This window comes from Esox lucius, chromosome 16, assembly GCF_011004845.1.
Source record: "Esox lucius isolate fEsoLuc1 chromosome 16, fEsoLuc1.pri, whole genome shotgun sequence".
NCBI lineage: Eukaryota > Metazoa > Chordata > Actinopteri > Esociformes > Esocidae > Esox > Esox lucius.
Window position 1 is genome coordinate 191,340 of NC_047584.1, and position 71,434 is coordinate 262,773.

The 71,434-nt window shown below is 41.3% G+C and overlaps 4 protein-coding genes across 12 annotated transcripts; 3 read left to right on the plus strand and 1 right to left on the minus strand.

The window, feature by feature from the left end:
• The first annotated feature begins 8,300 nt into the window (after positions 1 to 8,300).
• On the plus strand, positions 8,301 to 14,104 carry acod1 (aconitate decarboxylase 1). 2 transcript variants are annotated; one of them, XM_010905687.3, is made up of 5 exons: positions 8,301 to 8,340; positions 8,576 to 8,737; positions 11,214 to 11,303; positions 11,784 to 11,983; positions 12,311 to 14,104. In XM_010905687.3, the coding sequence occupies exons 1-5, from the start codon at positions 8,329 to 8,331 to the stop codon at positions 13,281 to 13,283; spliced, it is 1,437 nt and encodes a 478-aa protein (XP_010903989.1). In that variant the 5' UTR covers positions 8,301 to 8,328; the 3' UTR covers positions 13,284 to 14,104. The 2 variants fall into 2 exon arrangements, with proteins under 2 accessions (XP_010903989.1, XP_010903988.1); XM_010905686.3 differs by having other exon boundaries at positions 8,313 to 8,352.
• A 7,180-nt stretch (positions 14,105 to 21,284) lies between these two features.
• Positions 21,285 to 32,454, plus strand: cln5 (CLN5 intracellular trafficking protein). The gene is made up of 4 exons (XM_010905685.3): positions 21,285 to 22,867; positions 22,994 to 23,168; positions 23,318 to 23,543; positions 31,569 to 32,454. Exons 1-4 carry the CDS (start codon positions 22,761 to 22,763, stop codon positions 32,054 to 32,056), a joined length of 996 nt encoding a protein of 331 aa, XP_010903987.2. The 5' UTR covers positions 21,285 to 22,760; the 3' UTR covers positions 32,057 to 32,454.
• Positions 32,455 to 58,393: 25,939 nt separating this feature from the next.
• LOC109615695 (mitogen-activated protein kinase kinase kinase 2-like) lies at positions 58,394 to 64,006 on the plus strand. Of its 8 annotated transcripts, none has more exons than XM_034286840.1 (12): positions 58,394 to 58,557; positions 59,280 to 59,335; positions 59,563 to 59,634; positions 59,785 to 60,823; positions 61,164 to 61,215; positions 61,287 to 61,432; positions 61,526 to 61,569; positions 61,810 to 61,864; positions 61,949 to 62,135; positions 62,347 to 62,476; positions 62,763 to 62,870; positions 63,018 to 64,006. In XM_034286840.1, exons 6-12 carry the CDS (start codon positions 61,372 to 61,374, stop codon positions 63,447 to 63,449), a joined length of 1,017 nt encoding a protein of 338 aa, XP_034142731.1. In that variant the 5' UTR covers positions 58,394 to 58,557; positions 59,280 to 59,335; positions 59,563 to 59,634; positions 59,785 to 60,823; positions 61,164 to 61,215; positions 61,287 to 61,371; the 3' UTR covers positions 63,450 to 64,006. The 8 variants fall into 8 exon arrangements, 7 of the variants coding, with proteins under 7 accessions (XP_034142731.1, XP_034142729.1, XP_034142730.1 ...); XM_034286838.1 differs by lacking the exons at positions 61,287 to 61,432; positions 61,526 to 61,569 and having other exon boundaries at positions 59,785 to 60,192; positions 60,282 to 60,310; positions 60,725 to 60,823; XM_034286839.1 differs by having other exon boundaries at positions 61,164 to 61,432.
• A 272-nt stretch (positions 64,007 to 64,278) lies between these two features.
• On the minus strand, positions 64,279 to 70,392 carry LOC109615004. Its single transcript, XM_029118992.1, has 14 exons — positions 70,240 to 70,392; positions 69,424 to 69,503; positions 69,110 to 69,187; positions 68,632 to 68,704; positions 68,112 to 68,202; positions 67,941 to 68,029; positions 67,679 to 67,806; positions 67,524 to 67,575; positions 66,760 to 66,857; positions 66,259 to 66,398; positions 65,478 to 65,543; positions 65,208 to 65,254; positions 64,918 to 65,066; positions 64,279 to 64,813 (listed from the first exon to the last, which is right to left on the minus strand). The coding sequence occupies exons 2-14, from the start codon at positions 69,482 to 69,484 to the stop codon at positions 64,530 to 64,532; spliced, it is 1,356 nt and encodes a 451-aa protein (XP_028974825.1). The 5' UTR covers positions 69,485 to 69,503; positions 70,240 to 70,392; the 3' UTR covers positions 64,279 to 64,529.
• Positions 70,393 to 71,434: the final 1,042 nt, after the last annotated feature.

Below are 71,434 nucleotides of genomic sequence, written 5' to 3' on the forward strand. Positions count from 1 at the left end.
ATGAACAGGGAATTATTACGGCAAATCTGGTAAATAAGAATATTAGCCTACTCTTTGTCAAAAATCTCTCAGAATTGCTTAGATTGTCTGCGTTTCATATTAGATCTTTTGCTAGAACTGTGGATACAAAAAGCAATTTGGTAGCTAAATATACTGATAGTTTTTGTTCTATTAATTTAGATATATTCTGACTGTAAAATATGTTGCTCAACTAGGTCGAGTAGGGCATGTGATATCAAGTAGATAAAATCATGATTTCATGTTAATTTCATGTTAGTGCAAACTGGCTCTGAAGCAGTCTATACATGACATTTAAAACATGGTATTCGTGTTCGTTTAAAATCAAATAGCAGGTTTTCATGTTTTCATAGATGCCAAAGATTCATTTTGGTTTAGGAAGGGAGGATGTTGGCTGTAGGCTATAATCAACGGCCGATAGTTTACTGCCACATTGATGAAATGTTCGAGGGTGAAAAAAATAATTACAATGTTACTAGCTAACCGAGGCAACAAAACCCAATGGTAACTAACTATATTGCATGTAACCAAACACCTCCAGTCAACAAGCCTGGAGGTTTTAGCTAGATGAATGACTACCTTCACTCACATTTATTTAGTAGAAAAACGAACCTTTGTCTCTTTGTCAGAGGTGTTCTTCCTGTTCGTACAGACTAGAGATCCCCGGGTTACTGTGCCCTCCACTGTACAGGATAATATCTACACGCATATACACGTGCGTTCAGTCGTCTGGGTAAGTCGTCTATGACAGTCAACTGAACGTGTATACTGACACGTCATGTATACGGTACAGGAACGCGTATACATGGGTGCATACATGTATACACGGTTGCATATGCATATAGACGTATACACGGTCGCATATGCGGTGGTATCCACATTATGTCGTTTCAATAGCTTAGAAAAAGTCCCTTTTCACCTGCCATACTACGTCGATTGTAGGGAAATTTTCTCCACCGGTACAGTGTTGCCGGCCGGGATGGGACCACGCAAAACTCATAAGGAGTCCCAGCGATCGACCTGGCGGAACACTGCGGGAGGGTGGAAGCGGTCAGAGGGACGATCCATCCAACCTGAGCGAAAAGAACTACAACACAGAGATCAATAAACCCCACACAAACTGACTGAAAGCTTCCATCAGTCACCCCGCTTACGTCTTCCAAACAACTTCCTATTATGCCATCTGCAACTCCCACATGTTCCCTCGTCCATATTCCTCCAATCATTTTTTGACAGGCTGTATGCCTCACTTATGGTGGCCTCATCCCATCCTGGTTGTGTATGTATGTCCTCCATACACAGGAGCAGCGCAGCATGGTTTTCCCTAACTGCATTGACTGTTCTACTTTTAAAGTTCCATTGTACAGCGGTGGCCTTGGAATGCGTCTCTGTGTTGCCTCAACAAGTGCCACAACATGTTTTGGAGTGCCAGACAAAAAGATGACAAAAGAACACCTTCAGGATGCTCATCTTTGCTGAACAAAGATGCTGCACAGTCAGGTTCAGCTGGTGATTATAGCTGTGAACAAACTGGGTATGTCTCTTTCATTAGCATCTGTACCCCTCTGACATTTCCACTCATTACAGCCGCACCATCATAAGTCTGAGCGATCAGCTTTTCTCCCAGCTTCAGTGGTTCCAGCACACCCTTGATCTGACTGAAAATGTACCTGTTTGTTATGCTGCTCAATGGAGCGCCTGTATGCACTGTCAACTTGGGCTGTGATATTTACCCTTCCAAGTAAGCCCAATTTCACAGCATTTTCCAGCTGCTCTCATGTTTTGCAATCCTCTCAGAAAGATGTCCTCAACCAAGTACCATCTCCACCAAATAGCAGACATGGAAAACAGAAGAGTGACTTCTTTTGTATGCTAACCGTTAGCCACTTTTTTTCTTTTTTTTTTTAAACGTTGAACCCACGGTTACTTTTACCAGCGGTTTGAGTGATGACAATATCCCGTGGCTGATGGGCACCAATTCGCTTTACTTCAAGTTTTTCCTCCAAATTAAGGGTTTCAAACCTGTGCTTGAGTATGAAATCCACTTTATTCATTTTCTCTAGTTATCTGGTATTTGTGAAGCTTAGAAACTAGCTAAGACAATCTACCCTCCTTGCTCTTCTTGCCAACTAATGTTGTCGCCAGACAAACAGACAGCCAATCAGGTCTGAAATAAGAAATGACGCTGTAGTAGGGTGACCACCTGCTAATAAGCCCAAGGGGGGAAAAGGGGTATGTTTCTGAGGGACAATGTGGGACACTGCCTGCCGGTGCCCCCACCCCACGGGCAGACTCACTTTCTAGCACATACCACCTTACATGGTATATTAATAATGCCCTATTCCCCTAAACATGTGTAATTGCTGATGTATGGTCATGAATAGGCCAACCAATGTGTATTTTTTCTAAATAAAGATTCATAATATTTTGAACATTTAATGAATTGACAGATGCACTTCCACTTACGATTTACTTTAGCTATTACATTTTATTTATTTTTCATTACAATTTATTCACTTTAAATAAATTCTAATATAAAATTATAGGATTAACAGGAATTGTAGTTGCTCAACATCACAGGAACAGTTAACAAAATCTTAACTCACAACTCCAGAGGCTCTCGGAAGGATGGTGAACTTGCATGTTAGTAAAGGCAGGCACAGGAAAAAAACTGTTCAGTGTTCTGGGGACACCTTTAGGACTTTGGGGACACCTTTAGGACTCAAACCTTTTCACCAGCATCAGAATCAAATAAGGAAGAAAGATAAGAGACAAAATTAAAGCAACCTTCATTTTTATGATAAGCTTCCAAATGGTTTTCCAGTTCACACAGAGGAGTGCAAACCCATAACCATCATAAGGTGACAACAATACAAAAATGTGCCAAGATACAATCCTATGCAAATGGCGTGTGGGCTTGTTGCAGTATTCGTCAGAGGCAGGGGCAAGCACGTCCGTGACAATGGCTCCTGCCTTCGTCCGACCACAGGCCATCCTCTAGGCAATGTCCGAGTCCGGATAAATCGTTGGGGCTAGCTTTGTGCCACAATCTCCTGCTCGATATGATGTAGCGTGTTGGACAGTGTGATACACACTTGTCACCTCTGCAGCAGTCACTTTGTCAGCTAGAAAGTCGTTTTTAGGTCGGAGGAAAGCGTCCATAGATTTGGATGTCTTTTTCTGTTGGACACGTTTCTTGTGAGTCTCCGTGAGTCTGTGTCGTTTGACATTTTATTCCCCTCCATGTCCGATTGAGAAAGACGTTTTGCAGAGGTCACAAAAAGCCCTCTTGGTATCCCCCTCAACACCTTTCAGCCACAAGTATTCATTTTCCCAGTCTTTCTTGTACCCACACCTTCTCTTTTTAATTGATGATGGCGGTGCCTCAGAGTCAGACTCAGTCTCTTTCTCCATTTTTCGAATTGGAAAGCGCGCATCTAAAAGTTCCTTCCCAGTGTGTCTGGTATGCACGTGCGTGCGCTGTCATGACAACAATGAAAAAGTTGACAACAACCGAGTCAGCAGTTCAACTGAGGGGTGGGTGTGGCAACAGTAGCGTGCTGAACTGTCAAGTAATGTTCGTTTGGCTGCCTGGGGCTTGAGGATATAGAGCAACCAACTTTTTCTTTGAGCAAGCATTGATTATGCGTGACACAGTCTCAATTTGCAGGACGCATGAATTGGGCTTAAAACGCTGTGCATGCACGTGCTACGTGGGACGGGTGGTCACCCTACGCTGTAGTGGGGCTACCAGCTGTCAGCTCCACTTGGCATCAAATTAATTTGATCTACATTGATCACACTAACATTCTGTGCATGCAAAGTAATATTTTCACACGTACAATGTACATTGTGAGAGAGGGGCTAGCCCGACATTCACGCTTAGCCTATGGCCTAATACTGCGAACTCAAATCGGCAGATGCAGTCTGAAGCAGCAAGGCTGGGACCAATGAACATAAAATAAAATTCTAACACAAATGATATGCAATTTAGGAACATGCTATATTCATAGATAATAAATTATAGGAAGTAATCTTTGAGAAAAAAGTGGCATTTGGGGTCGCCGTTGGTTTGTTTCGTTCGTTTCAGGGTTTTTTTTGCAAGGAGGCTCAGGCATTGGCGGTTCAATATATGAATCAGATGAAGACCTGGCATCCTACTCGTCGTATATTTCTGATCCTCCATCTGACTCCATCTCATCGAAATCTTGCAGCATCTGCAATGCAGTCAGGGCGTCAAATCATTGGTTTCGGTTTGCAATTGTGAATTAAACGCTGTAAATTGTGTCTGACTTGCTCACCTAGATCAGATTATATACATTTTCTACCCTCATCATCACACTTCTGTCACATGCATAGGTGTGTCTGGGTTGATGAGAGGGTTATCACCAATTCATCCATTGACGTCATTACTATTCCATTGCTATACATTAGATTCGATTAGACTAGTTTCCCGATGTAGACATGTGTAACAACTGAAAAATAATATAAACAACATTAAAGCAATTTCTTAATCCTCAGTAAAATAAGCAGAGAAAAATCAGAGAGACAATATGATGTGTGTGCAATTTAGTTTCTCTTTTTCTCCTAAAATAAAAACAGTACATTGTATTACCTTCGTTGAATCGGTCAGTGGTGACTGCTAAGCAATATCCTTGGTATTTCGTTTAGTGAATAATTATGTAGCCTAATATATTTGTAAGATCTTAATCTTCAGTAAAATAAGCAGAGAAAATTCTGAGAGAGACAATCGGATGTATGTGTGATTTAGTTTCTCTTTTTCTCCTAAAATAAAAACAGTAAATTGTTATAACGTTGTTGAATGGGTGACTGGTGACTGCTAAATAATATCTTTGGTATTTCGTTTAGTGATTTTTTTTTAGCATAATACATTTGTAGATTTACATATTAGATTTACATTTGATGAATTAGCCTACACAATTAGCTGAATCTCCTTTTGAAAAATGTTAACGTGTGATAAGGATATCGTGTGATAATATTGTTTGTATTATGTTTTAATAATAGCCTAATTAAGGCTTGTATTTCATGTATTTCATTTTTAAGTTATTCAAATTCAACTAAGGTCTGATCATTCATCTGGGAGTAGCGCGCATTCATCCATTAACGTCAGGCATTCAGTGAGGGATGATTAGAGCCTGGGTACCATTTGGGTAACAACGCTAAATGGCATGGGCTGTTGGCGGATGAAGTTGGAAAATGGTAAAAGAAACAGGTAAATAGTCTCTAAATAGTTTTCTGTTTGTCTGTTTAGAGTACTGACAACGGAACAATGTAATATAAGCCTATTTAGGAAAAGTCATGGAAGGAGGAGGGTGTAGTTTTCAAAATGGCCTTGTTATTTTAATTACAAACTCAAATGTTCTAGTGTTAAAGAGTACAGTTTTGTTGCAGTCTAGATCCTAATAAGTAAACTGTCTAAGGATTGATACAGAGGGTTGCTTTCATATCAAGAGGATGGATTGCTTTGGAAATTCTTGAACAAATGTACATTTTAGAAATGTCTACTTTTCTATTACCTGGTATGTAACTTTGGTCTTTGTTTGTGACGTCTGAATAATATCAGTGGATCATTAGGTATTCTGACTATCTGTTAATCGGCCTAAACCAATAAGGGTATCTGTCCTTTGTTCTTTGGTTGTGCTGTAATTGTGGGAAACAAACATTTTTATGTTGAGGTAAACGTAAACCTTCTGTCATTGGGGTAGGTGCAGGTCAATGAGTTTTAGGACAGGATAGAGGAAGACACAACAGGGGGCAGGAAGGATGTGGAACAAATGTTGTCTTTAGAGAATTAATAAGTACTATCTTACCACAACCCTCTTAACTGTAATAAATACTTACTGTTCATGTATTTTTCTCAGAAATTCCTCACAGATCTATTCTGTAAGCTTTTGACACATCTTTCTACTTCCAAATAAACTGCTAATTATGTCAAGACAATTTTGCTAACTCCTAAAACAGTTCCCATCGATGGAATTACCAACACAGAATGCACATGCATGCATATTTTATTTTACTTGAATCCATAAAAGAATCCAATAAAAAGTTGATAGGATTTCAAGTATTTGTAGTCTAGGGTAATGGACAACATATGAATACAAGAAGCACCTCTTTCTTCATAACTCCATGATGCCCATGACCTCTGAAGCAGAGCAGTAACTTGCTAGTTGCTTTAGAGATGACTTTCAAGTACTAGAACTATAAGTTTGCATCAATACTCACTGTTCAGGCATGAATTGCTGATGGTTTAGAAAATTGTCAGCAAAGGTCTGCTCCATGTAGTGCTTCATGTCAATGGGCACTTCCAAGATCAGCACTTCCCCCTGGCCACAGTAACAGTGTCTGGTGTTTGATACACAGAAAAACAAATCAACATCAAAACAGACAATTCTAACCCTAACATTACCGCAAGTCTAAATTACAGCAGCCTTTTTACCTCAAGCATCAAATAGCTATAGTAACGAAGACTTCGGGTTCTGTCAATATATATAATAAATACAGTATAATGACAGAACAATAAATATATGTATAGTAATACACATACTGTACACACACTGCGTTTAAGTAACTTTTTAGAGAGCCTCACCACAACCTAACCCTAAGCTCAATTACCTTTTATAAACTTTTATTCCTGAGCTTAACCCTAACATTCACTCTTAACACTACATTTTTACTTAACACCAAACCCTGACCCATATGCCCACAAATACATTTAGCAAAGTCAGGACTTTTTAACTTTTTTAATGTTTTCATTTTTTGACATTTTGGTGAATGTTGGTCCTGAAAAGATATTGAAAACAAGTGTACACATTCACATACAGTGTACATTACATTTGAATTTGATAGCTGTAGTGTCTGGGATTATGCAGTGACTTTAGTAAAAATGGTTTGAATTCACATTGTAGCTTTGTTTCATTTCCTTATTAGACCAAATGGGGAGATCCCCTGGATGTGTCAGTCAAATTCCAGTCTGATTTTACTGAAACGCTAAAAAAAAACGAAGTTATGAAACACTGTGGAAAGTATTTAACAATTCGCCACGCATAGCACTGTAAGTTTTGGCCTAAAAGCCCTGACCAGAAAGCATTTTCCCAGATTGCAGCTGGCTCACTCACTTTTTTGCCACCCTCCATAAAGGCCAGTTTTATACTAAGCTCTTTTTATAACTGATTGTACCCCATTACTCAACTCCTAGCCACTAAAATCTGTAGGTACTACAAAATGATCATTGCCTTCTCTGTGGCTTCTCTAACATCTCCTTCATGTTTGAATGCTGTGTTTTGAGGGACAGCGCTTTGTTGACAGAGCCTGGGTGGTGTGATGCGGTTCCCACTTCCAGCTGTGCTCACTGGGATATCCAAACACTTGGACACTATTTGTACCCTTTACCTAATCATTGCATTTGTATTTAATCTTTTTTATTTTTTCTGGAAAATGTGACAGCAAATAGATCACAGGTGGAAGCTAATGGTGTCCTTTTAACTAGGTGTTAAACTGGGTGGGAGCTCCTGCACGTTAAGTTGAGATCCTGCACATATGGTAGAAATGACACCTTGGGGGAACTGAGTTCCCTTCCACTGGCCAGCAATGTAACACATTAGATACAAATGGAAAGTAGAAAGTAGGACCCCCCCCCCCCCCCCCAATTCCCAAATCCCAATTTAACCCCTGCTGGTAACGATAACTGTGTTCATCTGTTTAAACTGGAAACTTCCACAACATTGGTTGAACACTTATGCAAGCAACAGATTTCCTTATTTTCTTATAAATATTTTCTAACATACAGTACATATAATAATACATTTTGAGTGTCAGGGTTTCAGAATTAAATTTCAACCAAAACAAATGGACAATTTGTATTTCAGTAATTTGTGAGAATTCAATCATTCAAACAAATTCGATTTCACAGGAAAAACTGCTACTTATTCCAGTCAAAACTACTCTGTATTGGCACCACAAGGGATGATCCCTGTTACAACTGTTAAGAACATTTTTGTGATTGTTTAATGCTTTATGCCACTGCTTATGCCACAGGTGAATATGTTGTCCAAATAAAGATCAATTATAAAATGTATTAAAATAAACAATAATGAAAAAAAACTTGAAGTAAAACTCTTCACCGACTGGTTTAGTCATTGTGAAAGTTCCCACTTCTCACTCAGCATGTAGTTGTTCAGCCATTCTGGAAAGTTGGTAAACCGGCATTGAGAAAGGCCTTCCCGTATGGTATAAAGGGAGATCTCTTGTCATGTACACAACAAGGCAACACAAGATCGTGGACACAGCACAATGCTCCGCAAGGTATTACATCAAGTTAGTGTTTAACTTTGATTTTCACAATACTTTGTGACACAGTTCAGTATAGTACATGTCAAATACTTATTTGCACATAGTGAATGCTATTCTATTATGTAAATAACAAATAAATTAGACTTCTGGGTTCTGTAGCTACTCTATACTGATATATCTAAAATGAAAACTTGGGATTTACTGCTGTGTGGATAACAATGAAATGTGAAATCTCTGTCTTTTCCAGCGAGTGACGGAGAGTTTTGGTGCAGCCATCTCCAACCTCAACGTGGCTCACCTGACAGATACAGTAATTCACAGGAGTAAGAGGATGATTCTGGACACACTGGGAGTGGGGCTGCTAGGGACAAATACAGCAGTCTTCAGCAAGGCTCTCAAGTACAGCCAGGTAAACTGTACTACAGTAATATACTTCATAAAAGAACAGGCAGAATAGAGAGGGCTCCGTTTCAGACAACCAACTTTTAATATGCCAACTTCAATATCTCAGCACATAGAGAACAGTATTGTTATAGTTTTAATATAGTATTTAAAGTGTGTTTTTAATTGAAACTGAACATTTTAAACAATATATTTTAGCTATGGCATGTGTTTATTCTTTCTATTTAACTTTTTTTTTTTTTTTTAAACACAATATACATGATAAACCACTTTAATATGTATAATAAATATGAATATATCATAGATTTTATATAGCAGAACAAAAAAAACATTTAACACAGCAAACAAACTAATAGGCAGACTTCACAAGCAAACCCTTGTATCAAGTACAAACCAATCCATATATACCATGCTATAACCCCTCCAGTTGTGTTTGGCACTAGTTATGGAAAATACCCCTGGGGATACAATATTTACAGTACAGGCCAAAAGTGTGGACACACCTTCTCATTTAATGCATTTTCTTTATTTTCATGACTATTTACATTGTAGATTCTCACTGAAGGCATCAAAATTATGAATGTACACATATGGAATTATGTACTTAACAATAAAGTGTGAAATAACTGAAAACATGTCTTATATTTTAGATTCCTCAAAGTAGCCACTGTTTGCTTTTTTGATAGCACTGCAAAACCTTGGTGTTCTCTCAATGAGCTTCATGAGATAGTCACCTGAAATGGTTTTCACTTCACAGGTGTGCCTTGTCAGGGTTAATTAGTTGAATTTTTTGCATTATTAATGGGGTTGGGACTGTTGTGCAGAAGTCAGGTTGATACACAGCCGACAGCCCTATTGGACAACTGTTAGAATTCATATTATGGCAAGAACCAATCAGCTAAGTAAAGAGAAACGAGTGGCCATCCTTACTTTAACAAATGAAGGTCAGTCAGTCCGGAAAATTGTGAGAACTTTGCAGTTGCAAAAACTATCAAGCGTTACAACGAAACTGGCTCCCATGAGGACCCAGGAAAGGAAGACCAAGAGTCACCTCTGCTGCTGAGGATAAGTTCATCCGAATCACCAGCCTCAGAAATCGCAGGTTAACAGCAGCTCAGATTAGAGACCATGTGAATGCCACACAGAGTTCTAGCAGCAGACACATCTCTAGAACAACTGTTAAGAGGAGATTTGTTTGGGCCAAGAAACACAAGGAATGGACAGACCAGTGGAAATCTGTGCTTTGGTCTGATGAGTCCAAATTTGAGATCTTTGGTTGCAACCGCCGTAGAAAAGGTGAACGGATGGATTCTACATGCCTGGTTCCCACCGTGAAGCATGGAGGAGGTGTGATGGTGTGGGGGTGCTTTGCTGGTGACACTGTTGGGGATTTATTCAAAATTGAAGGCATACTGAACCAGCATGGCTACCACAGCATCCTGCAGCGACATGCCATCCCATCCGGTTTGCTTTTAGTTGGACCATCCTTTATTTTTCAACAGGACAATGACCCCAAACACACCTCCAGACTGTGTAAGGGCTATTTGACCAAGAAGGAGAGTGATGGAGTGCCGCGCCAGATGACCAGGCCTCCACAGTCACCAGACCTGAACCCAATCGAGATGGTTTGGGGTGAGCTGGACCGCAGAATGAAGGCAAAAGGGCCAACAAGTGCTAAGCATCTCTGGGAACTCCTTCAAGACTGTTGGAAAACCATTTCAGGTGACTACCTCTTGAAGCTCATCAAGAGAATGCCAAGAGTGTGCAAAGCAGTAATCAGAGCAAAGGGTGGCTACTTTGAAGAAACTAGAATATAAGACATGTTTTCAGTTATTTCACACTTTTTTGTTAAGTACATAATTCCACATGTGTTCATTCATAGTTTGCCTTCAGTGAGAATCTACAATGTAAATAGTCATGAAAAAAAAGGAAACGCATTGAATGAGAAGGTTTGTCCAAACTTTAAATGGTTGTAAAATAGTAAGTCCATCTCAAAAGTTTTAGATTCAACCTTATTGTCATTGAAAAAGTACAAGTTCAGTACAACAAAATGCCTTGGAAATATTTGTATATGCTACCTCTGATTTGTGCATAAGAAGCAGCTTATTTCGGATTTGCTTTAAATGTTCCTTTGTCTTCATTTAACCTGATATCATGTGAAACAACGTCATTGCAAGCAGGTGGACCCTATTCAAGTAATTATGTGACTTCTAAAGATTTTGTGTGCACCACAGCTCATTGAGGTGTGTCATGGGGGGGGTGAATTCTTGTTATTGTCCACTCTGTACTTCTCATTCATTTAGGCATTTTACTTTTGTGATGATCAGTGGCAAAAACGAAAATATTTTTCTATTTCATTTTGTAACACAAAAAATTTACAATTTCAAGAGGGGTAAATAATATATATATATATGCCTGACCAAAGGGAGGATGGCAGTGGATCCTTCTGACTTGATGAAAGTGTTTATGATGTTTATTCATAGGGGTTCAAATCAGTGGAGCGAAGCAATGTGTGGGGAGGATCAGGGCTGACACTTTCCCCCCAGTATGCTGCTTTTGTTAATGGTGTAGCGGTAAGATATCTCACAATCTGTACACCCCCATACTGTACATTTATCAAGGGATTACTTATACAATGTGCCTTTAAATTGCATTATTATTTTCAAAACTCTTTTTACTTATATTTCTCTATGGTAAATAAAAAGATTTTGTCTAATACTTTCTGTTTCATCGATCAGTGTTATGTGATTCAGAACAGATTTGCTAAATGTGCCTCAGGAGCTGTCCAAATTCAGCTCTTGCAAACCTGTTGTGGAGTTATTGTACTTAGGCCATACTTTGGACATCAGGAATTTGGGAGAAAAAAAGTATTATACTTCAACTGGGTTGTGGTTCAGATACATAGTGTCACAGTAGCAATTTTATAATGAAACATTTGAACGTTTTGTTTACCACTTTAAGGTGGTTGCAATGGTTAGAAACAAATGCATTTAGTAGGCATCAGAATTACGTCATGTAGAACTTCATTCTATTTATATCTTAATGAACCTCAGGTGCATTCTATGGACTTTGATGATACGTGGCACCCTGCAACCCACCCTTCGGGTGCAGTGCTCCCTGCCCTACTGGCCCTGGCAGAGACTCTGCCCACCCAGCCCTCTGGCCTGGACCTGCTGTTGGCCTTCAGTGTGGGCACTGAAGTTCAGGGCCGACTCATGAGGTTCTCCAAGGAGGCCCAAAACATACCTAGAAGGTTTAAATGAAACTTCCAAGATTAATTTGGGGATGTGGGCATGTAATAATTATGTTTGTAATTTATTTTGTACTGGGCACAATGTCATAATACAATAAAGTCAAATATATTTGATTAGGCAATTGAATTATATAAATACAGTAATACTGTACATTTAAAAGAAAATGGGGGATCAGGTTTAATATTATACAAAGAGGATCAGAGTTTTTTTTGTGACATAAAGAAATGTATTCCTAAATTGTATTTCACATGAATTAACTGATCAACTGAAATAAAAATCAGCTTCAGGGTCTGATATTTTCTTCCAACCCTTTTCTTCTCCCCTAGGTTCCACCCTCCTGCTGTAGTGGGAGTAATGGGAAGTGCAGCAGCCTCAGCTAAGCTCCTAGGCCTCTCCCCGGCCGAATGTGTCCATTCCCTGGCTATTGCAGCCTCCTCCGCGGGGGCCCCCATGGCCAATGCATCTACCCAGACAAAACCCCTCCATATTGGCAATGCCGCCTGCAGAGGCCTGGAGGCTGCCCAACTAGCCCGTCTTGGTCTGAAGGGGAACGAAACCATCCTGGATCATGAGTCTGGATTAGGGGTATTCTACTCAGACTATAGGCCCTCAGAGTTCCCTCATCCTGGTAGTGGATTTCAATGGGTTCTGGAGGACCAGGATGTGGCCATCAAGCGCTTCCCAGCCCATCTGGGAATGCACTGGGTGGTGGATGCTGCCTTGGCAGTCCGGGCAAAACTCAGAGCCTCTGGAGTCCTTGACCTTGGTCAGGTCCGTAAGGTGGTGCTCCAAGTGCCTCCATCCAGGTACATCGACTGCCCCTTCCCAGCCACTGAGCACCAGGCCAGGCATTCATTCCAGTTCAGTGCCTGCACAGCCCTGCTAGACAACGAGGTGTCCGTGGGCTCCTTTAGCATGCTTCAGATTGACAGGCCAGCTCTGAGGGACCTTCTAACTAAGGTCAGAGTTGAGAACCCTGAAGACAACCACCCAAGCTTTGACAAGATGTACTGCGCGGTGAAAGTAGAGATGGAGAATGGTGAGAAGATCACAGCCAAGTGTAATACTTTCTATGGCCACTGGAGAAAGCCGTTGAGTCAGGAGGATTTAGTGGGAAAATTTGAGGCTAATGCCTCCACTGTGTTAACCCAAGAAGGATTTGAGGGGGTTTTGGACATTATAACAAATTTAGAAAAGAGTCCAGACTGTATAGCGTTGGGATCATACCTTCAGATGACCATTCCAACAACCTGTTTCTACAGAGAAGCATGTCTAACCAAAATTCCAGCGTTGAACTAAAACGTATGCTTTGTCTGAAAAGACACAAATACATAGCGTCACAATTGACAACAATAATGTATAAATAGGATGATTTTAAGCATAAATTCAGTCTTGTCCAAAATTGAGACTTGTAAGACTTTAGGAGATATCAATATTTCCATTGAAATGTACAGATTTTTGTAGTGGCTGAAAGGTTGTTTTAACAAGGACATTGCCAATAAAAACAATTGCCATTTTGATGCAGTCAGCTGGGTAGGACTTTTATGGTTTGATTTCTGTGTATTAATAAAAATAAAATAAAAACATAATACTTATTGGCTGATCCTATCTGATGACTACCATAGACATAGTTAATTTGGAAGTCAAGTCCATTTGAATACATTAAAATAGAGGATGATTTTGATGGCCATGTTCAAAGTTTATTTATGAAATGCACCGAATAACATAGTCATCCTCTACAATGAAATTCTTGTGACATGGCACACGACATAGTAGTAAGAATAGTAGTAAGTAAAAATATAGCAATAATATACATAAAGTAAACTAGCAGCAATAAAATAAAATAAATAGTAGGATGGGGAATATGAACAATATGAGTGGAAGTATTGAATATTATATGTACAATGGGTGTATTATGTTTATGAATGGTACATACAAAAGATGTATATTCTATGTATATTGAATGGATTTCATGGATTTTACTACTAGGACATTTTGGGTCCTATATTCATTTCTGTACCAGGTATCATGAAGTATTGTATACCCTAGTGATCACAACCCCCTCAGCTACAATAAAAACACATAAAAACAGACTTCTGGGCCTCTATTTCCACACTTTTGATATGAAGCCCCTGCAATACAGCCTGCAACCCCTGGCTTGTAAGTACACCAAATAGCCATTACATTAGCAGCAGAGGACCGGTAGCACAGTTTGTATGAAACTTTACTTACAAAATCAGTAAAATATCCAAATGTTTTCCAAAAACCAAAGAAAATCCCCATAGTATGTTGACAGAAGAACATTTTATTATCATATTTATAATACAAACAACATAATACAGTGCTATAGATCATAAATAGTGATGTACTTGTAATCCGGACTGGTGTTGACACCAATTTCTTCGTTAGAAGAAATTATATAGAAATGCACACTACGAGGTGAAACGCTTCACAAGGATGCCTAGATATTATCTACAAAATAAAAAATAAACTGATTCCAGCGATTATAATTTTCTTTATATTATGCAAATGTTAATACTATACAAATGGATTCAGACTGAAGAGGGTCAAACCTTTTGCCACTACAAGCCTCTATACATTTCTACGGAAATATCCTCAATGTCCTAATATCTTGCAAGTCTCAGTTTTTGACACAAATGAACCTAGACTCCATAACAGAAAACTTAAAATTGTGTGTCTTCTTGCATTCTCTATGGTTATACAACCTGACCAGAGCACACTAACCGCTTCCCTAGTCCATTGCAGCACAACAAAATAAATTGGATGTGTCTGGGTATATCCGTGTATAAAATACTTTTAGAAAATAATTAGGCCCTAATGCACATAGCATTGAAAAATAAACTGTTCTAAGGTACAGACAAAGTGCTTTTCCAAATCAATGTTGCTAATTATTTTAACTAGTCTGGACACTTAGATTTTTGTCTTCATAGGGTTTTTCCTGGCTCAAAATTAGACAAAGGTAGTACTCCAACCCCTGCTACCCCACAAGCCACTGGCCGCCCTTCTGATATACAATGCATTGTAAAAAAAAAAACATTAGTTTTGAAACTGTCCTGTTGTCCATGTCCACTTGAGCAGCTAATGCACACTACAATGTCCTCCCAAATAGCAACCAAAGTAATGCATCTATTCTTTACATTAACATGGTACATATTTAAACTTTTTTTTTGTTGCATTTGTGGGCGTTTACCCTTGTGTGTTTACTTTTAGTTCTCCTCGGTCTATAATTATTCACAGTCAATATTATTGTTGTCTATTTTGGTTGTTATAATATCCATCCATCCATCTTCTTCCGCTTATCCGGGGCCGGGTCGCGGGGGCAGCAGTCTAAGCAGGGATGCCCAGACTTCCCTCTCCCCAGACACTTCCTCTAGCTCTTCCGGGGGGACACCGAGGCGTTCCCAGGCCAGCCGGGAGACATAGTCCCTCCAGCGTGTCCTAGGTCTTCCCCGGGGTCTCTTCCCGGTGGGACGGGACCGGAACACCTTCCCAGGAAGGCGTTCCGGAGGCATCCGAAACAGATGCCCAAGCCACCTCAGCTGACCCCTCTCGATGTGGAGAAGCAGCGGCTCTACTCTGAGCTCCTCCCGGGAGACCGAGTTTCTCACCCCATCTCTAAGGGATCGCCCAGCCACCCTGCAGAGAAAGCTCATTTCGGCCACCTGTATCCAGGATCTTGTCCTTTCGGTCATGACCCAAAGCTGTTGACCATAGGTGAGAGTAGGAACGTAGATTGACTGGTAAATCGAGAGCTTCGCCTTGCAGCTCAGCTCTTTCTTCACCACGACAGACCGATACATTGACTGCATTACTGTAAAAGCACTCGTGAACAAGACCCCTAGATACTTAAACTCCTCCACTTGAGGCAGGCACTCTCCACCAACCTGAAGTGGGCAAGCCACCCTTTTCCGATTGGGGACCATGGCCTCGGATTTGGAGGTACTGATTCTCATCCCCACTGCTTCACACTCGGCTGCAAACCATCCCAGTGCATGCTGAAGGTCCTGGTTTGAAGGGGCCAACACGACAACATCATCCACAAAGAGCAGAGACGAAATCGTGTGGTCCCCAAACCTGACACCCTCCGGCCCCTGGCTGCACCTAGAAATTCTGTCCATAAAAATTACGAACAGAACCGGCAACAAAGGGCAGCCCTGCCGGAGTCCAACGTGCACTGGGAACAAGTCTGAGTTACTGCTGGCAATGCGGACCAAGCTCCTGCTTCGGTCATACAGGGACCTGACAGCTCTTAGCAAAGGACCCAGGACCCCATATTCCCCAAGCACCCTCCACAGGATGCCGCTAAGGACACAGTCGAATGCCTTCTCCAAATCCACAAAACACATGTGGATTGGTTTGGCAAACGCCCATGAACCCTCCAACACCCCGTAGAGGGTAAGAGCTGGTCCAGTGTTCCACGGCCCGGACGAAAACCACACTGTTCCTCCTGAATCCGAGGTTCTACTATCGGCCATATTCTCCTCTCCAGAACCCTGGCATAGAATTTCCCGGGGAGGGTGAGAAGTGTAATCCCCCTATAGTTGGAACACACCCTCCGGTCCCCCTTCTTAAAAAGAGGGACCACCACCCTGGTCTGCCATCCCAGAGGCACTGTCCCCGACCGCCACGCGATGTTGCACAGGTGTGTCAACCAAGAGAGCCCCACAACATCCAGAGACTTGAGGTACTCAGGGCGGATCTCATCCACCCCCGGTGCCTTGCCACCGAGGAGTTTCTTGACTACCTCTGTAACTTCAGCCCAGGTGATGGACGAGTCCACCTCTGAGCACTCATCCTCTGCTTCCTCTATGGAAGACGTGACGGCGGGATTGAGGAGATCCTCGAAGTACTCCTTCCACCGCCCGACGACATCCCCAGTTGAGGTCAACAGATGCCCACCTCTACTGTAAACAGCATTGGTAGGGCACTGTGTCCCTCTCCTGAGGTGCCGGACGGTTTGCCAGAATTTCTTCAAGGCCAGCCGATAGTCCTTCTCCATGGCCTCACCGAACTCCTCCCAGGCCCGTGTTTTTGCCTCTACAACCACCTGGGCTGTAGTCCGCTTGGCCTGCCGGTACCCGCCAGCTGCCTCAGGAGTCCCACAAGCCAACCAGGCCTGATAGGACTCCTTCTTCAGCTTGACGGCATCCCTTACTTCCAGTGTCCACCACCGGGTTCAAGGATTGCCGCCTCGACAGGCACCGGAGACCTTACAGCCACAGCTCGGAGCGGCCGCTTCGACAATGGCGGTGGAGAACATGGTCCACTCGGACTCAATATCTCCAGCCTCCCTTGGGATCCAGTCGAAGCTTTGCCGGAGGTGGGAGTTAAAGATCTCTCTGACAGGAGACTCGGCCAGATGTTCCCAGCAGACCCTTACAGTACGCTTGGGCCTGCAGAGTCTGTCCAGCTTCCTTCCCCGCCATCGGATCCAACTCACCACCAGGTGGTGATCAGTTGACAGCTCCGCCCCTCTCTTCACCCGAGAGTCCAAGAAATACGGCCGCAGGTCAGATGAGACGACAACAAAGTTGATCATCGACCTGCGGCCTAGGGTGTCCTGGTGCCACGTGCACTGATGGACACCCTTATGCTTGAACATGGTGTTCGTTATGGACAAACTGTGACTAGCACAGAAGTCCAATAACTGAACACCGCTCGGGTTCAGATCAGGGGGGCCGTTCCTCCCAATCACGCCCCTCCAGGTGTCACTGTCGTTGCCCACGTGGGCGTTGAAGTCCCCCAGTAGAACGATAGAGTCCCCAGTCGGAGAACTTTCCAGCACCCCTCCCAGACACTCCAAGAAGGTTGGGTACTCTGCACTGCCGTTTGGCCCGTAGGCACAAACAACAGTGAGAGACCTATCCCCGACCTGTAGGCGCAGGGAAACGACCCTCACGTTCACCGGGGTAAACTCCAACACATGGCGGCAGAGCTGGGGAGCTATAAGCAAACCCACACCAGCCCATCGCCTCTCACGTGGTGAAGAGTACATCCTCTCTCAAGGAGTGTGGTTCCAGAGCCCAAGCCGTGCGTAGAGGTGATCCCGACTACCTCTAGTCGGAACCTCTCAACCTCACGCACAATCTCAGGCTCCTTCCCCGCCAGCGAGGTGACATTCCACGTCCCTAGAGCTAGTTTCCGTGTCCAGGGATCGGGTTGTCTAGGCCCCCACCTTCGACTGCCGCCCGATCCTCTCCGCACCGGCCCCTTATGGTCCCTCCTGTGGGTGGTGAGCCCACGAGAAGGCGGCCCCACGTCGCTCCTTTGGGCTGAGCCCGGCCGGGCCCCATGGGGAAAGGCCCGGCCACCATTCCTAGATGAAACCGGGCTTGGCTCCAGGGTGGGGCCCCGGCTGCGCCATACTGGGCGACGTCACTGACCTCAAAATTGTTCTCATCATAAAGGGGTTTTGAACCACTCTTAGTCTGACCCGTCGCCAAGGACCTGTTTGCCTTGGGAGACCCTACCAGGGGCATATAGCCCCAGATAACATAGCTCCTAGGGTCACTCGGGTACTCAAACCCCTCCACCACGTTAAGGTGGCAGTTCATAATATTCCAAGAAAACACTTCTTTAAATACTTACAGATAAGGAGCTTTGTTCTTTCTTTGCAGAATCAATCATTAAACTTGCTAGAACTTTCTTCTTTGGAGGAATTAATTTCCAAGAACTGCAATAAGAAAGGATTAATATAATTTTTTTACAATTGGCCTGCATCAGGGGCTACTGAATCAACAACCTCGAAACTGGAATTATGGAAGGTGGGATTGAGTGAGGATATATCTGAGGATGAATGGAGACAAGTCTGTAAAAACTCAGAAACAGTTAGGTAAAGTTAGCTTAAGACTATTTCAATATAACTGGTTGATGCAGACTTACATAACTCCTGTCAAACTTAATAGGTTTAATAAAAATATCCCTGATACACGCTTTAAATGCAGAGAGGCTCTAGGATCATTTGTGCATTGTGTTTGGGAGTGCAACATTATTAGAGACTTTTGGGTGGAAGTGATTAAGATTACAAAGATAATTTCATCCTTGAATATTCCACTAGATGCAAAAATGATTTTGCTGCATTTATTTTCAAAGAATCTTAAACTAAATTCTCAGCAAGCTAAAAGAATGATAGCTCTTAGCTGGAAAAGGTCTGATCCAACAGTTATTGGAGCTTGGATTAACGCCATGGCACAGTGTATGGCCCTGGAAAAAATAACATTTTATTAAAAACAAATTGGATGTTCATGAAGAAATATGGAAGCCTACATTATGGAATTACTCCATTAACAACAATAATATTGGTCATTTCTTACAGGAGGTGCAAATGTGTATTAGTGTATGTTTGTTTTTTTTTTGTTTTCTGTAACGTTTATGTGTAAAGTACCGAATGTATATTTGGTTTTTGGGTACCTTGCAATTTCCGTTTTGTATTTAGATTGATTCTCTTCTGAGACTTTTGAGTATTTCTATATAGGAGAAGAGAGTGATGTGTTCTCTTGTTGGGGTGGGAAATGACAGACAAAATGGGGAAAAAAAATTCTGTTACTTCTCTTATATTATCAAAACAATAAACACATTGTTCAAAAAAAATAAAAGAAATATGTGCATTAAAGTTAATTTAGTGTTTGGCTGACCGACACTGTTTAAGAACAAAATTACAAAATGAAACAGCTTTGGAAAATTTCCCTAAAATTTAGGAAGTTAATCAAGATGTTATGTTTGTGTTTCTCATAAGGTAGTTGGCCCATAACCTTTAAAACATGATACATTTGTGTGCTGTAGATGTGCTAATACAATCGCCCTGGTGTTTGGAGCAGGTAGAACACTGCAATATGGGCTGTTTTTTCCCAATAATAGTTAAACAGACATTCCCCTAGAGGGCAATTTGTTTAATTTGTGAGGTATGTCCCACCAAATTACTGGAGTTTATAAATACATGATAGCTAATTTCATTGACCTGAGAAAAGATTCTGAAGTGTAATCAAAATTGAAAGCTGTTTAGCTTTAAAATACATTTGTCAATGGGTTATATGGTTTATAATTCCTTCACACAAGTGACCATGTTACACATTTGATGTCTTTAATTGTGTTTTCTTTTAACATGTTCATTTAGATTTTTTTGTTATGAATATACAGTATCCCACACCTCGAATGGATTCCAGATCCATCCCTATTACTAATTCTCTATTTTTCATCTAGGGCATCTGTGCTCTATTTTTCTGTCCTGTAATGATGGCCAGTGCGGGTTCAGGATGGCGCCTCCTGTGACCGTATTTGTCATTTTTCTGCTTTCACTCATGGTGTCACTTTCCATTGACTAAATGAAGTGAAAGCAGGGGGGATGTATGATATGATAATTTATTATGATTGGAAAGAGTTGAGCTTAGGGCTCAAAGCAAATCAAAATGTATGAAGAGTTAAATTAAAAAACGATTTTTTCTGTTTGCATAGTTATAACAGAGCATTGGCATCTGTTATGTTTTACATTTTCCATTCTTAGGATTTGTTATAATTTTTTTTATTTGGAAATTGTTTTGTTTGATGTAAGGTCTAAAATGTTAATTGTGGTATAGCATAGTTGTAACCATTTTTGATTTGGTTAAGCAATGTCAAGTCTGATCAGACAGCGGAATCTCATTCTACTGCCAGGTGCTAAAAATAGCACATTGAATGAAACATCAACAAAGCCAGTTCTGGATGGGAAAGGAACTTTAACATAGACTTTTATGGAAACTTGTCTGAATAGGGTGTATGCTTCCCTCTGATAATGGAACTTCTGAGAACCACATGTTTTCAGGACTGATCTATTTTCTTCATTGTTGGGAGTTGACGGAACAATACTCAGTGGATGAAAGTCCAATGGACTTTTGAACCACACTAATCGTTGTTTTGCAGTTATACTTTCAACAGATCGGGACATCACAACCCCTTTTCTGATAATACATTACATCACTGACTGGACACAGAGAACTGAGTGTGTGAGTACCAGTAACATGTTCAAGAAGGATTTCTTCAACCAGACTGGTCGAATCTGTTCCAAATCTTCCTGACCACTCACATGGCAGAGCAATGCCAGGGTCAGATCACTTGGCTTCTCACACCATTCCTAGATGAATCATCGGCAGCGAGACAAGATGAGAATCCTGAAGGACTCCACATACCACAGGTCAGAGTACCACGGGCCATTTGACTGGACAGGTCACATGGTCCCCAACACAGTGGAAGACACTGTTATGGTGTTAATCTTGAATTAGCGAGGTGTTGGAAACTCACTACTGTTAGAAATCGGCGGTTACGTATAGTGGTCAAATAATGTAGAACCCCTATCAAAGTTTATTGAAATATTGCAGCACAGATGTCATTTGGTGAACGTTCCATTATCTTTTCACTGTAATGTTAGTTGCCAGCTAGCCTATACATTAAGGGTGTTTCTACCTAGCAAAGATCATATTTCTAGAAGTTAACCCCCTAGCACAGATCATGTTTCTAGAAGTTAACCAGTGTGTACAAATTATGTTCTAAAGAACAGATTTTACATCATGTTGAATAACAGAAAAATCTGCAATTGTCTCATGTTGTGCTGGTCTTACAGATAAGCTTAGTACTTTCCTTGTCCTGAAAAGCTGATTATAGCCCAGGGGGAAAAAATCATGTTTTATTTTTTGTATTGTAAAAATCCCCAGTAATAACATTGTTATTAGTATTAACTGATTGAAAGCAGCTCACATTAAAATTAAATTAAACATTGAATAATAATTGCAAACTAGGGGATATAAAAACAAATGCATAAATCAAGTTAGATTGTTTGCATGGTGTAACTCTACATACCTCTGCTATAACTGCAGTAAGGGCAATGGTGGCTTTGTCCACATTGTGCCTCCTGCAGCTTTTACTTATGCTCCTGGTTTTTTCAGAAGTTTCTTGTATCTGAGTTGTATAACACAAAAAAAACCCATTCATGATAATTTGTTATTCATTGGTTTCATTGGGTTTCCCTGATGAATTCACACTACATGTATTCTTCATACCCTAGTAAGTAATTCTCGATTGCCATGTTCCAGCTTATAATGTCACATTTTTTGTTATTATGCAATGTACAGTCTTGAACTGGAGCCAATTGAGTGGATGGCTTAGAAAGCGCTGCTGACTATACCCTCTAATTTCCCCTGTGAATTTGCGCTTTTTATGGATTCTTTATACCCTAGTATGTAATTCTTGAATGCCATGTTCCACCTTACAACGTAATTTTTTTTGTAAATAAACTACCTCGCTAATGTGTGAACATAAGGATGGTGATTAGTCGTGAGCCTGCTGGAGGGAGCCATAGTCCAGATTTATACAATTCTTTCATTTCCCCTCTGGATACTTACCTCCTCATAATAATAAACTCTGGCCATACGTAACTAGTTAAATAAACCCAGAGGAAATGGGATTTTACGTTATATTTGCGCTTCATTTGACGACAGGGTTTATACACAGGGTGTAGTTTTAATTAATGGATTAGGTATCGTAGTAGTGGTGTCAGTTAAGCAAATTATATGTGGGTTTCTTGTGGGTAGATATTGCTCAGATACATTATTCTCTGATCTAGACTCCAGCACAGAGGATGGCGGTAATGCACTATTACGTGCCAACCGCCGAATAAACATCATAGGCGAAGAAAAAGAGTTAGTAGCCTACCCATGTAGCCTACCGTTACAACAAAGCCACGTGATTGAAATACGGAAGTACTGCAACACAAATCGATTTTTTGAGATGAGACCAACTGCAGTTTTACTGTGTCCATTTCTCTTTTTCAGTTTTCTGGAGATTGCACACTGCCATGTTGCCAATAGAAACCAACTATGGCCAGTTCCTTACAGGTATTTTGTGCTATGTTACTTTTGATTCAGTGTTATCTCAGATTAAATGGGTTACATAGCAATCTTTGCTGTAGGTATATATGTTCTATGTAAATTATTAACTTACAAGCATTGTGACACTAACAGGCGATTTAATCATCGTCCTGTTGCGGACTCCTATTGTGAAGCCAAGTTCCCCTTCTGCCCCGCCGGCGACAGGGATGGTATGATCCCCTACATGAATAATTGGGATGTCCTCTCAGTTTTTCGACTACAAGCTCCAGTTTGGGAGTTTAAATATGGATCCCTCCTGGGTAAAATGGTATGTTTGGTTTCTTCGGGAAGTTGCAATGCTGTCATACATACTTTGTAAAATGATGTAGTGTGTCTTCCTGCCCGTGACGTTTCAGATAAATACATTCATTGTGCATTACAAATCTCTTGTACATAACCAATTTGATTCACTCCTAGCATGTCATGCATGATGCCATTGGGTTCAGCAGTGCTGAGACAGGGAAGAACTACACGATGGAGTGGTATGAGCTCTTCCAGCTGGGCAACTGCACCTTTCCTCACCTGAGGGCTGAGAATAGCGCACCCTTCTGGTGCAACCAGGGTGCTGCATGCTTCTTTGAGGGGATTGATGACATTCACTGGTCTCAGAATGGCACTTTGGAGAAAATAGGACAGATCTCAGGTAGGCCTGTCACAATTATTACACAATCGCCTGATTGCGATTATTTGAGCTGACTGGCAGGATTTTGCACAGTATTTAGATTACACAATCATATGTTTCCATTCCAATAAGGGAATTTTACACAATTTTAGAAATGTTGCAATAGAAGTTGAACTAGTTGTCTACAACAGTTGGTTTAAGTTGACTGCAATCCTTTTGAACAATATCAGCTTCCACAATCCTATTTTAATTGAACTAACAGCATTTTATGCAAATGTTAGAAATGTAGCAAACAAACAGAATGCCAATTAGTTGCATCTCCAACATCACATTTAAAGGAAAAGTTCACTATTTTTGAATCTGGGGCCTATTTACTGATTATCTGGCATGATCCTAGTTTGTAGAGACATTTTGTTTTGTAAATTATTTAAGTTTTGAGTTGTCCTGAAATTATGCCAAAACGGTCAATGGTTATATTCTATGTGAAACCAAACAATTTTTTTCGTAAACAATGCATTACCTTACAATATCTTTAAACTTAGCTAAAAGCCCGGTGCTGTTTCAAAACAGCTGAACTACGGTGCTGACCCTATTGGAGCTAACTAGCAAGCAACAAGCACAATTTATACATTCATAATTTTTTTTAAGAATGTGCAGTGCCGTATTGTATTAAAAAAATGACATCTAGCTAACTCTCCAAAAGACAGGCCATAATTCTGGAATGTTACCAGTCAGAGACAATAACTGACATGGCCGTTCCCAACAGTATCAAAATTGTGCCAATGCTTCGTATTAGTAATAATTTCAGTACCTCCCCATACTATTCCTGCAGAACGGGACTTAAGACAGAAATGTCCAAATAGCGATTATCTGCCTACTTAGAGAATTGTCCGTTTGGTCCCTCCAGCCTCTTCTTACAGTTTCTTTGGGGTCATGGAAGGTTTCCAAAACTGCCCGGTTGATAAGAGCTTGAAAGTCAATGCCATCTGTTGCACATGCTGGAGCCTCATCCACAGACACATCAAGGTTCTCGATAGCATTAGGTAGCAATAAATCCCACTCCTAAAGTGAGTTACAGTTTTGTGAACAAAACCGGTTGCTGGTTAAAGCCTTGTCGCAGACATATTCGCGTCTGTTTACCAGCAGCTAATACAACTTGTTGCCATTTGTTTTTGAGCTTGTAGTCTTATACTAGCTAATGTGCGCTACAGTTTTGCCGGATAAATCCTTCTCACAGACAGATTTGTGTTGTTTTACTAGCAGCTAATACAACTTGCTGGCATTTTTGTTTGAGCTCGTAGTCTGATACTAGCTAACATGAGTTACAGTTTTGTAAACAAAGCCGGTTACGAATACAGCCTCCTCAAAGACAGATTCATCCATGCGGCAGCTGCTTATACATTAGTAGTTAATATAGGACATATTCTGGTTTGATTGATTGACAGGTGGGCTGGACTTCCGGTTTGGAAGGTGGGACTTCCTGTGTGATATATGCTAGAGAGTGTAACTTCCGGCATGACGTATGTTCCGGGGTGGTACTTCCTATGTGACGTACAGTGGGGAGAACAAGTATTTGATACACTGACAATTTTCCAGGTTTTCCCTCTGACAAAGCATGTAGAAGTCTGTATTTTTATCATAGGTTACTCTTCAACGGTGAGTGACGGAATCTAAAACAAAAATCCAGAAAATCACATTGTATGATTTTCAAGTAATTAATTAGCATTTTATTGCATGACATGACATGCCTTGGCTGTGTGTTTCGGGTGGTTGTCATGCTGGAAGACCCAGCCACGACCCATCTTCAATCCTCTTACTGAGGGAAGGAGGTTGTTGGCCAAGATCTCGCGATACATGGCCCCATCCAACCTCCCCTCAATACGGTGCAGTCGTTGTGTCCGCTTTTCAGAAAGGCATCCCCAAAGAATGATGTTTCCACCTCCATGCTTCACGGTTGGGATGGTGTTCTTGGGGTTGTACGCATCCTTCTTCCTCCAAACAGTTTAGACCAAAAAGCTCTATTTTTGTCTCATCAGACCACATGACCTTCTCACATTTCTCCTCTGTAACATCCAGATAGTCACTGGCAAACTTCAGACGGGCCTGGACATGCGCTGGCTTGAGCAGGGGGACCTTGCGTGCGCTGCAGGATTTTAATCCATGACGGCGTAGTGTTACTAATGGTTTTCTTTGAGACTGTGGTCCCAGCTCTCTTCAGGTCATTGACCAGGTCCTGCCGTGTAGTGCTGGGCTGATCCCTCAGCTTCCTCATGATCATTGATGCCCCACGAGGTGAGATCTTGCATGGAGCCCCAAACCGAGGGAGATTGACCGTCATCTTGAACTTATTCCATTTTCAAATAATTGCGCCAACAGTTGTTGCCTTCTTACCAAGCTGCTTGCCTATTGTCCTGTAGCCCATCCCAGCCTTGTGCAGGTCTACAATTGTATCCCTGATGTCCTTTCACAGCTCTCTGGTATTGGCCATTGTGGAGAGGTTGGAGTCTGTTTGATTGAGTGTGTGGACAGGTGTCTTTTATACAGGTAACGAGTTCAAACAGGTGCAGTTAATACAGGTAATGAGTGGAGAACAGGAGGGCTTCTTAAAGAAAAACTAACAGGTCTGCGAGAGCCAGAATTCTTACTGGTTGGTAGGTAATCAAATACTTATGTCATGCAATAAAATGCAAATTAATTATAAAAAATCATACATTTCTGGATTTTTGTTTTAGATTCCATCTCTCCCAGTTGAAATGTACCTATGATAACAATTACAGACCTCTACATGTTTTGTTAGTACGAAAACCTGCACATTCGGCAGTGTATCAAATACTTTTTCCGGGAATTGTCGGGAAGTTAGTGTGACTGCGACTGCGCACTTCGACTGACGTACAACCCTGAAGCCCAGCCTTAAGCTAACAAAATCCTCAACACAGCATAAAATCAGAAAGTCTGCCTGTGACTATCAAGCAGCTGGCAGACTTTACGGAACATGTCTGAAGAATACAACCAACCAGAGTTTGAAGAACCAAAGGCTGAGGACTGGCTGGGTGATGCTTTGGATGACAACGCTGAATCCGGCTATGTTGCCCCGGACACTGACCCCTCGATTCAACCATCTTACCCACCAAGAAACTGCAGAATGGGTAAAGACTACAAATATCGTTATACTGAAAACTTTCCCCTTCTTTAGCCGTAAACTTCAAATGAATTGCATTGATACGACTACAGAAAAGAGCATCTTTAGGGTCAAGGCGCTCTGGAGCATCAAAGGTCTTCAAGAAAGCTTGGATATCTGTGGATGTGTTTTTAAGCTGATTCCACTCGCACTCCCATATGTACTTAACATGTACGTTGTGTTGTTCTTTTAAAGATTCAAGCTTCGCCAGCCATTGCTGGTGCATCAACCCGTACTGAATCGTTGATCTCTGGGTTGGTGCTTGTTAAACAATAACACTTTGGGTCACCATGCCAGAAACAGCCTAGAAATTCATAGGCTGTGCACACACCATTGCGTTCAGCGTATCCATCAACATAGTATGCCCCAATTTTCATTTCACCCCAGTTCAGGGCATGCTGTATCAATATATTCTCATCATAGGCCTCATTCAAGCCATTGGATTGAGCTGTTAGAGAATGTCTTCGGACAATGATTGTAGTTGTTTGAGGGGACCAATGCAATTGTGTCAAGGAATCTATTGCACAAGATTTCATGGAAGCTGAAGCAATCGTAATTGATCAGAAGGGGTCAACACCACCACATTCCAGGAACTCAAGTCTGTAACACATACAACCCTTTCTCAAGATGACCACATCATTCATGCGGTAAGCCTTTATTTCATCTTTCATGACAAAGGTGTCCATGGAAACCGTTTCGTACCATTGCAAAAAAAAAAAACATCTTTAGCCATCACGGTATTCACACCATAGTAATGTGGTTCCGGATGGGGGCCCACATAGTTTTCATTCTCCTTGACCTTATCAATGTATCTCTGATTGAATGTGCTATCTGTAAAAATTATGAGCTTGCCACCATTAGCAATAAGTGTTGTTACCAATACTGTTGTTAACAAGGTGTTGCATCAAAATGTAACCATCTAAACCTTACAAGTTGTGTGCTATGAAGTTGTAGTCAGTATATTTCGGTTGCCTAAACCATTGGAAAAAAGCAGCGACACAACCATCTCCGGACGAACACCACGTCTCGTTATCACAGCTTATTCCACACACAAAATTTGCAGTGTGTATACCATTCACAGGATTGGAAATTGTCTCAAAATCATAAAATATGTAGTGCTTACTGGGGTCCTCTGGTTTAGATATTTTTTTTTTAAAACACTGATCCATCCATTTCAGCCGCCTGTATCCGGGATCTTGTCCTTTCAGTCATGACCCAAAGCTCATGACCATAGGTGAGAGTAGGAACGTAGATTGACTGGTAAATCGAGAGCTTCGCCTTGCGACTCAGCTCTTTCTTCACCACGACAGACCGATACATCGACCGCATTACTGCAGAAGCTGCAGCGATCCGTCTGTCAATCTCCCGTTCCATCCTTCCCTCACTCGTGAACAAGACCCCTAGATACTTAAACTCCTCCACTTGAGGCAGGCACTCTCCACCAACCTGAAGTGGGCAAGCCACCCTTTTCCGACTGAGGACCATGGCCTCGGATTTGGAGGTACTGATTTTCATCCCCACCGTTTCACACTCGGCTGCAAACCGTCCCAGTGCATGCTGAAGGTCCTGGTTAGAAGGGGCCAACACGACAACATCATCTGCAAAGAGCAGAGACGAAATTGTGTGGTCCCCAAACCTGACACCCTCCAGCCCCTGGCTGCGCCTAGAAATTCTGTCCATAAAAATTACGAACAGAACCGGTGACAAAGGGCAGCCCTGCCGGAGTCCAACATGCACTGGGAACAAGTCTGACTTACTGCCGGCAATGCGGACCAAGCTCCTGCTTCGGTTGTACAGGGACCTGACAGCCCTTAGCAAAGGACCCAGGACCCTATGTTCCCGAAGTACCCTCCACAGTCGAATGCCTTCTCCAAATCCACAAAACACATGTGGATTGGTTGGGCAAACTCCCATGAACCCTCCAACACCCCGTAGAGGGTATAGAGCTGGTCCAGTGTTCCACGGCCCGGACAAAAACCACACTGTTCCTCCTGAATCCGAGGTTCTACTATCGGCCGTATTCTCCTCTCCAGAACCCTGGCATAGACTTTCCCGGGGAGGCTGAGAAGTGGGATCCCCCTATAGTTGGAACACACCCTCCGGTTCCCCTTCTTAAAAAGAGGGACCACCACCCCGGTCTGCCATCCCAGAGGCACTGTCCCCGACCGCCACGCGATGTTGCACAGGCGTGTCAACCAAGACAGCCCCACAACATCCAGAGACTTGAGGTACTCAGGGCGGATCTCATCCACCCCCGGTGCTTTGCCACGGAGGAGTTTCTTGACCACCTCTGTGACTTCAGCCCGGGAGATGGACGAGTCCACCTCTGAGCCCTCATCCTCTGCTTCCTCAATGGAAGACATGACAGCGGGATTGAGGAGATCCTCGAAGTACTCCTTCCACCGCCCGACGACATCTTCAGTTGAGGTCAACAGCTGCCCACCTCTACTGTAAGGTAAAACACTGATGATTAATTTCAACAGTCAGATCCACATAACAATTGGAACACGTTAGCCGTGCGCTTGTGTGGTTTATAGTTGTTAATACTAATGGTATATTGATAACCACAATCGACATAGTATTTATTCTGGTCACACCTGCTAACCCAATGACTTGCACCTTTGTGGAACTTCAAGCCTTTATATTAGCCATATCAAAAGTCAGAATACAGTCCGGGCACTGCTTTTTGTTCCGAGGCTGGGTATGACGATGTGTTTGAAGACCGTGATCACCGAGGCTGTTAAAACCTGTATAACACCGTTCACAGAATACCTTTCTGGCTCATGATGCCATAGAAATGGTTGTTGTGTAAGTACACAAAGACAGTTCTAGGATGTTGGTCCTCGCTGTTTTGAAACTTAGTAAAACCCCCATCGCGAGCTTGGTGAAAGAAAACAATTTTACACCCTCTCATTTGTTCAAACCGGACAATATTGGTGAATGTCACACAATCATCTAATGCTAAACCAGCATTTGTATGTAGCTCAGGGCGGCCTCATCATATGTGTACTGTGGTTTCAACATACCCAAACAAATTGAAAAGCACGTAGAATCATTATTCAACACCACAAATTAATGCCTTTTTTTGTGATAATCTGCTCTTGTAATAGTGTTCCCCCACCCTCACGGTTGTTGACAATTTGCACCACTATCTCTAGTGATTCATCAACCAAACGTCTGAAGCTCTAACAATCAAAGTATCCAAGCCTTCCATAATGCGAGCATAGAATGCGACAAAATCATCAACTTCACCAATATTTTGGAAATGTACAAACTGTCGTAATTCCACATTGTGAAATTGATTCCGTTGTATCACTCTAACATCAACATCACCAGCCTGTGTTAAAGATCTGAGCCTTTTAAAATCAGCTGGGTTGTTGTAATGAGTATGCGTTAGAGAGTTTGTAGGGGACTCATCTAGATCATCCAAAAATTGTTTACATCTAATCTTGGTTAACATCTGTGGATTAATGCCTGTATCACTGTGCAACAATGTATTGACTTGCTCATGTGTAATCTGTAGATTAAGAGATTCACAGTTTTTTACTTCTTGATGGGGTGACCCTGGTGCCGACATGAGGGGTCTTTTCACTGTATTGTGGTTAGGGTTAGGGTATTATCTATGGGGGTGTCAATGTGTGCACTTGTGTTAGAAAATCCTTTTTACATGTTGTGATGGTAATTCCATCGATATGGTTATAAACCATCTATTACATACACACTACATATCGTAACATCTTATGCCTTGGGAATTCCCGAACCCTGGCACCCTATTATTAAACATTGGAGTTATCGTTACTGATCTTAACATCGAATGTTTGGTGAATTCAACATCCCTGGAGCCCTATTGTTAAACATCAAAGCCACCATAAATTACAAAACGCACACCCCCGGTTTGTAAGTTACAACCCCTAACATACGTCACACAGGAAGTACCACCCCAGAACATACGTCACGCTGGAAGTACCATCCCGGAACATATGCCACACCGGAAGTCCAATCCCTGCATACATCACACAGGAAGTCTATCTGTCAATCAATCATCCAAAGTGACAGAAGCCATCCTAACTACTTCTGCCCTATGATAACAATAGACAATGATTAAAACTCATTAAAAAACTGCCCTTTTACAGCGTTTATGTGGTGTTACCAGGAAGGGTTACTAACACCAGTGACGATTTGGAGAAAAAAAATATTTTACAAATTGGCTGCCATGTGTCAGACCACACGTCTTCATTGTCATAGAAAAAGAATTTAAATATTCAATGTATTACATTTTTATGTTACATTGTTCACCCCCAAGTCTATGTAAATGTGTAACACAAATGACAGACTTAAAAGCTTTGTGTAAAATTCTAAAGGGAATCATGACATTTTAAACAAATGAAGTAAGACATCTAAATTACCATATGCCTTGGTCCACTGTACTTCATCCAATGACCTTGTGACCCTGGTTGAACTACAAAGAGTCAGTGCAATATTTAAAAATATACATGTTTGAGTTGCATTAACACCAATGACATAATTTGGCCTGACTAATATTTATTTTATATTATTAATAGTAATTAGCTATTTTTGACCATTTTAATGTTCTATTTAGTATATGAAATGTTAATGTCAATGAGATTTAATTCATGAAAAAAATCTGTGAAAATGTGTCTCCAATTCCATGTATGATGAAAGTGACAAGACAATTTCTTAAGACAATCTTTTCTTACTGCTCCAATGTTACCATGACAATGTTTATTTGTTCAGATCTACTGTACAATCTCTGAATCTCTTTACCTTTCGCATAAATAGATTAGCGTGACATACTTTTTGCATGCTATAATTTTTTGGTATGATAAAGATTTATTATCTCCCATCAGGTGGCCAGTTCAATGAAATGGCCAAGTGGGTCCAGGACGACAACCAGACTGGGATTTATTATGAGACGTGGACAGTCCGCTCAGACCCCAGCCCAAACTCCACTTTGTGGTTTGATTCCTACGATTGCTCCCAGTTTGTCCATCGTACCTATAGGTATCTGACTCAACAAGGAGCAAGACTTTCCAGCCGATCCCAGACCAAGTACACTAAGATCTACCTATACAGCGGGGAGCCTACTTACTTGGGGGATGATGATTCAATTTTCAGGGAGCCTTCTGCAAAGCCCCTTGCTGAAGAAATACGCAAGTTCTATCACCCTTTCCGGCCACACCAGTCGTACATTGACTTAGTCCTTAGCCTCGTAGAGGCTTATCACAAGGTGGTGGAAGAGAAGAGCTTCTACTTGTACTATAACTTTCAGTATTGGCACTTGCCTATGAAGTATCCCTATGTGCAGATCATGTATGAAGAAGTACCTTTGCCTTAAATATTTTTTGTTGTTGTTTTCAGCCAATTGGCAGCACAGACACTTTGATTGAACCTTTTGAAGATTGAATGTTTCGTGTTGTCATGCTCCTTGGGGTTTAAGGCCAGGTGTTTTATAAAAGCACTTTGTGACATCTGCTGATGTAAAAAGGGCTTTATAAATAATTTTGATTGATAGTCAGAGATGAACAGAGTAAACTGCCGTATCAATCTTGCACAACAGTGTGAATTGTGAGAAAAGATACATGCTGTTTTGATTCTGCGGCTATCAGATTTCAGTATTGGGAAGTTTATATTGCAATTAACTGATGTGCAATACAGAGTTGTGCTCATACAGTGGGGAGAACAAGTATTTGATACACTACTAATTTTGCAGGTTTTCCCACTTACAAAGTGTGTCATTTTTATCATAGGTACTCTTCAACTGTGAGTGACGCAATAAAAACTCCAGAAAATCAGATTTGTATGATTTTGAAGTAATTAATTTGCATTTTATTGTATGACATAAGTATTTGATACATCAGAAAAGCAGATCTTAATATTTGGTACAGAAACCTTTGTTTGCTATTACAGAGATCATACGTTTCCTGTAGTTCTTGACCAGGTTTGCACACACTGCAGCAGGGTTTTTGGCCCACTCCTCCATACAGACCTTCTCCAGATCCTTCAGGTTTCGGTGCTGTTGCTGGGAAATAAGGACTTTCAGATCCCTCCAAAGATCTATTGGGTTCAGGTCTGGAGACTGGCTAGGTCACTCCAGGACCTTGAGATGCTTCTTACGGAGCCACTCCTTAGTTGCCCTGGCTGTGTGTTTCGGGTCGTTGTTATGCTGGAAGACCCAGCCACGACCCATCTTCAATGCTCTTACTGAGGGAAGGAGGTTGTTGGCCAAGATCTCGCGATACATGGCCCCATCCATCTTCCCCTCAATACGGTGCAGTCGTCCTGTCCCCTTTGCAGAAAAGCATCCCCAAAGAATGATGTTTCCACCTCCATGCTTCACGGTTGGGATGGTGTTCTTGGGGTTGTACTCATCCTTATCCTCCAAACACGGCGAGTGGAGTTTAGACCAAAAAGCTCTATTTTTGTCTCATCAGACCACATGACCTTCTCCCATTTCTCCTCTGGATCATCCAGATGGTAATTGGCAAACTTCAGAATGGCCTGGACATGCTGGCTTGAGCAGGGGGCTGCATGATTTTAATCCAATGGTTTTCTTTGAGACTGTGGTCCCAGCTCTCTTCAGGTCATTGACCAGGTCCTGCCGTGTAGTTCTGGGCTGATCCCTCACCTTCCTCATGATCGTTGACGCCCCACGAGGTGAGCTCTTGCATGGAGCCCCAGACCGAGGGAGATTGACCGTCATCTTGAACTTCTTCCATTTTCTAATAATTGCGCCAACAGTTGTTGCCTTCTCACCAAGCTGCTTGCCTATTGTCCTGTAGCCCATCCCAGCATTATGCAAGTCTACAGTTTTATCCCTGATATCCTTACACAGCTCTCTGGTCTAGGCCATTGTGGAGAGGTTGGAGTCTGTTTGATTGAGTGTGTGGACAGGTCTTTTATACAGGTAACTAGTTCAAACAGGTGCAGTTAATACAGGTAATGAGTGGAGAACAGGAGGGCTTCTTAAAGAAAAACTAACAGGTTTGTGAGAGCCAGAATTCTTACTGGTTGGTAGGTGATCAAATACTTATGTCATGCAATAAATCGCATATTAATTATTTAAAAATCATACAATGTGATTTTCTGGATTTTTGTTTTTAGATTATTATTTTTTGATTCCGTCTCTCACAGTTGAAGTGTACCTATGATAAGAATTACAGACCTCTACATGCTTTGTAAGTAGGTAAACCTGCAAAATCGGCTGTGTATCAAATACTTGTTCTCCACAACAATGACCCTAAGCACAAGGCTAAGGTGACCCTCCAGTGGTTACAGCAGAAAAAGGTGAAGGTGCTGGAGTGGCCCTTACAGTCTCCTGACTATAATATCATTGAGCCACTCTGAGGAGATCACAAATATGCGGTTCATGCAAGATGACCAAAGACTTTGCATGACCTAGAGGCATTTTGCCAAGACGAATGGGCAACTATACCACCTGCAAGAATTTGGGACCTCATAGACAACTATTAAAAAAGACTGCACGCTGTCATTGATGCTAATTGGGGCAATACACAGTATTGAGAACTAAGAATATGCAGACTTTTGAACAGGGGTCAGTTCATTCAAAGTTTCTTTGTTGCCATGTTTTGTTTTGTAATTGTTCCATTTTGTTATGACCTACAGCTTAATGTGAATCCCATAAGAAATAAGACTTGTTTTACATGCTCACTCATGTTTTCTTTACATATGGTACATACATTACCAATTGTCTGAGGGTATGCAGACTTTTGAGCACAGCTGTACACCGATCAGCCATAACATTATGATCACTTGACAGGTGAAGTGAATAACACTGATAATCTCATTATCGTGTTGGTGGGATATATTAAGCAGCAAATTAACATTCTGTCCTCAAAGTTGATGTGTTAGTTCGAAGCAGGAAAATTGGGCAAGCGTAAGGATCTGAGCGACTTTGACAAGGGCCAAATTGTGATGGTTAGATAACTGGGTCAGGGCATCTCCAAAACTGTGGGGATGTTCCTGGTCTGCATTAGTCAGTACCTATCAAAAGTGGACTAAGGAAGGAAAAGCAGTGAACCGGCTCATTGATGCGCACGGGGAGCAAAGGCTGGCCTGTGTGGTCAGATCCAACAGACAACAGAGTGTAGCTCAAATTGCTGAAAAAGTTAATGCTGGTACTGATAGAAAGGTGTCAAAACACACAGTGCATCGCAGTTTGTTGTGTATTGGGCTGCGTAGCCGCAGAATAGTCAGGGTGCCCATGCTGACACCTCTCCACTGACGAAAGTGCCTACAATGGGCACGTGAGTGTCAGAACTGGACCATGGAGCAATGGAAGAAGGTGGTCTGATGAACGTTTACTTTTACATCACATGGATGGCCAGGTGTGTGCGTCGCTTACCTGGAGAACAAATGGCCCCAGGATGCACTATGGGAAGAAAGCAAGCCGGCGGAGGCAGTGTGATGCTTTGGGCAATGGTCTGCTGGGAAACCTTGGGTCCTGCCATTCATGTGGATGTTACTTTGACATGTACCACCAACCTAAGCATTGTTTTAAGACCATGTGCACCCTTTCATGGCAACTGTATTCCCTGATGGCATTGGCCTCTGTCAGGATGATGATGCGCCCTGCCACAAAGGAGAAATGGTTCAGGAATGGTTTGAGGAACACGACAATGTGTTCAAGGTGTTGATTTAGCCTCTAAATTCCCAGATCCCAATCCAATCGAACGTCTGTGGGATGTGCTGGACAAACACCTCACAACTTACAGGACTTAAAGGATCTGCTGCTAAAATCATAATGTTATGGCTGATTGGTGTATGCTGTTCATTCTACTAATCGTGGCAATGCAATTTCCCTAAGCATGTTTAATTCGCCATTAAACTGTAAAATGTTGAGATTTTAGTTAGTATTTTCCCATCTGTTTATATCATGGGCAGGAGTGTTTGTTTAAAAACATGTAAGCAGAAATGATTAATACTTTGATTATCTTGAGAGAGGCTAAAGCATGACGCTTATCAGGACATAAAACAAGGTGTGCTTTGCTATATCTTCCTGTCTTAAATGCAAACTCATAGTGGCCTGAATAGCTATTCCTATGCAATGATAATACCAAACATTCCCTGAATATAATGCTTTTGTATTTCACCTATGAAATGTTCTCTTAATATATAAAAGGTTTGAACTACATCTGAAATGATTGTTTACAATACTTATTTTTGTGTCTCTTCAGTCTGTGAGTTTAAACATGGTAAGTATGCAAAGTGTTCACATTTTATCTCAAGATTAATTGCCCATTAAACTGGATTTCTTTAGGTGATCATTAAACAAAATAGATTAAACATTTGCTGTACAAAAACAATTATTAACTACAGTGCATTCAAGGAGTATACAGACCCATTAAATTTTCCAGATTTTGTAACAATTTATTAAAAAATTTATGTAATAAATATTTTTCATCTTCAACCTACACACAATATCCCATAATGACCAAGCAAAAAAAATTTGGGTAATTTTTTGCAAAATTAAAAAGAGAGAGACATTTTATGCTTTCCAAATTCTGTGATTTCTGTAATTTTTTTGTGATCCATCCATCCATCCATCTTCTTCCGCTTATCCGGGGCCGGGTCGCGGGGGCAGCAGTCTAAGCAGGGATGCCCAGACTTCCCTCTCCCCAGACACTTCCTCTAGCTCTTCCGGGGGGACACCGAGGCGTTCCCAGGCCAGCCGGGAGACATAGTCCCTCCAGCGTGTCCTAGGTCTTCCCCGGGGTCTCTTCCCGGTGGGACGGGACCGGAACACCTTCCCAGGAAGGCGTTCCGGAGGCATCCGAAAAAGATGCCCAAGCCACCTCAGCTGACCCCTCTCGATGTGGAGGAGCAGCGGCTCTACTCTGAGCTCCTCCCGGGTGACCGAGCTTCTCACCCTATCTCTAAGGGATCGCCCGGCCACCCTGCGGAGAAAGCTCATTTCGGCCGCCTGTATCCGGGATCTTGTCCTTTCGGTCATGACCCAAAGCTCATGACCATAGGTGAGAGTAGGAACGTAGATTGACTGGTAAATCGAGAGCTTCGCCTTGCGGCTCAGCTCTTTCTTCACCACGACAGACCGATACATCGACTGCATTACTGCAGAAGCTGCACCGATCCGTCTGTCAATCTCCCGTTCCATCCTTCCCTCACTCGTGAACAAGACCCCTAGAAACTTAAACTTCTCCACTTGAGGCAGGCACTCTCCACCAACCTGAAGTGGGCAAGCCACCCTTTTCCCGACTGAGGACCATGGCCTCGGATTTGGAGGTACTGATTTTCATCCCCACCGCTTCACACTCGGCTGCAAACCGTCCCAGTGCATGCTGAAGGTCCTGGTTAGAAGGGGCCAACACGACAACATCATCTGCAAAGAGCAGAGACGAAATTGTGTGGTCCCCAAACCTGACACCCTCCGGCCCCTGGCTGCGCCTAGAAATTCTGTCCATAAAAATTACGAACAGAACCGGTGACAAAGGGCAGCCCTGCCGGAGTCCAACATGCACTGGGAACAAGTTTGACTTACTGCCGGCAATGCGGACCAAGCTCCTGCTTCGGTTGTACAGGGACCTGACAGCTCTTAGCAAAGGACCCAGGACCCCATATTCCCCAAGCACCCTCCACAAGATGCCGCGAGGGACACAGTCGAATGCTTTCTCCAAATCCACAAAACACATGTGGATTGGTTGGGCAAACTCCCATGAACCCTCCAACACCCCGTAGAGGGTATAGAGCTGGTCCAGTGTTCCACGGCCCAGACGAAAACCACACTGTTCCTCCTGAATCCGAGGTTCTACTATCGGCCGTATTCTCCTCTCCAGAACCCTGGCATAGACTTTCCCGGGGAGGCTGAGAAGTGGGATCCCCCTATAGTTGGAACACACCCTCCGGTCCCCCTTCTTAAAAAGAGGGACCACCACCCCGGTCTGCCATCCCAGAGGCACTGTCCCCGACCGCCACGCGATGTTGCACAGGCGTGTCAACCAAGACAGCCCCACAACATCCAGAGACTTGAGGTACTCAGGGCGGATCTCATCCACCCCCGGTGCCTTGCCACCGAGGAGTTTCTTGACCACCTCTGTGACTTCAGCCCGGGTGATGGACGAGTCCACCTCTGAGCCCTCATCCTCTGCTTCCTCAATGGAAGACGTGTCAGCGGGATTGAGGAGATCCTCAAAGTACTCCTTCCACCGCCCGACGACATCCTCAGTTGAGGTCAACAGCTGCCCACCTCTACTGTAAACAGCGTTGGTAGGGCACTGTTTCCCTCTCCTGAGGCGCCGGATGGTTTGCCAGAATCTATTCGAGGCCAGCCAATAGTCCTTCTCCATGGCCTCACCGAACTCCTCCCAGGCCCGAGTTTTTGCCTCCACAACCACCCGGGCTGCAGCCCGCTTGGCCTGTCGGTACCCGTCAGCTGCCTCAGGAGTCCCACAAGCCAACCAGGCCTGATAGGACTACTTCAGCTTGACGGCATCCCTTACTTCCGGTGTCCACCACCGGGTTCGGGGATTGCCGCCTCGACAGGCACCGGAGACCTTACGGCCACAGCTCCGAGCGGCCGCTTCGACAATGGCGGTGGAGAACATGGTCCACTCAGACTCAATATCTCCAGCCTCCCTCGGGATCCAGTCGAAACTCTGCCGGAGGTGGGAGTTAAAGATCTCTCTGACAGGAGACTCGGCCAGACGTTCCCAGCAGACCCTTACAGTACGCTTGGGCCTGCCGAGTCTGTCCAGCTTCCTCCCCCGCCATCGGATCCAACTCACCACCAGGTGGTGATCAGTTGACAGCTCCGCCCCTCTCTTCACCCGAGTGTCCAAGATATACGGCCGCAGGTCAGATGAGACGACAACAAAGTCGATCATCGACCTGCGGCCTAGGGTGTCCTGGTGCCACGTGCACTGATGGACACCCTTATGCTTGAACATGGTGTTCGTTATGGACAAACTGTGACTAGCACAGAAGTCCAATAATTGAACACCACTCGGGTTCAGATCCGGGGGGCCGTTCCTCCCAATCACGCCCCTCCAGGTGGCACTGTCGTTGCCCACGTGGGCGTTGAAGTCCCCCAGTAGAACAATAGAGTCCCCAGTCGGAGCACTTTCCAGCACCCCTCCCAGAGACTCCAAGAAGGTCGGGTACTCTGCACTGCCGTTCGGCCCGTAGGCACAAACAACAGTGAGAGACCTATCCCCGACCCGTAGGCGCAGGGAAACGACCCTCTCGTTCACCGGGGTAAACTCCAACACATGGCGGCAGAGCTGGGGAGCTATAAGCAAACCCACACCAGCCCGCCGCCTCTCACCATGGGCAACTCCAGAGTGGTGAAGAGTCCATCCTCTCTCAAGGAGTGTGGTTCCAGAGCCCAAGCCGTGTGTAGAGGTGATCCCGATTACCTCTAATCGGAACCTCTCAACCTCACGCACCAACTCAGGCTCCTTCCCCGCCAGCGAGGTGACATTCCACGTCCCTAGAGCCAGTTTCCGTGTCCAGAGATCGGGTTGTCTAGGCCCCTGCCTTCGACTGCCGCCCGATCCTCTTCGCACCGGCCCCTTATGGTCCCTCCTGTGGGTGGTGAGCCCACGGGAGGGCGGCCCCACGTCGCCCGTTCGGGCTGAGCCCGGCCGGGCCCCATGGGGGAAGGCCCGGCCACCAGGCGCTCGCATACGAGCCCCAACCCCGGGCCTGGCTCCAGGGTGGGGCCCTGGCTGCGCCATACCGGACGACGTCACGGTACTCAAAATGTTTTTCTTCATTAAGGGGGTTTTGAACCGCTCTTAGTCTGACCCGTCGCCTAAGACCTGTTTGCCTTGGGAGACCATACCAGGGGCATATAGCCCCAGACAACATAGCTCCTAGGGTCACTCGGGTACTCAAACCCCTCCACCACCTTTTGTGATCCTATTTTTTAATTTCACACCTCCAAAAAGTTATATTGCATACTAAGGGGGTCAGGTTAAATGGATCACAGGATTTTCACTCTTTTCTCGGGGTCCAACTGACCTGTCTGTAATATTGGGAGGTCATGTCCACCCGAAATCTACACCCTTACACGTTCACACAAAATCCATAGGCATTAGTGAGGCATGGGGAGAGGGGGCCCCAAATAACATTGTACTTGGGACCCCCAAAAGACTAGTGCCAGCACTGAGCGTGCTGTTCCAGATACAGCCCTGCACTCAACCATTACCAGCACATCCTGATCAAAATATCTTCCCGCGACCATGGTAACACAGTTTGTGTAGCATTGTTTAGATCAACTAACAAATATATACGGGCTGGCAGCTAAAACTGATTTTGCGAGGCATACTATGCTCTAGTTCTCTAGATCTCATTAGGGCTTGACATTAAAGGGATAGTTCATCCACAAAACCTTAAAAGTCCACTTATCCTGAGTAGTTCCTGAAGGCACATACTCATTTTTTTAAAACAATCCATTATTCAAATTCATGAATGGAAACGGTGCATACCACTTTACCTACTCTAAAACACTCCAAACTAAGACTGGTGGTGTTGTTTACCTCAAAGAACATGACAATGTAGTATTCCTCAAAATACAGTTTTAGTTTTCATGATAGAAATCTTATTTCAAATAAACTGGTACTGCTTGTGTTTACCGACCGATCTGTTTTGTTCACAATTGCATCAGTCCGTGAGTTTTTTCGGGAAGAGGAAGCGTATTCGTCACAGTAAACGAAAGTTAGTATTCGCTAGCTAGAAAGCAAGCTATCTATTTCGTCGCTGATATTCATCAAAGTACAGTCAAACTTTATTTGCTTGAGAAAATACATATCTGAATACAACCAGGAAGGATAGATTTTTGGAGGATAGAGTTGTGTATCGTGCAATCTAATGCCAACCAAAATGGAATGCTTTTGTTGTAATGAGTGGGAACTACTGACGCCAATGTTACAGAACATATATGACCCAGTCGCTGAAGCTGAACTTGTTCCAAGATATGTGATTGATCATCTGGATTTCGCCACCCTCTTAACTCCTGGGGTGCTGGAGACCTTTTTTTACAATCCAAAAATAAACTAGAAAAGACATTCTAAGCCTGAGGAACCTAATGGCCAGCTCTCAAACGAATAAGTAGCTACTAACATTAGCAAACAATTGTGTAAGGCAAGTTTATTTGGATAGAATATTCCATACACGGGACAATTCAAAGTGCTTTATATTTACATGCTTAAAAAGAAAAAACAATCAGGCATACTAAAAACTACATTAAGCATGAAAGTGTATGTCCGACTTAGCAAGACAAACACCTGGTGTAGGGATATTTTCATAAAAAGTTATTTCACATTAACCTGATGAAGAGTAGAAATAACATCTCATGATCACTTGTATATTAATTGCGTGTTAATTGATAAAACAATTAATCGGGGTTCATATTATTTTCCCATACAGTCTAATTGTCTTTGATTTTTCCACATTTAATTGTTAAGTGAGAGTGATGAACTGTACTCTTGCTCTGGCTCGACTACTGTTCTCATGGTCAGTGCATTGTTGTTGTTCTCTCATATTGAGGACAGAAGGACCTGTAGCTTGTCCTTGACTCTCTTGGCAGATCAGCAGGGCTTTATTACCTTAATAAATCTACCTGAGTTGTTTGAAAATGTTGGCAGGAAAAAGGGGAACAATTTCCCACAACACTGGTTATTAGCTAACCCACTTCAAATTAATTTGATGGGGAAGTTCTATAATGTCTCTGGTCGACTAAAGTTTTTTTTAATAATGTCCAGTCCATACCCAATGTCTTGTGATGAGACGATCGGTTTATGGTCAAAAGTGTATTTGATTCAAGCAGTAAGCTACACCCTAAAAACAGCTGGGTTATTTCATCTACCCAACCGCTGGGTTATGAAATGTTATACCCATTATGGGTTATTTATATGGAATTTGGCTTATTTTGTGCAACTCATGTGTTCAGTCAAAATCCACCAACCCAACATACATCGGTTGACCCAGCATGTGGGTTGTTAGTGCTTCGAACGTCATCACATCATCACCAGAGTCCACACCGAGCGCTCATCACAGCAGAGAACCTGACTGGTCATCCAGCGAGGCAAATAAATAGGCAAATAAATACTAAAAGGTTTGTGTACACTACATGTCTAATTCACATTGTCTGTGTTGCGTTACCTATTAAAGTAGTGTCTTTATATTGTCAAGGCTAGTTGGTTGGTTTGGCTAACAACGTAGCTAACATTAGTCATTTAGCCGTTATCATGGAAGCACGGATAGCTTACAGCTTATCCGTTTGGTCTGAATTATATTAATGAATTAATGAAACAAGGTGTTTATATGAGTTTATAGAGTTTGCAAGGCTAATTTGCCAGCTAGTTTCAAGCTAGCCAGGTGATTCGCCAGTTAACTAGTTTACTAGCCAAGGCTGTCAGTTAATTGCTTTGCTAGCTATATTATTTTAACTGGCTATAAATTTCTTTTTCCTGAAGCTTTTAATGTAAAATGTGAAGGCATAACACAGTGTTTCACTGATTAAAGTATGTAAAAACAGTGAGATAACCTGATATGTCTGACTAAATGCATTTATTTAAGTAATGTGTTGACCCACAATAGATAAGAACACATTCTTATTTAAAATGGCGGCATGGCAAATGACAAGGGCCACTTGATTGAAGGGTTAAGAAATATATAATAATGTAGACTGTTAAACTGACAGTCGTGTCCTGAAGGCTATGCTGTGAGCAGCCACAAATATTCTTGTGAGGTAAAAACCATAGACAATTTAAATTGTATAGGGAGAGAGGGAGGATTGTTTTCTCTATATTTTGTGATGCTAAATAAAATGGCTGTTATCTTCGCATTGGATTACATTCTGCTGCTAGTCTGCATTGCTTTTACATGGTGACATCTGAATAATTAATACAATAGCAATTGTATTTTTACTTAAGCTCTTTTTGTGTTTCAGATCAGTGGACAGCTTTGTCATTAACACGTTGACAGGGTGGCAGCTGACAGACCTTGTCAAAAGATTTAAAAGTAAGAAATATTTGTTTTCCCATCCAGAGCATATCAGGTCTACATTGCCCTTTTCAGACATGAATTCTTATGAAATATGATTTCAATTTAAGTGACACCAATATATGAATAGGGCACATGTTTTTTGTAGGCTTTCAGTGCTTCATTCTATTTTGTAATAACAAATGATGGAATATGCATATTTATTACTATATCTTCCATTTAATTACCCATACAATTTATTTTTTTACTCCTCTGTTGTAAAAACAAAGATGTCTTTGTTTTTTCTATTTTTGGGGATTGATGAGGAGAGTTTTCTTCTTTTAGATAATATATGAAATGCCAGGAGGGGAGTCTAAAATGTTAACGTTTTATTCAAAGTAGAATACTTGCCTGAAAGTAGAGCTAATGGCTCTTAATAGCAGCTTTTTAATAGGAATTTCTTGAATTTGTTCACTATAGACCTGTTGACTGTTGGCCTGTTGAATGTTCAGCCAGTTCATTCATAATTATTGTTTTGCTTTGAATGTTTTCCTACCTGAGTGATATAAATTGCACCAGTTCCACTATATTGTTTATATTAATTAATGTAATTTAATAAAAAATTCAAAGATTCCATTATGTTGTTTTGTTTTTGTATTTTGTAAGTGTTTATTGCATAATATATGCATACATCTAGCATGTATTCTGTTCTAGGTTTGTAGCTAAACAGTTATAGCTATGGGTCTGTTGCAATTTATTTTCTTAAATTGTACTGTAATGTGTTAGAATTAATCTGGAATATGGATACATTTTACCCAGCATTTGGGTATACTATATAACAAATATGTAGTTGAATCAACCCAGAATTGTATTTAATTTGACCCAGCATTTGGGTAGAATATTAAACTCATCTGTTGGGTTAAATACAGTGGGGAGAACAAGTATTTGATACACTGCCCAATTACAAAGCTTGTAGATGTCTGTAATTTTTATCATAGGTGAGTGATGTAATCTAAAACAAAAATCCAGAAAATCACATTGTATGATTTTTAAGTAATTAATTTGCATTTTATTGATACATCAGAACAGTGGAACTTAATATTTGGTACAGAAACCTTTGTTTGCGATTACAGAGATTATACGTTTACTGTAGTTCTTGACCAGGTTTGCACACACTGCAGCAGGGATTTTGGCCCACTCCTCCGTACAAATCCTTCAGGTTTTGGGGCTGTCGCTGGGCAATACAGACTTTCATCTCCCATCAAAGATTTTTTTTTGGTTCAGGTCTGGAGACTGGCTAGGCCACTCCAGGACCTTGAGATGCTTCTTACGGAGCCACACCTTAGTTGCCCTGGCTGTGTGTTTCGGGTCGTTGTCATGCTGGAAGACCCAGCGACGACCCATCTTCAATGCTCTAACTGAGGGAAGGAGGTTGTTGGCCAAGATCTCGCGATACATGGCCCCATCCATCCTCCCCTCAATACGGTGCAGTCGTCCTGTCCCCTTTGCAGAAAGGCATCCTCTAAGAATGATGTTTCCACCTCCATGCTTCACGGTTGGGATGGTGTTCTTGGGGTTGTACTCATCCTTCTTCTTCCTCCAAACACAGCGCATGGAGTTTAAACCAAAAAGCTCTATTTTTGTCTCATCAGACCACATGACCTTCTCCCATTCCTCTTCTGAATCATCCAGATGGTCATTGACAAACTTTAGACGGACCTGGACATGCGCTGGCTTGAGCAGGGGGACCATGCGTGCTCTGCAGGATTTTAATCTATGACGGTATAGCGTGTTACTAATGGTTTTCTTTGAGACTGTGGTCCCAGCTCTCTTCAGGTCATTGACCAGGTCCTGCCGTGTAGTTCTGGGCTGATCCCTCACCTTCCTCATGATTATTGATGCCCCACGAGGTGAGATCTTGCATGGAACCCCAGACCGAGGGAGATTGACCGTCATCTTGAACTTCTTAAAATCAGCCCTAACCCTAACAGGCAGCCAGTGTAAGGACGCTAGGACAGGAGTAATGTGTTCAAATTCTTTTTGTTCTAGTTAGGATTCTAGCAGCCATGTGAAGCACTAATTGAAGTTGATTTATTAATTTGTCTGGATAACCAGAGTGAAGAGCATTGCAGTAATCTAGTCTAGAAGTAACGAAAGCATGGATACATTTTTCTGCATCCGTTTTTGATTGAACGTTTCTAATTTTTGCAATGTTTCGAAGGTGAAAATAAGCAACTCTTGAGACATATTTTATATGTTCTTCAAAGGAGAGATCAGGGTCAAGGGTAACACCGTTTTTTGGGATACGACCATGCAGCCGTCGAGGTTCACAGTGAGATCTGCTAACAACGCTCTTTGTTTCTTAGATCCTAAAACGAGCATTTCTGTTTTCCTTGAGTTTAAGACATATTCTGTCATCCACTTCCTAATATCTGAAACGCATGCTTCCAAAGTAGCCAATTTAGGGGCTTCTCCATGCTTCATTGAAATATATAACTGTGTGTCATCAGCATAACAATGAAAGTTTACATTGTGATTTCGGATTACATCGCACAGAGGGAGCATATATAGTGAGAACAATAATGGGCCCAGAACCGAGCCTTGAGGAACACCAAAGTATACCTTTGACTTGTGGATGGCTTAGTGAGGATATGCCATCCACACTAACAAACTGATATCTTTCAGATAAATAAGATTTAAACCAGGCTAGAACATGTCCACGTAGCCAAATATGGGTTTCCAGTCTCTCTAAGAGAAGGGAGTGATCAATAGTGTCAAAAGCAGCACAAAGATCAAGAAGCAATAGGACGGATGCGGAACCTTTGTCTGAGGCCATTAGAAGGTCACTTGTTACCTTCATGAGTGTAGTCTCAGTACTATGATGGGATCTGAAACCAGACTGGAGTATTTCATAAATGTTATTTGTCTTTAGGAAGGCATTCAGTTGTTGGGAAACACATTTCTCTAAGATTTTTGAGAGGAACGGGAGGTTCGATATTGGCCTATAATTGTTTAATACACTCACCTAAAGGATTATTAGGAACACCTGTTCAATTTCTCATTAATGCAATTATCTAATCAACCAGTCACATGGCAGTTGCCTCAATGCATTTAGGGGTGTGGTCCTTGTCAAGACAATCTCCTGAACTCCAAACTGCATGTCAGAATGGGAAAGGAGAAAGGTGATTTAAGCAGTTTTGAGCGTAGCATGGTTGTTGGTGCCAGACGGGCCGGTCTGAGTATTTCACAATCTGCTCAGTTACTGGGATTTTCACGCGCAACCATTTCTAAGGTTTACAAAGAATGGTGTGAAAAGGGGAAAAAAGTATGCGGCAGTCCTGTGGGCGAAAATGCCTTGTTGATGCTAGAGGTCAGAGGAGAATGGGCCGACTGATTCAAGCTGATAGAAGAGCAACTTTGACTGAAATAACCACTCGTTACAACCGAGGTATGCAGCAAAGCATTTGTGAAGTCACAACACGCACAACCTTGAGGCGGATGGGCTACAACAGCAGAAGACCCCACCGGGTACCACTCATCTCCACTACAAATAGGAAAAAGAGGCTACAATTTGCACAAGCTCAACAAAATTGGACAGTTGAAGACTGGAAGAATGTTGCCTGGTCTGATGAGTCTCGATTTCTGTTGAGACATTCAGATGGTAGAGTCAGAATTTGGCGTAAACAGAATGAGAACATGGATCCATCATGCCTCGTTACCACTGTGCAGGCTGGCGGTGGGGGTGTAATGGTGTGGGGGATATTTTCTTGGCACACTTTAGGCCCCTTAGTGCCAATTGGGCATACCTGAGCATTGTTTCTGACCATGTCAATCCCTTTATGACCACCATGTACCCATCCTCTGATGGCTACTTCCAGCAGGATAATGCACCATGTCACAAAGCTCGAATCATTTCAAATTGGTTTCTTGAACATGACAATGAGTTCACTGTACTGAAATGGCCCCCACAGTCACCAGATCTCAAACCAATAGAGCATCTTTGGGATGTGGTGGATGTGCATCCCACAAATCTCCATCAACTGCAAGATGCTATCCTATCAATATGGGCCAACATTTCTAAAGAATGCTTTCAGCACCTTGTTGAATCAATGCCACGTAGAATTAAGGCAGTTCTGTAGGTGAAAGGGGGTCAAACACAGTATTAGTATGGTGTTCCTAATAATCGTTTAGGTGAGTGTATGTCGGGATCAAGATTAGATTTTTTTGGAAGAGGCTTAATTTCCGCTATTTTTAGTGAGTTTGATACACATCCGGAGGAAAGGGAGCAATTTATTATGTTCAGCATTGGCTGACCTAGCACAGGAAGTAGCTCCTTAAGTAATTTTGTTGGAATCGGGTCTAGCTGAGAGTTTGTGGGTTTAGAACTCATTACAAATGTAGTAAATTTGTCGAGCGATACGGCATCAAAAAATTCAGGTGTCCCCATTGACACCTGGTCAGGGAGGTTCAGGAAATTGAGATTTTGAGGACCATAACCATTTAAGGAGGAGTCAGTTATTTGTTTTCTAATGGTGATGTATAACCATGTATAACCAGGAGGAGAAGCCTGAATTCATTAGGCTTTAGCCACATTTCACATAAACCAATAACATCTAGTTTATGATCAGAGATTAATTAATTTACTGCAACTGCCTTTGGAGCAAGGGATCTAACATTTAGGAGTCCCATTTTGAGATGCGAGGTGATTTTTATTTTACAGTCATTTTTATTTTTATTTGTGACCGAGGTGGAGGAAGGCTTTATCTTAATAAGGTTGTTTTTGTTAGCACTACCTTGTTTAACTTTTCTCAGCCTGGAATGAGTCACAGTGGAAATAGGTAAAGCTGTACTAACTACTCTGGCTATGCTATCGACAGACTCCACTATGCTAGCAGGCTGGCTAACAGCCTGCAGCCTGACCTGCACCCTATCTCATGTTAAGGCTATAGGAGTGAGACTCCTGTCAATGTTCCTAGATAAAAGAAGAGCACCACTCCAGCTAGGATGGAGTCCGTCGCTCCTCAGCAGATCAGGCCTGACCCTATTTCTGGGAGAGTCCCAAAAAGAAAGCCAGTTATCTACAAACACCTCCTGCGACGGGCAGAACTCAGTTTTCAGCCAGCGATTGAGTTGCGCAAGTCTGCTGTAGAGCTCGTCACCACCCCTAGCTGGGAGGGGGCCAGAGACAATTACTCGATGCCGACATCTTTCTAGCTAGTTTACACGCTGATGCTGTTCTGCTTCGTAACCTCTGACTGTTTCATCCTAACGTTGTTGGTGCAAACGTGAATAACAATATCTCTGTACTCTCTATACTTAGTATACCAGTTTTAGACTTCGCTAGCACCAACCCCAGATTTGCGGCTAAACAGTGTACGATCGCCGGCTGATTCTTTAGTCTAATACTGCGTGTAATAGAATCACAGATGACTAAAGTTTTTAGTTTTTCAAGGCCACCGGTAGAACATGCCTGCCGATCATTCCCCTCCGAAGACGGCTCGGGCCTTGACTCCGACTCCAGTGGGGAAAACCTGTTGATAGTCTCAGTTGGATTTAGCAACGATTCAGGTTTAACTGTCGACGGCATTTCTTCCCAGTGACCAAGAGAAAGTTCTTGCCCGGCTGCAGGAGCTGTGCCGGTGGGCTAACAAGACAGACGCAGTTTTTTTAATTTCTACACTAGCATAATCCTTGCCTGACATTTGTGTCAGAAGACAAGCCTCTAACTCTGCTATCTTTAACTGAAGACGATAGTTCTCCTCCGTGTTGTTGCTACAATAATTACCGTGATAAGGCATTTTAATGATACTTAGCCTCGGGTGTAGATCCAAACATGGGGGCTTGGCATCTTTAACTAGTAACCCATTTATATATGTATAGGACCAAGTATACATCAGTTCAAGAATTAACAACAACAGGACAGGTGTCTTTTATACAGGTAACGAGTTCAAACAGGTGCAGTTAATACAGGTAATGAGTGGAGAACAGGAGGGCTTCTTAAAGAAAAACTAACAGGTCTGTGAGAGACGGAATTCTTGCTGGTTGGTAGGTGATCAAATACTTATGTCATGCAATAAAATGCAAATAATTATTTAAAAATCATATAATGTGATTTTCTGGATTTTTGTTTTAGATTCCGTCTCTCACAGTTGGAAGTGTACCTATGAGGAAAATGACAGACCTCTACATGCTTTGTAAGTAGGAAAACCTGCAAAATCGGCAGTGTATCAAATACTTGTTCTCCCCACTGTATGACCAACCCATTTTGCTGGGTCAAATTAACTACTGCTGGTCTGGTGCAATATTGATCCAGCGGTTGGGTTATAAAACAACCCATAATTTTTCTGTGTGTAGATTGCTATTTTGCTGGACATAGCCAATCAGGCAGGCATTTATCTGATTAATGTATTTTTGGCAAATATGGCTGCCCTTTGTCACAGGTTCTGTTCGTAATTTTTATGGACAGAATTTCTAGGCGCAGCCAGGGGCCGGAGGGTGTCAGGTTTGGGGACCACACGATTTGGCCCCTTCAAGCCAGGACCTTCAGCATGCACTTGGACGGTTTGCAGCCGAGTGTGAAGCGGTGGGGATGAAAATCAGTACCTCCAAATCCGAGGCCATGGTCCTCAGTCGGAAAAGGGTGGCTTGCCCACTTCAGGTTGGTGGAGAGTGCCTGCCTCAAGTGGAGGAGTTTAAGTATCTAGGGGTCCTGTTCACAAGTGAGGGAAGGATGGAACGGGAGATTGACAGACGGATCGGTGCAGCTTCTGCAGTAATGCGGTCGATGTATCGGTCTGTCGTGGTGAAGAAAGAGCTGAGCCGCAAGGCGAAGCTCTCAATTTACCAGTCAATCTACGTTCCTACTCTCACCTATGGTCATGAGCTTTGGGTCATGACCGAAAGGACAAGATCCCGGATACAGGCGGCCGAAATGAGCTTTCTCCGCAGGGTGGCTGGGCGATCCCTTAGAGATAGGGTGAGAAGCTCGGTCACCCGGGAGGAGCTCAGAGTAGAGCCGCTGCTCCTCCACATCGAGAGGGGTCAGCTGAGGTGGCTTGGGCATCTGTTTCGGATGCCTCCGGAACGCCTTCCTACACAAACTGATATAGCAGATTCTGAATTTACACTTACTGAGTCTGGCTTTAAGGGAGTCCCTATCTTTGGTCCCCATTGTGACCATTTCTTTGGCATCATATTGGCTGTAGGAGCCATTTCAGAATCTGAAATGATAATGTTGTTGTCGGATGCCATGTCACAAGAATGTCACTGTGCAGGATGATGCTGTGTTGTTTTGTGCATTTGACAAATATACCCTGAACCACTTTTTTTTCTGTCCACTTAAAGTACTTTTCAAGAGAAAATCCTCTAGTCATCAATACTACGTCTTGGGTACTCAGTAAACAAAAATAGGTATATTTAAAGGTCTAATCTATTCTCCCATGCATTTATTCGCATGTCCATGCATATTCTCAAATGTCATTGACATGAATGAGATGTGAAGAAATGCATAGGGAGAATACATTTGAAAGACACTGTAGGCCAAAATTTGAGATTCTGACATACAATACTGTATATATGACATTTGTGTGAGAAATGTTATATATACTGCGCATATGGAGGTATCAGTGTAGACATGCAAAACTCAGCTAAATGACTAGATCACATCATCAGTATTCATCATCACAGAACATTGCGTGTAATTGGCATAACAAACACGCTCATGCCATATTGTAACACTAACAACCATGTTGTAACCAGTCATTGTTTTAATGTCAAGGTATGTTGTCGTTGGTAAAAATCTAGATTGCAATTTTAATAGTACAATGAAATCATGTTCAGGGATATGTCAATAACAAAAAATGCATACTGTAAACTAAAACAATTTTGTACACATTTACTTGAATACTCGACTAACAGTGGGCATCCCTAACAACTGACATGTACTGTAATGTACCTATGCTTAACTAGCTAGCTTTGCTACCACCAAATTACACAGCCCTAGCCTTCCCTAACCCTCTCCGCTAGCATCAACTCCCTTGGGGTGACTAGAGGGCAGGCTAATATTAACATTAAGGCTAAAATACACAATTTTCGCCCGGTCTACCGACCTTAACCACAGCTTCACTTGTTAGGCCAAACTAGTTAGCTAATTATTGTTAACCTTTTAAGTGCAAGGCTGACGTTAGCTCGCTTGCTACTTTACTACAGCATGCATATTAGGAACTTTATCATTCCTCCCCAGAAACTCCGTCCTTCCTCCTACTCAGTCATCACCCCTCCCCCGGTCAAACGTCACCCCTCCCTTGGTCAAGTATCCGCTCTCGCCTTATCAAACATCACCCCGATTAAGCTTTAATCCTCCCCTTGTCAATCGTCAGCCCTCCCCTTGTCAATCGTCAGCCCTCCCCTTGTCAATCGTCAGCCCTCCCCTTGTCAATCGTCAGTCCTCCCCTAGTCAATTGTCAGCCCTCCCCTTGTCAATCGTGTTGTGGAAATTTCTTTACTCAGTGAGAATACATTGTATAAAGGATAGAGTCCCACTGTTAAGATAGGTACAGGAATGTGTGGGACCTGGTATTTGCATAGGGGGCATCTATTGTCTGTCCAGATGCAGATCAATGGGTTTTAGGACAGGATAGGAGAAGATATACAACAGGGGGAGTAAGGCCAGTTTGCCCCTTTGGGTAAACATTATTGCAGGAAGGATAAGGTGGGGGAAGATAGCATTTGACGTGTGTGATAGAACAAAGGGAAAGGTGTTTGATTGACATGAAACAGATGGCAGCATCTTACCACACCCCTTCTTCCTATGTAATAAATACTGTCGAAATGATGTTTTTATTTAGAAACTATCCACCGTTACTTTGTAACCTGTATACTTTCTCCTTGCAAGCAAGATTAAAACCGTTTATTGCGTAATTGATTTCTCTTGTCTTACCTACCATTTTCATAGAACTTTGGAATTTTAGAAATTGCCATCACAATTTGGGGGCACGTCCGGGATCCTAATCCTGATCGGTTCGAGTCCTTTCCTAACAGGTTAACCGTGCACGGCCAGAGAAAGCTCTGGAATTCTAGTACCGTCCAGAAAAGGCTTATCCTTTGACGGGCTGAGAAAGAGTGCCTGACGGGAGCTGTGACTCGTGCTTGATCAGTACAGGTTTCCTGCGGAAATTGAATTTGGGGGTAAGAACGCAATTCGGTTTAAAAACTTAAAGTTGGACTTTATAGTTTAAAATCTGCAGTAAAAGGTTGGACCTTTTTAAAATCTCATTTGTGGGCTGACGAGCTTGACTTCGCTTTCTGGTTGTGTTGAGTATAAATTAGATTTACTGGGTAAATCTGAAACATGGGGACGTGCGACAGTAAATATTTGCCGGTCTCTCGTGTTTACGCTGGACCGGCAAAAATTATCACTGACGTATATGGTGTTTGGACATGTGAACAATGTTTCTTTGAGCGTTATTAGGTTTTCCGGCGACTGGCTTTTTCATTCGGTGATGGATGCGCGGCCTGTCGGGCTGATTGGAGGTAGATGGCCGTGGTAACGTATGAAAAGTTGTTTGGAAAGCGTAGGCTACGGTGTGTAGACAGTGTGGAGTATATTGATCTGTGTTGTAGTTTTTTTTTTGCTCAGGTTAGATGGCTCGTTCTCCTCTGATCGCCCGTCACCCCACCCCGCGGAGTTCAGTTGGACCGATAGGTGGGTCTCCTTGGAGGCCCGATCGGGACACTGCATCGTTGGAGTCATAAGCTCTGTGGACCTTTTCGTTGTGAACGTGGAAATGCTGTGGGCCGCTGGAGGCCGTTTTCTGCTCCGCTTTGGAAGTGTTGAGCATGTCTACGAGTTTCAAGAAAAGTTCCAAAAGTGGGGAGTTGTACACACCAGGTGTACACACCCGTAATCTCTTTGGCCTTGCCGCGAGTGATTCAACGGGAACACGCAGGAACGCTGAACCGCCTGAGGGAGGGGTGCGGACGGTCAGACAGGGGACCAGAGGGAGCATCAACCGGTGAGATTGTTCCTTAATACAGTTTTCATATGCTTTAGTAAACAATGTGGTTGATGATTTGATGGTTTTGTAGAAATTGATAGATGGATTTGAGTAAGTATGGTGACTAGAAGTTTTTTTGAGTATTGCAGTCAGGGCGGCTGTAGTTAGAAACATGTCGTTTTTGTTCCATGTCCTGACACCAATTCCCGTGCAGCAGTTGGACTGCGTGATGGAGTATAGCGTGCTCCTGTATGTTTGGATGTTGAAGTGTGGTGTTTTGGTTAATAGCGACTGTAGTTAGGCCTGACAACCATTCCTATGCTGCTAACCTATTGCGTTGCGATTAGTGCTGGATTATAAGCGGTTGGACTGCTTGAACGTCTGCAATTTAGGTTGGACTTAAATATGCAATTGAGATTGGATCTCATACTTTCAGTGCCTGTAGAAGGCTCCTGTAAATTGCCGCAATTGTTGGTCAGCTTATGGTTTGGATCAGTATGCTACAGAAGTTGTATATGCACGCGCCACTTGTGTTTGTTCTGAATGTGGTTATGGCCCGAGTCAAGGGCATTTGTCATTGTCTGGTTGTGGTCGGTCTAGTAAATGCATTTGTCCATTTTGGTATTCCCTGTGCACGAGGGATCCGATTGGCTGCATTGAGTATTCCTTGATAGAATATTGGATCTCGTTTACCGAGGTTGGTGTTAACTTGGAAGTTTTGTAATAGCAATGTTTCGTCTTGTTTGGAGTGCGTTTGGGCGAACGCTTACATTGCGTTGTTAACATGGTTATTATGCGAGGCCTACTCTTTTGGCCTTTGCCTTTGTGTTGAAATTGAATTTGCCTGATGGCTTGCACACGTGGGAGTGTTAGCCTGCTAACTTAGGAGTTTAAGAAAATAATGGCATAAATATAATTAGAGGGATAGCTTAGAAATTGGTATAATGATGATTCTGTGATTTGGTAAAATATGGTCTCGTGGTTTCGTAATGAGGGGTTAAAATAGTGTTTTCTCTCTCCTTGTATGGAGTGGGATGCAGACGATAGCAAAAGTTTTTAGTATTAAGATAACATGCTGTTTTCCATGAAGACTGGATTCAGCCAATATAGTCATAGCCTGCAAAAGAGGGTGAAATGACTACGGCCCGTTTATTCCCCAAATAGCCAAAGCCAGTTTATTCCCCGTTTAAATTAACCTAAAATTAGACGTCCTATTTTAAATGCTAAATTGAGTTTGGTTAAATAATGGAGTTCTCTTAAGTATTTTTCAACGATAACTGGGATAATACTCGTGTTTTTAAAACCAACGCATGATACTCGTTCATGGAATTTGAATTCTGGAATGGTACATTAGTGAACAAATAGGGTATTGATGTAAAGGTGTTTAAGGCTACATTGAATTTCCTTTGGATTTCTTATTGTACCTTGATTATAGTGACGTCATAAATCTGTTTTCTGCCTGGAGTGCCATTCTTAAGAGTTTCTTAATTTCCACCATAATGTTGAGTTGTTGTATAGATAATGATAAGCACATTTTTACAAACTGCGAAAATATTAGATAGGTTGGACACTAAATCTAAAATCTTCAGTTAACGAACGATGTAGGCTAAATTGAGAGGATGGTCTGGGGACCATAAACGAACATTTGGCCTTGTTAATGGCTCACCATATATGTGTGGAGCTCAGAGCTTCAGGAAGGGTGGGCAGGTCCACTGGGATGGCTTCCGCCACCCTTAACATTATATCAAGGTAGCATATTACTAAGGGTTAAATTCGAGTGTTCAGCCTGTTCTCACACGTGGTAATTTTACCAACACATGTTCAGTTTTGGGATGATAAAACATTAAGTGAAAGCAGAATAAGTTTTCCTTTTGGTTGCTTTAATGTTTACATTTATGATTTCGAATCAAATTGTAGTAAGGGTGGAGACCTTGAGTCATCCAACATTGTTAATTGCTAGAACAAATTCGGTGTCTTTGCATGAGATATGCATGGAAGTAGTGATTTTGGGTGACCGCCACTATTTTGAATGACATAGACTTACATCTAAAATTGAGTAAATTCCCTAGAGTTTAGGAGGTAAATTGAGTCATGATGTTTGTTGGTCTCAAATTAGTTTGGCCGTTGCCTGTGGAAATGCACATTTTGATTAGCTAATTTGGGAGTTCCTTCACACGAGCGACCGTGTGTGTTGTACGGTTTTTATTTCCTTTGTTTTTCTTATTTTCGGTTGTTTTGGTTGGATATTCAGTTTGCGACGTTTACTGGATGTATGTTAGATTCCTCCCAACTATCGATTTTCTTTTTAATTTCGGTCCTGTAATGGTTCTGCTTTCAAGCTTGAAGTCATTTTCTGTCTTGAAAGCAGGGGGGGATTGTATGAAATGATTATCTATAGTGGAAAAGAGTTGAACTTAGAGTTCAAATGTAAAAGAGTTGAACTTAGAGTTCAAAGCAAATTAAATAGGTACTTAAAGAAGTTACGTGAATAATCTAGTTTGTCAAATTGGGTTTTTGAAATGTATGTTTTATGTGAAATCTAACATGGTTATGGTTGAGTAGAATACATCTTGCCATTTTGAAATGGTTTGGCTAAGCAATCACTAAATTGATGGGTGTGTTACTTTTCAGTTAGTTTAATATTTGATTAGAAGTAATCATATTAATCTTATGCACTATGGAATAAGTGGGTAAAAACGTGCAGGGAGCACATTTTGTTATTCCTTACATGTTTACAAAATTTTGCCATGGTTTAATTGATATTGAGAAAATAATTCTGCATCAAGTTATATTTCTGGTAAACAAGTTGAGAAGTCTTACATAGTCTAAATTGTAAAGAGAGGTACAGACCCACTGGAGCACTCCACTCACTGACACAAAAAAAACAGTTTGAGATGGATTTTAACTTGTTTGGACTCTTTAGAAGAGAAACAGACATTATCAAAATTGGGTATTCTAATTCTAATTTAAGTTCTGTCCTAGTAAGCAATCATTGGAAAGTTAATGGTGAACAGAGGTTTCTTTGAGGTGAATGAAGAGAAAAAAGGTTGTTTTACTATTGTCAATGCCTGGGGTGTTTCAAGATAACAACAGTGTCCCTTAGTGATAAGGTGACAATCCTCCAAGACCAGGGTCTGTTATCCTTAGGTTAGTAAACCACCCCCCACTCCAGGGAGAGCCCTGTGGTGATAAAGGAGTAAAAAGGGGGGGTCATGATTTATGACAGGATTTCAGAGTGTGTTTGATGTGCTAGGATAATAAGAAGAAACTTGGAGAATTCACACTGAGTTTCATCTTGTAGAGAAATTAGGCTAAATAACAGTTATGTTAGCTGACCTTCAAGTTGGTGTGAAATGTTTGATTTGAAATAAGGTATTTGGTCCTTTATGTGAAACAATGGGTGAATTTGATTGTAGTTCCGATACAACACAATCAGATGTAAATCATATAGGTGGACTGAGAATTGTTCATGAACTACTATTAGAGAATGGTACTTCAATGTAAGTAAACTATCTTAACTGATGAGTTTTTGGAACAGTAATGAGAAATGTGAAATTGTGTTCTTCTGTTCTTTGTGTTGGTTGTTACACCAACTATAGAAAAGAGTGGAATTGTTATTTTGCTACACTAGCAGAACAGAAGCACCAGAGATGTTAATGTTTTAACGATACTGTTATTGATTTCAACCGTTCTAATCTATTTGGAGAAAAGAAGTAGGGAAATATAGGGTTTGAGTGTTTGATAGTGTGTGGTTCTAATGTATCAGCGAGATGCAACAAGCTAACGTGATGGACATATGTGATGATGTACTGTGCAGTTCGAACTAATCTTCTCAAGGATAATTCACACATTCAGATACAGAACACTTGAAAGCGATTCGGCAACAGAGGACTTGTTGGAGCCCTGAGAGAGACTGAGCTTGGCTTAAAAGGACAACTGTGAGGTGGCTGAGGTGAGATGGATCTCACAGACACACAGACAGACTGTCCTACAGCTGAGAGAGGAGTCGACTCTGGCTCGCTGCACGTCTAGGTGCTGCACGTCTACAGGATGCTGAGTTCCTGTGAGCTGGACTGATTTGAGTCCTGATGATTCTGCAATGTGTTGGAGAAGGCAACCTCCGACCGAGAGGATGGAGGCGTAGGAAAGATCTACTGCACAACATCATGCTACGCTGATTGGGCCCATACCAGGTACATCTCATCTGCTGTCCAGGTAGCTGAGAGAGGAACCTGGGGTTGACGACACGCTACACGAGGATTTCAGTGTTTGAAGGTTAGACACAGTGAATTGAAGTCACTGAGGGAAAAGTGAATTTTCGGGTGCTAGTAACCAGTCACTTTCTACATGGCCTTTAGCTCTAGAACCTTTAGCTAAAACTGGTCATCTTGGAGTTCACAAGGGAGAACACACAGATTCTCCTGGCCTGGCTGATAAAGCAGCTAGAATGGAGACAACAAGAGCTGTGTCTGCATCTGAGCTATGAAGGACAACACCTTGGAATATACATTGGCCTGTCAAAGAAATGGTTCATAACTGACTGTCTGACGTTTGGAAGAGCAGAACATTTGTGATGACTTTGGAAGAACATCCAAATGGAACCATGGAGAGGACTTTTCAGTGAATCGAGCAGTTGGCATGAGAGGACTTTGTAACAGTGATAAATTGAAGGATGCATTCAGTGATAGGTGTTTATGATGATTTTAACATAAAAGTTTTGCTGTACTATGTTATGATTCTGTATGATGACAATGTGTGATCTTGGATTTTGTACGGAAGGTAATCATCTAGAAGAATGTAAAGGAGGATTCAGACATTTCAGATTTGCTAAGTTCTCTAATCACTAAGGATAATAATATTGACTGGGTCATGTTGTTAAAGAGTACTGTTTTGTTGCAGTCTACATCCTAATGAGTGTACTGTTTAAGGTTTGATACCAAGGTTTGACATGGTATCAAGAGGATGGATTGTTGTGGAAATTTCTTTACTCAGTGAGAATACATTGTATAAAGGATAGAGTCCCACTGTTAAGATAGGTACAGGAATGTGTGGGACCTGGTATTTGCATAGGGGGCATCTATTGTCTGTCCAGATGCAGATCAATGGGTTTTAGGACAGGATAGGAGAAGATATACAACAGGGGGAGTAAGGCCAGTTTGCCCCTTTGGGTAAACATTATTGCAGGAAGGATAAGGTGGGGGAAGATAGCATTTGACGTGTGTGATAGAACAAAGGGAAAGGTGTTTGATTGACATGAAACAGATGGCAGCATCTTACCACACCCCTTCTTCCTATGTAATAAATACTGTCGAAATGATGTTTTTATTTAGAAACTATCCACCGTTACTTTGTAACCTGTATACTTTCTCCTTGCAAGCAAGATTAAAACCGTTTATTGCGTAATTGATTTCTCTTGTCTTACCTACCATTTTCATAGAACTTTGGAATTTTAGAAATTGCCATCACAATCGTCAGTCCTCCCCTAGTCAATCGTCAGCCCTCCCCTTGTCAATCGTCAGCCCTCCCCTTGTCAATCGTCAGTCCTCCCCTAGTCAATCGTCAGTCCTCCCCTAGTCAATCGTCAGCCCTCTCCTTGTCAATCGTCAGCCCTCTCCTTGTCAATCGTCAGCCCTCCCCTTGTCAATCGTCAGCCCTCCCCTCGTCAATCGTCATTCCTTCCCTCGTCAATCGTCAGTCCTCCCCTCGTCAATCGTCAGTCCTCCCCTCGTCAATCGTCAGTCCTCCTCCAGTCAAACATCAGCGATCCCCTTAGTAAAGTATCAGTCAAAAATTTACGATTTTTCCCAGCCAATGAAACGAGCACAAACACGGAACTATTATCACATGGACTCAATACAGAAGAGGTGCTAGCTGGTGTAAGGTAAGATCAATTCGAAAATTATGTTTTTGCACTTTCATAATCGCAAAATTATTGAAATACTTTTATATATTTGCTTAGCTAGATTCATTATTTTCAGTTTAGCCGTTCTGCTAAATAATGTTATCTTAAATCAACATTTTTACCGTTTATGGCTAGCTATTTGGCTGGCTAGCTAGCTGGCTAGCTAGCTGGCTAGCTATTTGGCTGGCTAGCTAGCTGGCTAGCTAACCAAACGATTATAACAACGTTATCTTAAGTCCAATGTGTGGATTTGATGGCTGGCTTGCGGCTGCTGCCTGGCCGGCTGCCTGGCTAGTGGCTGGCTGGCTGGCTTAAGCACACCAAGAAATAAATAGAACTGTAGCTATTTATTTTTGACCAAAAGATCATAGGAACCTTTCAATGACATTGCTAATTTTAGCCAGCTAATTACCAATTACTTAACGTTCCAAAATCCACAGTTAATTATTTCATATTCCGTTTTGTGGTGCCAATTACATTAATTGCTTTACAACAGTACTATTTAAACAAATAGTTTACTATCAATTGTATGTAATTCAAAGGAAATGGTTTGTTGTACGACTTATGATTCTCCCAATTAACAAACTGTTAACAATCTGTGGCTAGATCTATTTTGTTAAACCAGTAACAATGTTTATGTATTGTAAATGCACACTGCAGAGGTCATGTTACTATTCTAGTAATTTTAATTTTTCATTTAGGAACATGGGAGACCCCAAAGCTCATTATGAAGCTCTAAAGAAAGAGCTAGATGAAGGTAGGTTAAATCCCACACTTATGTCTCCTGGAACCTGCACCTCAAACCCTTTTCAGGAACCACCGCAAATATCTGCAAATTGTTCTGTTTCATTCCAAACAAAAGAGAAGTTTATTATTTATCCACGGTAGTCTACAACTATTAATGCTATTATATGTAGTATCCTCTCTAAGCTGATGATAATGTATTATTAAAGTAAAACAGCTGAATGTTTTCTTTCCTACAAGGCTTAATCACACAGAAGGGCTTTGAGGCAAGGGTGAAAGAACTTTTGCAGAAACCGCCACAAGACTGCCAAGGTACTAAATTATTGTTTAATTCCCTTAAATTGGGTGTGGTCTATGTGTAAAACCATGATAGTGTATTGTCATGGTCCGAGGATTAAAATATCATGCTATACAACAATAATTTAAATATTTTTCTAAATTCAGATATGTTTACTTTTACAGATGCAGCAACCATTTTTAAATTTGCAAAAGAATGTCAACTTAAGGGCAAAAGTAAACGCAAACATTTTCCCCTTTCCAAAGCCACAGAGCAAAAATATTTAAAAATAAGGATCCGTCCAATGGCTTGGAAAGAAAAAACAAAAGTGACAGGGGGAAAGTACATTAGAGTTGTTGCTGAGGAGGAGCCGTCCAAATTTTTACTGGACCCCACTGATGGCTACAATGAAATTGTGGCTGCTGCCAAAGACAGACTTTGGCCAGACTTTGACCTTCCAGGTGCAGCCTTCACACTCTGCCATGACGATGGGACACCATGGCCAAGGGGGGACTTTGAAAAAGAGCATAAAACCCTATCAGAAATAAAGGATGTCTGGAAAAAAACATTCTTTGTTGGACGAAGATCCATGGGTATATTTAGTTCAGTGCCATGATAATTATAATTTTTGGTGATACTTATTCTTTATATGCATTATTGGATGTCCTTTGTTTTCAAACAGCAGGACACAGTTACCTGGCTGAGGAACGGGTAAGATAACAGTATATAAGCCTCTTCAATATGTCTGACAATGTTACTACTACCAAAATTAAGTGGTACATATTGAATGTGTTTTAATAAGTTGTCTACAACTGTTGTTTTTGTGCTAAACATTGTATTATTGGATATTACATGTTTTTGTCTGTTCATTGTTAGCCTATGCTCAAAAAAGTACGGCTTTCAATTTAAGTTCCTACAAATTCTGAGGTATGAATTCAAACTAAGTTTTTACAAATAATAACACTAGGTACTTCTTTAAGTAAACTTGTCATATGTGGGTTTGACAATACGATTACCTTCTTTAGTTATTTAGGTCAGGACTAACATTACATAGTTTTTTAACAATTATATATTGCCATTATAATGACATTAACAGCTCCTGAATGGTTTTGTTTTTGTGTCCAGGTGCTCCCAGGGTGTAGGTCAGACAGAATGTCTTGTGCACCACTGTTTAAATCTTTCCAACCGATTGCTTCCAGTTCCAGCATTGTCCCGCCACCCTCGGTTAGTTGGTCATTGGAAACTTATATTGGCAATATATACTGGTTGCTGTTGATTGTGCCCCTTTGTCCTTAATGTGTTTTACAAGTGTTTAATTCCCTACTTCATACATGCTTAGTGAAACTTGACACTTTTTGATCCTCCTGAAACACATTGCCTACACATTTTGCCTACAGAAAGTTTACTGAAATCAGTAGCTATACTAGTCTTTCAATTGTAAGAGGGGTTGTTTGGTTTTGAACAATGTCAATGTTATGTGTTCTTGGGATGGTAACCTGCTTTCAGTTTTTGTGGATGTTGTGATTAGGTGTATTAAAGGATGTGTTTTTCTATTTATTATAAGCCCGGGCCACAAGAAAATGATTCTAGTTCCCCGTCAGAGGATTTCTTGGCAGGTAAAAAAAAAATCTCATTTAACCAAGTACATTCAAATGTCTATAACATATTTAAATGACAATTTTTACAGACTCACAACAACAAAATTATCCGGTTGAGGTAAGATTTTGCATGGGGGTCTATTTCTAAACGACGAAAGTTTACCACCTTGCTTTATGCAAAATGCTAACAATGCTGTCATTTTATCAAAGGGGGAAAATCATTTTGATTTAATAGGTAAGATTTCATGTTACCATACAGAAGAATTTACATAATTTATAGTCAAATGTTGTTCTAATACATATTTTCTGTCATTAACATTCTAAAAAGATTTAGACAACTACTCTGAGGATGCGGAGGTGGCCAGAGACAAGGTTGGATAATTAAGCAATAATCCTGTAAGAGGTGTGGTATATTGACAAAATACCACAGCTAATTAAAGTTATTAGGCACAGCACAAGATAGCCATGGTATTTTGGCCAATACTTAAATCTTCCAAGGTACCTTTGTTGAATTAATAATAAACATACATTAGAGTAATCAAAAACTAATTTTCTGTAGTAGTAAAAATATTCTCCATTGATGTTTTTTGTTGCGGTTTCTTCAATGACTAGGGTCTGGCTGAACAACAGGGGTTTGAAGAAACTGAAGTTTTAGAATCGCCTTCTCGTGAGTACAGTACTAATAATTAAAATGATGTAATGCAAAATGCAAAGACTAAGTGTTACAACTATATTTCCACACATATTTCAGTTTATTTGCAACGACTGCCATATGTGCCAGTGGATCAAATTACTTATGATTCCAAGAACGTAATTGGAAAGGGAGGTTTTGCAATTGTCTACAAAGGCATGTACCAAAATACCCCGGCTGCGATCAAGAGGATACTGATAGACTCCAACTCCCAAGACGATGTAGCACATGAAATCTTTGTCAACACGTACGTGATATATTTTCTTATCCTAATGGGAAATAGTTTGGCATCCACTGATGCTTTCCTATACATTTTTATTAGTCAAATAATATCCACTTGTAATCCACTTTTGCATCCCTTTGAACTTTATATGGATAATGTGCGAGGAGAAAGAATAAATAAGAGGTGGATACTTATACCCCTGGAGTGCTCATCATGTTGACGATACTATTAACAGACGTCTGAGCCATCCATGCATTGTGAGAATGATGGGAGCGTCAAGGACAGCAACTGAACTTTTGATAGCCAATGAGTACATACAAGGGAATAATCTGGATGCCATCCTTCACAACCAATCTGCAAAAGTGGTATGCCGTTCACAGTGAACATACAAGCCACTCTTAAGTTATTTACTTCATTACTTGTTCTTTCAAGCTTGGTCTATGCTCAGCACTACTACTTTTTCACACAAATTCATATTCTTATTCACAAATGTATGTTGTATTTTGGCCCAAACATATTCGAATAGTTAAGGGGGGCAAAATGTTAAGGTACTATTATGTTACAGTGTATTAAAGTCTTATGTTTTGTATTTAAGTTGGAAATATTATCTCACCTTGTTAACTATGCTTACCTTGTATGTTCAATATTCAGCTAGATGAAGAAACAAAACAGGCCATTGGGTTCCAGGTTTGCTTGGCTGTTGAGTACATCCATTCAAAGAGCATTATACACCAGGACATTAAACCAGGCAACATTATTGTAAGTGGGCTGGTTAAATATTTGGAATATACCATCATTTTAACCTAGAAATAATTATATAGTATTAATAATAGTAATATGTAATAGTCATAATATTAAAGTGAAAGGTCTGCAATGAATATCTGGGATTTCTTTTTATTTCTGTAGGTGGAGGAAAAAGGCAAGAGAGCTTTTTTAACTGATTGGGGCATGGCAAACATTCATGACACAGTTTCCCTGAAAATAGGCAGCCAGACCATTGTTCCACCTGCTGGTCCTCTCGGTGGAACAATCTACTACCGTGCTCCTGAATGTGAGCTACACTACAATCCTGCAACGTGGCATTCAGATGTGTGGTCTGTTGGTGCTACCTTTGTAGAGCTTTTTACAGGTTCTCGGCCTTGGAATGTAAGACAACCTCGTGAAGTTAAAGCACTGCTTTCTTCACAGACTGAGCCCCATGCTTTGGCCTTGCTTTCCCCAACATGGAAAGACACTATAAACCAGTGCCTTATGTATGAACCAGAACACCGACCCACAGCAAGTACACTGGCCAAGGTTTTCAGGTCTGGGCTTGACCTCCAAACACTTGGTTGGTAAATTTATTTTTGAGGGAGTAATGGACTTCTCAGGACTGTGCAGGCAACTGAAGTCATAGGCAATTTAAATAATGTTCCTGAAACCATTTTGTTATTATGCTTAAAATGCTGAAATTATTTCCCTGGTTTTGAGATTTTTTTTTTATATTGTTCTAATGTTGGTTCTAATTTTTCATATTTAATGTTTGTTTGTTGGGAGATTTCCTTCAATAATTTCACAAATATATTAGTACCTAATTTCTTATATATCCTAGCTGGGCAGGCTATTTTTATTTTTTTTTACTTCAGTGCAAGATTGGCTTTGAAATGTTTACAATAACCAACATCCACTCTTCTTTTTTTTTGTTACATATATATTGTATATATACTGTGCTGGAGTGTCCACCGTGGTCCTTTTTATCACCTGCTCATAAAATTCACCAGGGCATGCACCCTTTGACAATGTTGTTATGGTTACTGTATTAAAGTGACTATTTTCTCAGTGCATGTTTAAAGCAGACGTCTTAGTCCCCTATCTAATATGGGTTGCAGTAGAGCCAAACAAAGTGCTTTTTCAAACTAAAAGTAATAATAGACAAAAGAAATGATTACTATTTGCTTAAGACTACATAGCTATCACACATTCAATAGACATCTATAAGCATTTTAACAATGTGTTGTAATATGTACGAAACGGTTATTTGGTGTAAATTTGAATATATTTTTGGAAAATACTAATGTGTCACCTCTTTTTCTGAAAACCTGGAACGGCAAAACATGGGTATCTGCTGTGTAAACAATTCAAAATTGAATTAGGAGTGTAGGTGTAAGGAATACGACCCACAGGCAGGTATAGATGCATGCGTAGAGCATAAAAGGGTTTTATTTGAGGCAATAAGACAAAAACAGCAGCCAGGCAAAATAGTCTGGCAGGCTATAGGTCTAAATCCAAAGAATAGAGGCAGGCTACTGCGCAGGTAAAGGCTGGCAAAAGATGTGAAAAAACAGGTAAATGACCCAAAAACACAGTAGGTCAGGTTCTGATGACAATGGTTTGGCCTACACCTTACTAGGTCCTTAATATTAATTCATTGTAAGGACCCTAAATGGTAATATAAAAAAGGCAAGCCTCTTCAAAATTTTGAGGATGATCAACTGAAAGATCAATCAACTTTTCTAAGAAAAAGTTCTTCAGGCACACATATGCAGCCATCGACCGCTCTACACACATGTGGTCAATGTGGAGAGCAGAACGAGCAAGAACTCTGTGGCAGAGTGTTCGGAAAGCTTCATTAGCAACCAGCAGTGCTGCTCCATCTTCACACACCAGTGTTGCGGCATAGTGTGTCAGGTCTCTGTCCACTGGACAAAGCAGATTCGGTGTTCCTTTGAGAAATGACGCAATTGAGAAAATTACATTAGTCCCCAAAGATTTTACATTTTAACACTTCTGACCATTTGAGGATAAGTTAAAAATGCATGTTAGCTACCAGTGGTAGGTGTGAAATACATGATGTTTGGTTTTCCAAAAGGCCCAGCTGCTCCAACTTGCTTCCGGATCATGTGGTCATTCCATTCGTTCTGTTCTGTTTGAAGCTGCTTCTCAACAAGTGTGAGGTAGCAGTATTGGACCAAGTGGCTACAAATGAAATACATTAAGCAGACGTAGACAGCATTTACCCTAAAGGTGGTTAATTACTAGAGTGAAAAATGTTGGAATAGAGACCCTTGTCTTTCTGATCAGACTGCAATGATTCTCTGTAACCGCACAAGTACTCACATGTGTATAGGATTAGATATGTCCAACAAATCAGTAACCTGCATGGACTTCAAAGGAATAACAATACAATTATACAAATAATGGTATAAGCAAGATTTATCAAAGAGAAAATTATGTAAGAAGACATACACTAAGTACATAACAGTGACCTAAATGTTGGACTAATAAAAAGGTAAACATGACAATAACATGGTGCTTAATAGTCCACCCCCTGACATATATGGATAACAAAAAGGTAAGAGAAGATTAAAGGGACACAGAACTATGTACCTCAAAGTAGCTTTGCCAGTGAAAAATCCATGATCTTTTCAGCACACTGTTGAAAGCTTCAGCACGCTGGGGATAATAGTAAATTAAAGAGTAAAATAGGTAAGAGTGAAAAAAGTTACATGTCTTCCACAGTGTTTTTCTCTCAAAATTCTAAAAATTGCAAAATCAATCAATCACATTCATTTATAAAGCACTTTTTACATCAGCAGTTGTCACAAAGTGCTTTTACAAAACACCTAGCCTGAAACCCCTAGGTGCAAAGAACAAAACTGTTGAATTTCAGTGGCTACGAAAAACTCCCTAAAAGGCTGAAATTTAGGAAGAAACCAGGCTCAGAGAGGTTAGCAGGGTTAGCAGTCCTAAATATAAAAGAATATGATATGTAGGACCAAATGAGATTTCTACATAGAAAACCTATTTTGGATAATTCCTGTAACAACCTGTATATGGTTCTTCTCAGAACCATTATCAGTCAAACTTTCCTATTAGAACCCTGGATGCTTCAACTGAGAACCCTTTTCAACTTTAAAGGGATCATCGAAAAACCCTCTATGAACAACACTAGACAGTAATATTTGTGTTGAAAATTAAAAGCTATATGAAAAAACATTACACAGTCATATGGCATGGCATAACACTGCAGAGCTAGTAAACTTGAAAGCTCAAGACATCATTCGTACTGGGAATTGTGACATGACTGCCTGGGTACGGTACTGGAGTACTGATACTATCTCAATCATCAATAACAGGTGTCATGAATCCAGCTAGTTTAATAACCTACCTGGTTGTGTACTGACTTCCCATACCTGAAGCTCTTGTCACCGCTCAGACTGTCCGTTGCGCGTGAACGGAAAGCAATCTGAATAACAGCCACCACAGAGTTTTCAGTTCCTCGGTCAGATCGAACAAGGTTGGGACAGCCTTTTCAAATAAAATGTTTACAAACACAATAATGTATATACTCTTTTGATTCCTCATTCAAAATGTTCTGCTAATAGTTGTAATCAAAGTGCCAAGGCAATATTATTACGCTTGATGAATTCAGAACTCAGTTCTCTGAATTCCTTGGTGCTTTTTTTATGTGAAGGACTGTCTTCTCTTAGACTGCATGACAGTAAATAAATCTTATGTATTGCATATGTAGAATTCATATTTATAATTTGGAGGCGTAGTGTGATTGTATCAAAAATTTCCAAAGAATTTAACTTGTAATATATATGTATATATATATATTTCTAATATAATGTCAGTAGAAGCTATTTTTATATCATACAGTAGGTACCATGCTCTTTGATAGTTGCATCCAGAAAATATTTCCCAACAAACTCAGGTTTGCGGTTTGAAGTTCCTGCATGTAACCAAATCACACGTCTTGAGTACCTGAGAAATTCACATTCAGAAAAGAAACATGACTTATTGTTATTTGGGGTCATGGGTGTAATTTTATCGTTGTTGCAACATAAAACCATACATTTTACAGCTAATTCTGCATTAGTGCATTCTGTAAATTGTAAAAGCATAGTAATTGTTCGTAACACAGGTGTCAAACCGGTTCCGCGGAGGGCCAAGTGTCTGCAGGTTTTCACTCTCACCTTGTACTAGATTGATTAATTAGGTCACTAATTTGTAGGTTTCTACCCTCACCTGGTTGTTTAGGTCTGAACTGGGAACCAATTTATAGGAAAAACCAGCAGACACTTGGCCCTCTGTGGAACTGGTCTGACACCCCTTGTTTATAAAGTGGTGGCGATGCACTTTGTGATAACTGCTCAATCTGATTATCAAGTATTCATTGCTGCCATTTTCCTAAACAAATGTATATGTCTCTGGTAAATCATCATTATAGATCTAAAAGCTTTCACATTTTCAATACTTCATGCTTCATTCAAGTCCAGAGAAGAAATAAACGACAGTATAATTACATGTATTGACAAGATAAACCAATCTTGGAAGTCAACTATTTTTATATGAACTTATAAAAATGTGCTGAGTCAAAGACAGGTCATCCAGACCTATTAAAATATATGTCTGTATATTTAAACAAACCCATCAATACAAAGGTGAAGCCATATCCCGTAGAACCTCAACTTGTCATTGCCTGTAATTACATAAGAAAAAAGAAATGTATTGTGAAATGGACAATTTGCAGCTACATGAACAAGACAGCCACATTGGATGAGTGCATTTGTTCTGATATTTACCATCGATGTGCCAAACATAGTTTGGTCCTTTGGCATTGTACTGCCTCCTTGGAATATGGCATCGCCCTGGCCGCCTCTTCTCTAACCCAGAAGCATCCAATACACGCATTATAGCATGGACATCCTCTCTGCACATACACATCACATACTTTAGCATTCCAAAACACAAGTGTGATTTTGTTTAAAAATGTATTATGTTTATACTGAATAATTAATAAAGAAATACATCTTTAGTTATGTTGTACAGTTATGCACACAGTACCTGTAACAGGGCCTCACTCCAACTCCATCTCTCACCCGTCTGTGCATTGCCCGAATGCCTTTTGTTTCTGGCCAGTTTTTAAGCTCTTTCTGGAAAAATATGTTAAGTTTTAGAAACAACATTCTACAGAAACAGGCAAATTACTGAATAGGCCAATAAGAAAAATAGTACCTGCACAGCTGCAAGAATTGCCTCAAAGGGGCGGTCATCCCTCCGTCTCCTTAACTCTAATCTCTGTAGATGTTTCCGTATCTGACGATCCCTGCAATGTAGAAAATGTTTAACTACTAATCCTATTGGAAGTTATTTCGAAATACACATCACCATTTTTTGTATAGTGTAGATATTAAAAATAAATTAGGATCTGGAATGTGATTGCTGGAAAGGAAATGCAGAGGACAACATCAAGTAATGTAAATGATTCACACACTTGCTATCCAGGTTCTATTTCACATAAAGATTATACACTTTTACAAGAATAAAATAGTCTGCATCTGTATGCTTCTACATACCCAGAAAAATATTTTTTCCCTCATTTCTTATATGCACATGTTTTTGGTCTATATATATATATGCATGTTGTTATCATATATCTACATTTGTAAGGGTGTGTCTATTATCATAAAGCTTTTAAATGGCCTCAATCTATCATTCCCAATTCATAATGAGTAAAGAAATAAAGTGTACCCACGTTATATGTAGAATCCCTGCCATTTCTTTTTGAGTGTATCCTTTTTCAAAAAGGAACTTGATTACATCATCTCCTAAAAGACAGGCACTTTTAGTTAGGCTTACAGTGATAAAGTGTCTATTTCTATTTAGCTAGAAAATAACCATTAATTATAATTCTGATTTCATATGTAATTACATTGTAATATTCTAACAATATCAGTTATTTTAAGAGAATTCACAAGATTAAAGGATATAGAACTATGAATGTTAATTCGTACAATAGGACCTGCCCAACTAAAACTAAAAAACAATGCACAGAGAATTCTAAACAGAAATGTTCTACCCTTAAAAAACACGTACTAGCACTACAATGCTAGTACAATGTACTGTGAATTAAACAGCAGTGTATGTCTCAATGTCCCAAACATATTGGCTAAGCATGCAGAGTAGTTACATGAGTACAATAAACAGCATTGATAATACAACATTTGACTTACTAGTTAATTCTTCTGCCTGGTCTTTCTCTTCCAATAAGGCTATAACCTTACTGTCAAAACCTCGTTTTGATAGAAGTCCTTTTCCACAATATACAAAATGCAATGTCAATCAATAAATGTTAGTTTTCTTTTACTACGGATGTTTCTCAGTTTAAACTGTGCAAAATGTTTTTGGAATAATTACATAGGCTACGTGATTAGTTGGGTTTTGGAAATTACCCATCACATACACAGTTTACATACTGTTAAGATTTTCCATGCCAAAATTGGGGGTTAGCATAATGTAAAAAATAAAATAAAAAGGAATTACAGACCTTTTTCAAAATCCTTCTTCAAGTTTTCATATCTCTGGATTTTATCACTTGATGCATCCATCTTGTGTTATATCAGTTGCCTGCAGTTAACAAAAAAATTGGTGCAAACCTGGTCAAGAACTACAGGAAACGTATGCTCTCTGTAATTGCAATCAACGGTTTCTGTAACAAATATTAAGTTCTGCTTTTCTGATGTATCAAATACTTATATCATGCACTAAAATGCTAATGATTTATTTAAATATCATACAATGTGATTTTCTGGATTTTTTGTTTTAGATTCCGTCTCTCACAGTTGAAGTGTACATATGATAACAATTACAGACTTCTACATGCTTTGTAAGTGGGAAAACCTGCAAAATCGGCTGTGTATCAAATACCTGTTCTCCCCACTATATAAATAGACATTTTAGGTGTGAACAATTGGTGAAATATGCAAATAAGAGTGTGCGTATAGGTACAATCAATTTGTTTCATAAAGTAGTGAATTGAGTATATTAGATCACTGGCTAGTCATGAAATTAAGGCTAATATTAACAATCCTAGCAGGCACCGGCCAGGCAGCAGCCGCAAGCCAGCCATCAAATCCAAACATTGGACTTAAGATAACGTTGTTATAATCGTTTGGTTAGCTAGCCAGCTAGCTAGCCAGCCAAATAGCTAGCCATAAACGGTAAAAATGTTGATTTAAGATAACATTATTTAGCAGAACGGCTAAACTGAAAATAATGAATCTAGCTAAGCAAATATATAAAAGTATTTCAATAATTTTGCGATTATGAAAGTGCAAAAACATAATTTTCGAATTGATCTTACCTTACACCAGCTAGCACCTCTTCTGTATTGAGTCCATGTGATAATAGTTCCGTGTTTGTGCTCGTTTCATTGGCTGGGAAAAATCGTAAATTTTTGACTGATACTTTACTAAGGGGATCGCTGATGTTTGACTGGAGGAGGACTGACGATTGACGAGGGGAGGACTGACGATTGACGAGGGGAGGACTGACGATTGACAAGGGGAGGGCTGACAATTGACTAGGGGAGGACTGACGATTGACAAGGGGAGGGCTGACGATTGACAAGGGGAGGGCTGACGATTGACAAGGGGAGGGCTGACGATTGACAAGGAGAGGGCTGACGATTGACTAGGGGAGGACTGACGATTGACTAGGGGAGGACTGACGATTGACTAGGGGAGGGCTGACGATTGACTAGGGGAGGACTGACGATTGACAAGGGGAGGGCTGACAATTGACTAGGGGAGGACTGACGATTGACAAGGGGAGGGCTGACGATTGACAAGGGGAGGGCTGACGATTGACAAAGGGAGGGCTGACGATTGACAAGGGGAGGATTAAAGCTTAATCGGGGTGATGTTTGATAAGGCGAGAGCGGATACTTGACCAAGGGAGGGGTGACGTTTGACCGGGGGAGGGGTGATGACTGAGTAGGAGGAAGGACGGAGTTTCTGGGGAGGAATGATAAAGTTCCTAATATGCATGCTGTACTTACCATATTCCTCAGTGGATGCGCTGTCGACTTCATTAACTTTGACGTTTTCGTGTTCTCTCTTCCTCCCTCTACCTCCCGTATCTTTACATGTAGGAGCTCGTACTTTGCCCGATCGAGTAACTGGCATATCCGTAATTTTTTGCCAACGGTAAGGGTGGTAAAGTTAAACCACTGAAAAATGAGCATGCACAGCGTGCGTGGACGATTTTTATCTCAATTGTAAAGTTCCACCACGTCATAGTTAAGCTGACCTTGTCTGTTTTTATCAATATTTTTTTTAGTTTTTGGACATTTTTATATCTATTATTTAATTCAGTTAAAGGGAGGTACACTGGTCAAAATATAAACAAGAATTATAGTGGGGAAACGAATGAATGAAAAGCCTCGTTTATCCGAAATCACTATGTATTTCCATTTCCCAAGTGGTTTGCATTTGTATTTTGAAGATTGCACTGATTCTAGATCTGATCTGAGCACACCATTGGGCAATTGGCCAAAT

Excerpts from the sequence above, each read along its gene's own strand:
- acod1 (XM_010905686.3), top strand. The coding sequence starts at position 8,329 with ATGCTCCGCAAGGTATTACATCAA. Across the intron at positions 11,304-11,783 it reads CTTTTGTTAATGGTGTAGCG|GTGCATTCTATGGACTTTGA; the intron begins GTAAGATATCTC and ends AATGAACCTCAG. Across the intron at positions 11,984-12,310 it reads GCCCAAAACATACCTAGAAG|GTTCCACCCTCCTGCTGTAG; the intron begins GTTTAAATGAAA and ends CTTCTCCCCTAG.
- LOC109615004 (XM_029118992.1), bottom strand. The coding sequence starts at position 69,484 with ATGGATGCATCAAGTGATAAAATCCAGAGATATGAAAACTTGAAGAAG. Across the intron at positions 68,705-69,109 it reads CCAGGCAGAAGAATTAACTA|GAGATGATGTAATCAAGTTC; the intron begins GTAAGTCAAATG and ends CCTGTCTTTTAG. Across the intron at positions 64,814-64,917 it reads GTATTTCACACCTACCACTG|GAACACCGAATCTGCTTTGT; the intron begins GTAGCTAACATG and ends CATTTCTCAAAG.
- LOC109615695 (XM_034286838.1), top strand. The coding sequence starts at position 60,151 with ATGTCTGGAAAAAAACATTCTTTGTTGGACGAAGATCCATGG. Across the intron at positions 60,824-61,163 it reads GCATTGTCCCGCCACCCTCG|CCCGGGCCACAAGAAAATGA; the intron begins GTTAGTTGGTCA and ends ATTTATTATAAG. Across the intron at positions 62,136-62,346 it reads CATGAAATCTTTGTCAACAC|ACGTCTGAGCCATCCATGCA; the intron begins GTACGTGATATA and ends TACTATTAACAG.
- cln5 (XM_010905685.3), top strand. The coding sequence starts at position 22,761 with ATGAGACCAACTGCAGTTTTACTGTGTCCATTTCTCTTTTTCAGTTTT. Across the intron at positions 23,169-23,317 it reads GATCCCTCCTGGGTAAAATG|CATGTCATGCATGATGCCAT; the intron begins GTATGTTTGGTT and ends ATTCACTCCTAG. Across the intron at positions 23,544-31,568 it reads GAAAATAGGACAGATCTCAG|GTGGCCAGTTCAATGAAATG; the intron begins GTAGGCCTGTCA and ends ATCTCCCATCAG.